This window comes from Muscardinus avellanarius (genome assembly GCF_963383645.1).
Source record: "Muscardinus avellanarius genome assembly, chromosome: 15".
Taxonomy (NCBI): Eukaryota; Metazoa; Chordata; class Mammalia; order Rodentia; family Gliridae; genus Muscardinus; species Muscardinus avellanarius.
This window is the reverse complement of record NC_137801.1, coordinates 90,739,899-90,811,987: the sequence shown is the minus strand read 5'-3', so window position 1 is coordinate 90,811,987 and position 72,089 is coordinate 90,739,899. Positions and strand designations below refer to the sequence as shown.

Here is a 72,089-nt window from a genome sequence, read left to right as displayed (position 1 = left end):
TAATCTAGGGATAAAATATGAGATACATCTTCATGAGGACAAACTGCATCAAAATAAAAGTCTTTAGGGAGCCGGGCGTGGTGGCGAATGACTATAATCTCAGCATTTGGGAGGCTGAGATGGGAGGATCACGGTTCATGGACAGCCTCAGCTACTACTTGGTGAGGCCCTTTGCAACTCAGTGAGACCCTGTTTCAAAATAAAGAATAAAAAATAGGGACCCCTGGGAATAATTTCCCAAAAACTCCTCAAAGAAACAAACAAACAAAAAAAAAAAAAACAGAAAGAGAAAAAGATAGAGAAACAGAAAAAGAGGAAAAAGATAGAAATACAGGAGATAGTTACCGCCCCATGCCAAAATGGCATGGGGGGGTGGCCCGGGCCAATTCACCACCCCTCAAGATACAACAGGTGGACTGGACTTTTTATACCCATGACCTCCATCTTGTTTACGGAATTCTGACATAGTGAACGCCCCTGTAAGGTACCTCCCCCAGCAAGGTGTGGCAAGGTGTCTCCTTTCATGAAGGTTGACCCTCCTCCCTCCTAGCTAGCTTATCTAATCATGTAGATCTGTCTTTAGATAAAGGCTTAGTTCTCCTCTCCTATTGACTTGCTAATTCCATTTAGCTCAGTCTACCTAAGTTTCAATAGCTCTTTGCTTCCTGACCAAAGCCAAGCCTTTCTCCCTCTCCAGGTCTGCGGCCATTTGACACAATCATTTTTGAAATATATTAATAATCAGAGCTTTCTCAAATCTTCCTAGGCCATTCCCAACACTGGTACACTTAGTGAGACCTGTTTCCAAATAAAGTATGAAGTAGGTCTGGGAGTGTAGCCTGGAGGTAGAAAGACCCCTGCGTTCCACCCCCAGGACCACAAAAATAAATAAAATCAAAAGTTATAAAAATAAATAAAACTAACAAGTTAAACTTAATAGTCTTCAACTTAGGAAAAAGGAGATATGACAATGTCTTAATGTTACAGTGTGTCTTTATATTCATGAGTGCAGTGTTGTGTGCCATTTTAATAAGAGTTGATAATCAATGACAGATAATTTAGTTAATAGCTAAGTAATAAGTTTTTAATGTCATATATGGATTGGTGCTTGTAAGTTTTATCTTAAAATTGACAGGCAAGCCAGGCGTGGTGGTACATGCTTCTAATCCCCACGCTTGGGAGGCTGAGACAGGAGAATCACACAGGTTCAAAGCCAGCCTCAGCTACTTAGTGAGGCTCTCAGCAACTTAGTGAGACCCTGTTTCCAAATAAAATATAAAATAGGGCTGGGAGTATAGCCAGGAGGTAGAAAGCCTCTGGGTTCCACCCCCAGTGCTACCAAAAAAAAAAAAAAAAAAAAAATTTGACCGGCGGAGAGCAGCTGCCCAGGTCTAGCCCACCTCTGTCTTAGATAAGAAACCCCGGCTTATGCCTTATTTGAAGTTAGATGCTTTAGGAGTTGGTTTAAGTTTTATAAGTTTGCTGTGACTAAAAATAAGATTAATATTTGTGACAATATTATTATTATTGTATGAGATAACATCAATCAATAGTATTGTGATCAGTAGTATTGTGCACCAATAGTTCAATAGTATTGGGTGGTAATTATAAGCCTATAGTTATAAATTTAATACCAGAAGTTTGTAATAGCTAATAATAAAAATAAGATAATAGGTGATTAGAAAATGTTTTTAATTGTATGGAAGTTTCATAAGTTGTAAGCTCAAGTGGCCAATATTAATGGGAAAATTCCTAGAAAAGCTAAAAGTGTAGAGTATCCACCCAGACTAAGAGCACCCGCCCCTACCAGGGCTGTAAATCTAGATAAGAGACCCTCTGCCCCTACCCCTGTTATGAGAATGTAAAGTGGGAAATTTTAAAAATGTCATCAATGATGTAAAAATGACTTGCAATTTGATGTAAAACTATAAATTTGACCCCCAAACGGAGCTCTGGGCCCATGCCATTTCTGCTGTGCCAGAGGTGCTTGGGTCCAGGTTCGAACCTGTAATAAAGTGTGGCTTGACAGACTAATAAATAATTGGCTGTGGACAGTTATGCTTGCTACAACATTAAGGCATTTAATATTCACGTGAAGTGGACCCTTCTTGTATCATACCACAAAAATTACAACCTAGAGAAACTTTAAAGTAATTTTTTTCTTGGTGATACTGGGGATGAAACCCTGGCTAAACTTCCAGACCTATTTTATAATTTTTATTTGGAAATAGGGGCTCTTAAGCCAGGGAGGCTGGCTTGGAACCTGGGCGATCCTCCTGTCTCAGCCTCCCAAGCATGGGGATAACAAGCATGCGTGACCACGCCCAGCTAAAGTAAACTTTTTAAAGCCCTAAACACCAGGGCGTGGTGGTACACACTTGTAATCCCTGCATTTGGGAGCCTGAAATAGGAGGACAGCAGGTTTGGGGCCAGCCTCAGCTACTTAGTGAGGCCCTCTGCAACTTAATGAGACCCTGCGTCAAAATAAAGAATAAAAAATCAGGCTAGGGGTGTAGCTCAGAGGTAGACTGCGCCTGGGTTCCATCCCCAGTACCAACAACAAAAAAATTTTTTAATGAAAAAAACCTAATCACAACTCAAGTTTCTGATGCTTCTCAGGGTCCCAGAAGCCACAGGGATTTGCATTATTCATTGGGGCTTCCAAACCATTACACCCCTTAAAAGAAACCAAGTGCAAAACAGACATATCTGTGCCAAGGCCCAAGTCCCTGAGCTAAGTGCCATAAACAGGACTTATCAGGAATATGTGAAAACAGATGCGGAAGCATTCCATACAAAGACCTTCACAAACCTTGGGGTGAGAAGCAGCATTTCTGCCTCTGGGCACTGGCCTTCCGCAAGGCTTCTCTCTCTCTAGCACACACAGGGTTGCCAGCGCCCTCTTGCACTAGTGATTTTAATGAGGCCCTTCACAACTCAGTGAAACCCTGCTTCCAAAAAAATAAAAAATAGGGCTGGGGGTGTGGCATGGAGGTCAAATACCCCCAGATTCCATCCACAGTGGGGGGGGAGGCAACTATGAGCCAGGCGTGGTAGCACAGGTTTGTAATCCCAACATTTTGGTGGCTGAAACAGGAGGATCAGTTTGTGGCCAGCATCAGCTATTACTTAATGAGGCCCTTTGCAACTCAGTGGGATCCTGTTTAAAAATAAAGAATTGCTGGGCATGGTAACTCATGCTTGTAATCCCCACACTTGGGAGGCTGAAACAGGAGGATAACACAGATTTGAAGGTAGCCTCAGCTACTGAGGCTCTTAGAAGCTTAATGTGACCCTGTTTTCAAATAAAGTATAAAAAAGGTCTGGGAGTATACCCCAAAGGTAGAAAAGCCCCTGGGCTCCACTCCCAGTACCACAGAAAAAGAAAGAAAGAAAGAAAAAAAGAATAAGCCGGGAGTAGTTTCAAAATAAAGAATAAAAAAAGGGCTGAGGTTGTAGCTTGGAAGTAGACTACCCCAGGGTTACATCCCAAGCACCACGAATAAATAAATAATAAAAACTACTATGCCAGGCATGGTGGCACATGCTTGTAATCCCCATGCTTGGGAGGCTGAGACAGGAGGATCAGCAACTTAGTGAGACCCTGTTTCCAAATAAAATATAAAAAAGGTCTGGGAGTATAGCCCGGAGGTAGAAAGCCTCTGGGTTCCACCCCCAGTACCACCAAAATAATAATAATAATAATAATAACAACAACAACTATGAAAATAGGGCTGGGGATGTACCTTGGAGGTAGAATGCCCCTGGATTCCATCCCCAGTAACCCAAAAAGAACTACAAAAAAGGAATAAAATGCAGGATGAGGAGATGGAAAGCCTATCTTCTAATAAATCATGTTGATCTATTCTGTTATGCTGGGTCATGATTCAAATAATTTCCAACCAACTTTAAGAAAACATGTCCCCTTTAATTTTAATAACAACTAAGCCCACTTTCCTCATGACAAGAACACGCAGGAGGCACAGGTGTGAGTTCAAGCCCCGTTGGGGTCTGTGGCCCAGACATGGAGCCCGAGGGTGTGGGTGCGATTGTGTGGAGGAAGGGGGCCCGAGGACGTGTGGTGAGTGGGTATGGAGGCTGGGGGATCCTGACACTGCAGCCTCTTGTCTAAGGAGGGGTGGGGAGCTGGGGCAGGGAGGGTGGGCTCACAGCAGTGTGCACAGCACGGGGTGTTTCTGATTCACTTGCCCACTGGGTGCAAGTGGGTCCTGGTAAGGCGCTGCGCAGAGGGGAGGAGACTTTACCACTGAACTAGAGTGATGGTCCCCATCTGCAATTTAGGGTTCACTCATGTTTCAGTGTTCCACAAAGAACTTAAGATTTGCTTGTGCTATTCTTATAAAGAACAAGCATTACAAGAATAATTCAAAGGTGTGGTGGCACAAGCTTGTAATCCCAGCATTTGGAGGCTGAGACAGGAGGATGGCAGAGATCCCCTCAGCAACTCAGTGAGCCCCTGCTTCAAATTAATATTAAAAAAAAAATAGGTTTGGGAGTGTAGCTGGGAGGTAGAATGCCCTGGGTTCCATCCACAGCACCACAGAAAAAAATAATACCTCACACAACGCAATGTTCTATACACCAAATCTTAACACATTGCACATCTGCAGTGAAGAACTGTTAGTTAGCTTGACTTCCTGGAGGGCTGGGAGTGGAGTGGAGGCCAAGGCCAGTGTGGTCAAGGCCTGAGCACTGGGCACAGAGAGCACAGTCCCCCAGTCTTGGCTCTGAGGAAAGTGGGGCCAATATTGTAGTCTAAGCTCTCTTGCTAATTAGAAACCAATCTGGCTGGGCATGGCGGTGCAGGCCTGCTACAGAGGATAAGGCAGGGGGGGTAAGCAGGCCTGAGGCCGGCTTGGGCCACTCACTAAGACTTGGCCTCAAAACAAACTTTGTAAAGGGGGCTGGGGGTGCAGCTCAGTGATTGAACACTTACTGGGCACATGTGAGGCCCTAGGTTCTATCCCCAATGCTATAAAAACCAAAAACCTGGAATCCCAGGAGCTCATTAGGGCACACAAATAAAGAATCCAACCTGCGGCCACCCGCAGCCACTTTCTCTTAGTTCCTGGGCGGTGGTCAACGCTGTGCCCCTCAGGACTGGTTCCTGTTGCCAGCTCCCTAGGAGTCCAGCTGCCAAGCCTCCGCAGCCTGGGCTGGCCCCGCTCACGCACTTGTGACCGCCCTTGCTGAGATGGACTCATGTGAACACTCTGTGCTATGTTTGCAGACGATGGATCGCTCAACACACATCTATAGGGATGTGATGCTGGGCCAGGTGAGGCTGCCCATCAGGACAGAAAGTGCTCACACCACACAGGCATCAGTGAAGAAGGGCTTTTGTCACTAGTCCCAGCAGTATAAGCAGCACCCTCTACATGCTCTGTGTGTGTGTGTGTGTACACACTTGGGGCAGAACCCAGGGTATTCTAACTCGGAGCTGAACTCCCATTTCTGTCTCTCTCAGTTAGGTCAGCAGGGACAGTGGCTGCCCCAGCCCCTGGCAATTCCAGCTAGCTGACGCATGTAGCTGCAGGTAAACACCAGTTTTCTACCCTGGCCAACACCGATATGTGTGCAACCACAAACACGTGTTACCCGGTTCCCGATACAGGTGGCACACAGTTCCAAGCACTTCAACACAAACCACTGCTTAAGAAATAACCACCTACCTGCCTGGAAAGCCCCCAATTCCCCACTATCCCCCACCCCCAAAAAACAGCCCCATAGAAAGTTCCAACCTGCCACCCCCAGGCACAATTCCCTGGCCGCCTCTGGACCTCAGTGCAGAATAAAGTGCCTCTTGCTTTCCACTTGGCCAATGCCCATTCCCTGCGTCATGCCTTCACACTCTTTCTTCCTTTTGTGATATCCGAGACTAAACTCGGGCATTCTACTTCTGAGCTACATGCCCAATCTTATTTTACAGTCTTTATTTTGAAGCAGGGTCTGTCTAGGTTGCTAAGAGCCTTCCTAAATTGCTGCCGCTGTTTCAAACCTGTGACCCTCTAAGCCTCCCGAGTATTAGGATTACTGGCAGGAGCCACCATACCCAGCTTCTTCTAAACAATTTGGGGGGGGGGGTGTCAATGTGGTCCTCAGACCTTCCCTGGAAAGAGAAATGGGAATAGAAATAACACCACAATATTAATATTAAACCACACCTGTTTAAGGATGTGGGAAAGAAATCCCCTGCAGACACTGGGATTTTCTGAGTAACTTGTGTCCTTCAGGCTACAATCCCAAAACTCAGAGGAAGACACTGGAGGATTACAGGTTCAAGGCCAGTGCAGTAACCCTGCAAGGCCCTGTTTCAAAAATAAAAGAGCCGGGCATGGTGACACATGCTTGTAATCCCAGCTTTTGGGAGGCTGAGACAGGAGGATCTGGTCCAAGGCCAGCCTCAACTACTTAGTGAGGCCCTTTGCAACACAGTGAGACCCTGTTTCAAAATAAAGAGTAAACCGGGCGTGGTGGCTCATGCTTGAAATCCTAGCATTTAGGAGGCTGAGACAGGAGGATCACTGTTCAAGGACAACCTAAACTACTACTTAGTGAGGACTTTTGCAACTTAGTGAGACGCTGTTTCAAAATAAATAAAAGAATAGGGCAGGGGGTGTAGCTCAGAGGTAGAATGCCCCTGGGTTCCATGCCCAGCACTGCAAAAATATAATATAATAAAATAAAGAGTATCAAATAGGGCTGAGGGTGTGGCTTTGAGGTCAAATATCCCTGGTTTCATCCCCAGTACTGCAAAAAAAAAGGCTTTGCTAAGTTGCTGACAGACTCAGTGCTGCTGAGGCTGGTCTCGAGCCTTGGTCCTCCTATCTAAGCTTCCAACTGTCCTCTACATTCCTTTATTATCATTTGTAGCCAGTAACTGACTATGATCCTTTGCAGTTTTTTGTCCTCAGTAGTGAGTCAGTACAGATTATAAATTTGAGCGTGAACTTTTTAAAAAATACCGGTAAGAATCCCACCAGCGACTCCTCCATGCTCCCTGCTCTGATCCCCGTGCTCCGGCCATCGGGCAGCAAAGGCAGGCAGGGCCTGGAGGGCAGTGCCCATGGGCAGGAGCCCTCTGCAGGCATCACAGGGGAGTGGATGCCTGCAAGGCCAAGGTCTAAGCATTTAAGACGCTTTCTCCCCACCCCCACAGCACTCAGCCCTCATTTGAGCAAAGAGTTCACTCTGCCAGCCTACAGCCACAGCCCAGCAAGCTGTTTTGTTAAGTAGTCATTTCAGTTCGCATCTAAAAGTGGTTCCCACAGAAACCAGTTCAAACTGGAGGGAGTTAATGTTCAGGTGTTGCTGTTTTTATCAAGCTCCCACAACTCCGCAACATCCCTGAGTGTACTGAATAGGTTAGAGGTCACAGGAATCTTCAGAGCAGTGACTACAGAAACCCTCCCTGCCCAAGGCTCAGCCCAAGGACACAGCCTCCAGGATGGTTTTCCTTTTTTTGGGGGGGGGGGGGAGAGCTGGGGATGGAACCCAGCTGGTATTGGACCTCTAAACTACACCCCAGCCCTGGTTTTTCTTGTTTGTTTAGCTGAGGCTAGCCATGCCACAAACCAAAGATCCTCCTGTCTCAGCCTCCCAAATACTGGGATTACAAGCATAAGCCACCAAGCCTGGCTTATTTTTTCTTAAACAAAGTGCAAATAAATTGCAGAACACTTCACTAAGTAGCTGAGGAGGACCGCAAACCTATGACCTTCCTGTCTCAACCTCCCAACTAATGGGATCACAGCCATGTGCCACCATGCAAGGCTTAAACACCATTTCAAAATAAAAAATGTAAAGGGCTGGAGGAGAGCCATGTGGTGGTGCACACTTGTAATCCCGGTGCTGGGGGGAGGGGGGAGCTGGCAGGAGGATCACAGGTTCCAGGGCAGCCTCAAAAAGTAGTGAGAATCTAAGCTACTTAGCAAGACTCTTTCAAAACAAAAAAATTGAGCTCAGGTGTAGCTCGAAAGTAGAATGCCCCTGACTTCAATCTCCAGTAACAAAAAAAAAAAACTAGTAAGTAAATAGATAAATAAATACGAAAAAAGGAGGCTCCTTCATACCTCTAAACAAGAATATATTCACCAGAAATAGTATCTTTTTCTTTTTCTTTTTTTTTTTTTTTCTTCTTGTTTTTGGTACTGGAGATTGAACCCAGAGGCATTCTACCTCTGAGCTACACCCCCAACACTATTTTTTTTTTCTTTGCAGGTCGGGGAATGGAACCCAGGGGCATTTGACCTCTGAGCTACAGCCCCTGCCCTGTATTTTATTCTTTATTTTGAAACCGGGTCTCACTGAGCTGGCAAAGGGTCTCACTAAGTAGCTGAGGCTGTCAGCAAACTGGGATCTTTCGGTCTCAGCCTCCCGAATGCTGGGATTACACATGTGCGCCACCATGCCCAGCTTCTATTATATTTTTAATTCAGAAACAGGGTCTCACAGGGTCCTGAGAGTCCCACTACTTGCTGAGGCCGTCCTCTAACATGAGACCCTCCAGTCTCTTGCTCCAAGTAGTAGGATTCTAGGTACTTTGCCTCCAGGGCCAGCTGTAAGAGACAAGGTATCTGGCACTGAAGGCCACTATGAAAAAATTCCTTGTCCAATCTACAGACTGGTGTACAACAGGCCCAGTGCCCTAGAGCAGACCTCAGGGCCACAGCGGGGTCTACTAACACTCTGAGACCCACATCGATCCAACAAGTTCACACCCAAACTTACCTGAAATCCACCGTGGTGTGCTGTATGTCTCAAGGAATACACTTTCCAAAGAGCAATAGGGCCAGAAGAACCTGGACTTGGCAGCACCAAGAAGCCTCTCCCTCATGCCTGGAGGGCAGAAAGCCATGTCCTGCCCTAGGGCAGGGCTGCAGGAGCACAGGCTCTCAGACCCAAGGAAACTCAGCAGGGGCAGGTCTCCACAGCTGAGGTCAGGTCCCCAAAGGCACAAGAGGAAGCGGGAAGGTGTCTGGTGAGGTAGCAGATGCAGGGCCTGCAGAGCCCTCCTGCAGGGGCCCAGCTCCCTGCTCCCTGCTCCCTGCTCCCTGCTCCCTGCTCCCTGCTCCCTGCTCCCTGCTCCCTGCTCCCAGCTCCCTGCTCCCTGCAAAAAGGAAGAGGGCGTGCTCCACGGGGCTTAAATGCTTAAGGCTGCTGGGGGCGTGAGTGGAGGACAGGGAAGGGGCTGCTCAAGCTAGCCTCCACCCTCAGAGGTGGGGCCTCAGCCCAGTGCTTCCCCCAGGCTTCTAACACTAGGAAGTGGGCCTGCTTTGTAATGGTGACATGTTAGTATCTTTTAAGCTCCATCATCCTGACCAGCTCAGTGACCAACTAGACTTCTGCTTACCAATTACATTCTGCTTGACCTTTGGGGCAGAAGAAATACAACAATACAGAATACTCAGTACATTTCAGGTATCTTGCATTTAAAAGAAACCAAGTCAAAAGCATTACTTAAGCTTCTCAAGAGTTTCAAGACTTTCTGCACCTACTATGACATTAAATGTATACCTAAGCGACCACTTGTGCTGTCTCACTCCAGGTGTTACTGCAGCCCACAGGATGGTGTCTAGCAAGGAAAGAGGTCACCTGGAGGGAACCAAGGAGCCGGACAGCTGGCCAGGATCAATACCAGGGCACCCTTTGCTGGGAGGTGAATCTCCGCATTCTGTCCTCATCAATTCCAAAGCCTCGTCCACAGCAACAGGGAAATACGAACACCACAAAATAGTTCACAGAAGTGAAGTTGTTTTCTTTTACCAGGTTCACCAGAACCGTGGCCATTCTGCTGCCGTGTGGTATTATCGGCAGAACAGAGTGAGCCGGTTATTCTCATAAAGCAGGAGCAGAAAACAAGTGACAGCAGTCTTCCCATTTTCCAGATGTGTTCACAACCATCTTGGATACAACTTAATGTAAAGATTTCCTAGCCAACCATGAGCACAGCAATTTGCTTGGGCTTCCTAGGTAATTAGGTATAATAGTAATAATAAAACTAGGTCCTTCAGATATTCTGGTTTACCAATGAAGGAATGCAGGAAGAAGAATCTAAGATATTGACAATACTAGTATAGGGAATCTACTAGAAATAAGAAAGCAGGATATTAGAATTAAAATAGGACCCTTGTAGAAGTAAGAGAGTAACAAAAACATGTGAGAGTACTGTAAGGAAACATTCCCCTCTCCTGATAAAATTAAAATGTGAAGAATTAACTGTGAGTCTCTGCTTCGGTAACCCCACTTGCCAATATAAAGTACAACTTGTAAGTTCCTGCTTATGATAACTGCCTGAGTTCTGGCTTCTGTGAAACTGCTTGCTTATGTCCCAGCTACCTTAATGTTAAAAGTTGTTTTAATTTAAAAACCTAGGTTACTATTAGAAATTATTTTAAGGATAGACTTGTTTTTCAAAATTCTTGATGTTAAGAATTGTTTTTTAAAGTTTGAGATATTTTAAAATAGTATAAAGTAATTTAGGGAATGAAGCTATTTTTCTTGGAAGTGAGGCCCAAGCTCACCGCAACTTTATCTCAAGGAAGCACCCGGAGGGCTCCTCAAACGGTCAGTACTCAGGGGCCGAGCTGAAGGTTGCCATAGTAACCAAGCATGAAAGAGAAAGTCACTCTTTGGCGGGCAGTGACGTAGAAAGGCTGTCATTTAAGACTATTTGCTGTAATTCAAGTGTGTGTGTGCTTTCTTTTGAAATTATTGGTTGTACTTGTTTACCTTTTTATCTGATTGGTTATATCCTACCTTTTGGCGGGCTGTGACGTGTGTAACCACCCCTCCAGGGGCTATAAAAATAGAGCCTGAAGTGTGCTCAGGGTCGAGCTCCGACCACTTTCCTTGCTGTCTACTGAGGCTGAACGCTAGCTCGGCCAGAGGCTCCCTCTGGTAGCTGCTGGGCAATTCCTCTACTGACAGTCAAGCTAGTGAAGGAGTCTCGACCCTGGCATGCCAGTGAGAGCTGCAGCACTATAAACTCTGCTTGTGAGTTGCAACCTTGGTGTGTCCTTCGTTATTTGGGTAAGGGGGTGACTCTCGGACCCTAACATCTGGAGGCCCCAGCGAGATCCCTCCCCCCACCTAGCGAACGACCCCAAGGGCAGGAGTTTAACTACAACGGACCTCAGGCAACGAGACGTCGTGTAAGACCTGGGAAGAGACAGAGGAAAAGGCGGGGGCAACGGGACGCCGTATAAGGCCCTCGTGACCTCTGTCACCCCTCAGGCAACGAGACGTCGTGTAAGGCCTGAGGAGGAGAGAGGGGGCTTAGGCAACGAGACGTCGTGTAAGACCTAAGTGACCTCCAGAGACTTTTTCAAGTCTCATTGGAGAGGGGATTCTTGTGGAAACCCCTGAGCTAGCAACGAAGCCGTCCTGGCGAACGAAGAAGTGCTCGAGCTGATCGACCTGCAGCCGGCGAAGTGGACACCATTTGGCCTCATCCAGGATCCTAGCAGTAAGTGTGGTGTAAATGTGAGAAGGACCGGTCCGTATGAATGGAGAGCATGGAGTGAGTGGAAACAAATGATGTGTGTTATTGGAATTGCAATTCCTGTGCTTATTATAATTTTTTTATTAGAATACTGGTACCAGCAATAGAAATAAGTAAAAGTTTTATTGCAAGTAGTTTATTATAATTGGGTTTTAATAATAATAACAAATTAATATGTCTAATTAGTTAGGGCATTTATTGGTTGTTATATTAAGGTATCCGTGTCAGGAAGGGCTAATCTTGGGTGGAGTTGAGCAACGACATCTATTAAAAATTAAATTCTAACAGTCCGCCAGGGGAGTGCACATGAGGGGTGGTCGCCCAGCACTCCGGACGAGCCTACCTCTGCTAGAGAGGGCAGGTTTTTTTACCTGAGGCACTGTGGAGGCATACGACACCTGGCCAAAAACCTGGTGGAGTCCCCTCCTTAATACAGCACACTTGCAGACCCGACACACTAGGAAAACCCATCCCAGACTCTGGTATAGGCGAAGGACTTCTACCGGTTGCCCGGGTGGCTTTCCGACCACCTGTAGCCCTTAAGGACTGGGGGGAGCAACTTGGATGAAGAACTAGCCACCAGAGTCTAAAATAAGACCCCTAGACTCATAACTCCTCCACCCAACTTAGAGACATAAAAAAAAAAAAAAAAAAAAAAAAAAAACTAGAATAAATTAGTTAACGATGGGGCAAGCCCAGGTTACGCCCAGAGGTCTCATGCTTTTCCACTTCTCGGAGGTCCAGAAAGAAGCTCAAGAAAAGGGCCTGATTATCAAGAAAGGTAAGTTTAATACTCTCTGCTCTGTTGAATGGCCAGCTCTTGGAGTTGGATGGCCACCACAGGGATCATTTTCCCCAGGCTTAATTTCAAAGGTCAAAACAATCATCACGCAGCCGGGTAGCCAGGGCCATCCTGATCAATTCCCTTATATCTTGGTCTGGGAGGACATAGTTCAAGAGCCCCCTTCCTGGCTCCGGCCAATTCTGCAAACTATTGGCAATGCAGCCCTAGTAGTCCAGGAAAAGAAGGGAGCCACAGGAGCCTCTAACTCTCTTGGGGAGAAATTTTCCGCCCCAGTACTGCCGGAAAGCTCGCCCTTATACCCTTCTTTACTAGATTTAGATATAGCCAGACCACCTCCCTACGCCCAGGCAGAACAGGCAGCTGAGGGACCTAATAGTGTGGCCAGGCCCTCCTCTTCAGCACCCGTATCTCAGAACCAGGACAGAGGTCGTAGACCACGAACTAGGGGGCTCCAAAGACAGGAAGAGGAACAGGAGCCCACCTCCTCAACACAAGAGGAGGAGGTCTCGGTTCTCCCAGTTCGTGCCACTGGACAGGGGGGACCGGAAGGGAATCACCTTTATCAGTATTGGCCTTTCTCCTCCAGTGACCTATATAACTGGAGAACCCAGAACCCCCCTTTCTCTGAAGATCCTAAGTGTCTTATAGGATTATTAGAATCTATCATGCATACCCATTGCCCCACCTGGGATGACTGCCAGCAGCTGTTGAAAACACTCTTCACCACTGAAGAAAGGGAGCGCATTATCAACGAAGCCAGAAAGAATGTTCTCGGCGAGAATGGGAGACCCACCACACTCCAGAATGAAATTGAGGACACCTTCCCTCTCAACCGCCCAGACTGGGACTTCAGGGACGCACGAGGTAGGGAGCGTCTCCGAGTATACCGCCAGACTCTAATGACCGGTCTCCAAGCAGCTGCCAGGCAGCCTACTAATTTTTCCAAAGTAAAAGCTGTTGTTCAAGGAGACACTGAAAGCCCGGCCGCATTTTTAGAGCGTTTGTACGATGCTTATAGGCAGTATACCCCAATAAATCCAAAGGCAGACGAACATCGATCAGCCATTATACTTTCTTTCATTAGTCAGGCAGCTCCTGATATCAGAAAGAAATTAAGCAAACAGGAGAATCTGGGAGAGTTAACTGTGGGAGAAATGATGCAAATAGCAGAGAAAGTATTTAATACCAGAGAGACTAAGGAAGAGAGAGAGGAAAGGTTAAGAAAGGAAGATAGGGAGGTCCAGGAGAAAATTAGAAGGGAAGATCGTGAATTCCAAGCAAGGGAAAACCGAAAGCAGCAGAAAGAAATAGCTCGAATCTTTTTGGCAGGAATCAAGGACAGGGATGAATATAAGCTAAGGAACAAAAACTTTACTAGGTTAGACAGGAACCAGTGTGCAGGATGCAGGGGTTATGGGCACTGGAAGCATAACTGCCCAAAACTTCAAGAAAGGGAAAGAAGGGGAAACAATTATAATTTTAAAAGGGAAAGGGAAAGAGCGGTGGAACAAGCCAAGGGTCTCTTAGTGGGAGAAAAACAATGAGGGGGTCAGGGCTCGACTCCCCTCCCCGAGTCTTGGGTAACTTTAACAGTGGAGGGGAAACCGGTGGGATTCATGGTAGACACCGGAGCACAATATTCTGTATTAAACCAGTCGTGGGGAAAGCTAGATAACCAAAGAACTAGTGTGGTCCAGGGGGCCACTGGCTCGAAACTTTGTTCATGGACAAATAAACGAACTGTTCATTTGGGGAAACATCAGGTCACTCACTCATTTCTGGTGGTTCCTGAAAGCCCAGCCCCATTATTGGGAAGAGATTTGCTTACTAAGGTAAATGCCCGTATCCATTTTGAGCCGGAAGGAATTAAGGTTACTGACGGAGATGGCCAGCCATTACATGTCCTAACCTTGTCACTAAATGATGAATACCGTTTATTTAAAGAGCAAGGGAAGGAATTAAGAGATCAGGAGGATATGACAATATGGTTAGAGCGCTACCCCAATGCCTGGGCTGAAATAACAGGCGTAGGACTAGCCAAGCATGTGGCTCCAATCATAGTGGAATTGAAAGCTACTGCCCAACCTATAAGGGTTAAACAATATCCAATGCCCGAGGAAGCACGACGAGGGATAGCGCCTCATATCCATAGACTGCTGAGAGCTGGAGTCCTCAGGCCCTGTCATTCGGCATGGAACACCCCTCTCCTCCCAGTCAAAAAGCCAGGAGGAACAGATTATCGACCAGTGCAGGATCTTAGAAAGATCAATGAAAGAACTGAAGACATACACCCAACCGTGCCTAATCCCTACACAATTTTGAGCCATCTTTCCCCAATACTAATTTGGTACACGACTCTCGATTTAAAGGATGCGTATTTTAGTTTAAGATTGGCTGAGGTTAGCCAACCATTGTTTGCTTTTGAGTGGCAAGAAGAAAAAGGGGGAAAGATAGGCCAATTAACGTGGACCAGGCTCCCCCAGGGATTCAAGAATTCCCCCACTCTTTTTAATGAGGCCCTTAGCCAGGATCTGGAGCATTTCCGACAGACTCATCCTCACGTGACTTTGCTACAGTATGTTGATGATTTGCTGCTAGCGGCAGCTACTAGACAGGAATGCTTGGAAGCGACAGGCCAGCTACTAGAGGAGTTGGGGGCCCTGGGGTATCGTGCCAGTGCTAAAAAGGCACAGATTTGCCAACAGACGGTCACATACCTGGGATACAAACTAAGGAATGGAGCGCGATGGCTGACTGACGAAATGAAGAAAACCGTTCTTCATATCCCGACCCCTACCTCCGCTCGAAAGGTAAGAGAATTCCTGGGGTCTGCCGGGTTTTGTCGACTATGGATACCTAATTTTGCGGAGGTGGCCAGGCCCCTCTATGAGGCTACCAAAGAGACTAAACAGTGGCAATGGACCAGGGAACATCAACAGGCATTTGATCATCTTAAAAGAGCCCTCTTACAGGCTCCTGCATTAACCTTGCCTGATCCTCTAAAGCCATTCGTCCTGTTTGTGGACGAACGAGGAGGAGTAGCAAAAGGGGTGTTAACCCAGCGGCTGGGACCATGGAAAAGGCCAGTAGCCTACCTGTCAAAGAGACTGGATGCGGTGGCAGCCGGGTGGCCCCCATGCCTCCGCATCATCGCAGCTATAGCAGTTCTTGTCAAAGATGCAGATAAATTAACGTTTGGACAAAATCTGCAAATAACCGCTCCCCACCCAGTGGAAGGAGTCCTAAGGCAGCCTCCAGGCAAATGGATGACAAATGCCAGACTAACTCATTACCAGGGACTGTTGCTGGATTCACCTAGGATCACCTTCACGGATCCAGTGATCTTGAATCCAGCCACCCTGCTGCCCACGCCAGACCTGGAGCAACCCCTTCATAATTGCACGGAAGTCTTGTCTGAGGTCGCTCAGATACGAGGGGATTTACAAGATGTCCCTTTGCTGAACTGTGAACTATGTTGGTATACAGATGGTAGCAGTTTCGTGCAGAACGGACAGCGGCGAGCTGGGGCAGCAGTGGTGAGTCAGGATGGAGAGGTAATCTGGAGCAGTGCTCTGCCTCCCGGGACATCAGCCCAAAAGGCAGAACTAGTGGCGATGGCTGAGGCTCTTGAGCGAGCCGAAGGAAGACGTGTTAATATTTACACGGACAGCCGGTATGCATTTGGAACTGTGCATGTGCATGGCGCCATCTACCGGGAGCGGGGATTTCGCTCTGCAGAAGGCCGAGAACTCAAAAACTTGGCTGAAGTACAGCGGTTGTTAACTGCTGTGAATAAACCAAAAGCTGTGGCTGTGATGCATATCCCAGGACATCAATCCGCTAACACCCCCGAAGCAATTGGTAACCGGCAAGCAGATGCGGAGGCCAGACGAGTGGCTGCAGAAGATTGGGGTGAGGTGCAACAACATCCTAGCGATGCGAATAAGCCAGAAGTCATGGCTCTGGTGAGTCTGCCTCTTCCTGAGTTACCAGCTTTGCCCCCTCAGCCAAATTACTCCCCAGAGGACTTGAATTGGATAAAAAGACATTTAGGACTGAGGGATCCTATAAATACTAGGGAGTGGCACAGAGACTGTGATGGAAAACTGATTTTGCCACAAGATTTGGGACATTTTCTTCTCGCTAACCTCCACCAAACATCCCACTTGGGATGGAAAAAACTACTAACTCTATTCTCTGCAGCCCAGCTCCGGTTTCCCCATCAAGCAAGTATAGCTCGACAGGTAGTAGATCGCTGTGTAAGCTGTATCATGATGAAGCCAGCCTTGCAAAAGAATATACATACAGGTATTCGAATAACCGGGAGGGCACCAGGAAGGAGTTGGGAGGTGGACTTTACTGAGGTAAAACCGGGCAAATTTGGGTACAGATATCTATTAGTATTAGTGGATACTTTCTCGGGGTGGGTAGAAGCATTTCCCACAAAGAGGGAAACAAGTCAGGTGGTAGCTAAAGCCTTGTTGGAAGAAATCATTCCCCGCTATGGGATCCCACAGGCCATTGGGTCTGATAACGGTCCGGCTTTCATTAGTAAAGTCCTCCAAGGACTAGCTCAAGCCATGGGGATTGATTGGAAATTACATTGTGAATATAACCCCCAGAGCTCTGGGCAGGTAGAGAGGATGAATCGGACCTTAAAGGAGACCTTAACTAAATTGGTAACAGAGACTGGCGGTGACTGGGTGACACTCCTTCCCTTAGCCATCTTTCGGGTTCGAAATTCCCCATACATTCACGGCCTAACTCCCTTCGAAATCATGTATGGGGCACCTCCTCCCATCATTCAGCGCGCCATGGCCCCACCAGGGGAGAAAAATCTGGCTCCAAATTATCTAACCATGCTGGAAGCCCTGGCTACAGTCCAGCAAACAATCTGGCCCCTTATTCAGGCCTATCATGATAAGGATGTACAATCGAACCCAAAACATGGCATAATCCCAGGGGATATGGTTTGGGTCAAAAGACACCAGTCAAAGACTTTGGAACCTCGATGGAAGGGACCTTATGTTGTCTTGTTTGCCACTCCTACTGCTTTAAAGGTTGACGGCATTGGACCTTGGGTGCACTTTTCCCATGCAAGAAAAGCACAACCTAATGAGATAAGGAAAGCAACCAACGAGTGGACCGTCCAGAGACATCTCTCCAACCCACTGAAGTTACATCTAACCAGAAGAAAGGATGATGGCGGGTCCTCTCCTCCTGTCTCTTCTCCTCGGAATGATGCTGAACCAGACTGAGGCTACTCCCTTGAACCCTCCCCATTTTGGTAACCCGCATAGGCCGGTTAAACAAACTTGGGTGTTTAGAAATGCAGTAACCCATGAGGTATGGAATTCAACGTCCAAGGTGGCGCCCCCACTGACGTGGTTTCCGGACTTATATTTTAATCTGGAAACAATAATGGGGGGTGTTAATGCCATAACTGACCCTAAAAGAAAACTTATAACCCGTGAGGACATGAGAAAGAAAGGATTTTGGGTATGTCCAGAACATCAATCGGTAAACTTAAGGGAAAAATGTGGAGGCGTACAAAAATCCCATTGTGCTCATTGGGATTGCGTCATCGCAGCAGACGGACAAAACCAAAGGGGGTTAGTTAACTCGGGCTTAATATTAATGAAATTCATTAACCCGTATCCAATTGAAGGCTCTAAGGAGGAGGCTAATATAGTCAAAATCCATTTTACGGAGATGGGTAAAGCAGAAAATCGATGGGAGCGAGGGTTCACTTGGGGTATAGTCTTGTCCCCTACAACTGAAGTAGTTGGAATGCACATGGGTTCTGAGGTTCCTAGCTTCTTTACAACAATAATACCCGGCCGTGCGGTTCTTGCCCAACTACTCTTAACAGTAGAACAACCGGCAGAACCTGCTAGGAAACCTGCCCAACTAGGCCCAAAGCTAGTCACCAGAATTCCTATTACCACCACGACCACTACCACCCCTACCTCAATAGCTCTAAAGGCGGGGTGGACCACTCCACTATGGTCGATGGCTAAGGCCGTTTATAACACCCTTAATCACACTGCTCCAAATTATACAGGGTCATGTTGGCTAAGTTATGAACCCACCTTACCTTTCTATGAAGCAGTAGGAATAGAAGGGACATATAACATTAGCAAGGAAACCCCAACCAATTGGAAACAGCAGCCTGTGGGCTTAAATTCAATAACTGAAATAGCAGGTAGAGGAACATGTGTGGGGAAGGTCCCTCAGGACAAACAACAGTTGTGTGCCACCTCCCTGCCCTCTCCAAATTGGAGTGCCAATACCTGGGTAAGCCCCAAACAAGATCTGTGGTGGGCCTGTTCTTCAACTGGGATAACTTCCCATATCACCACCACAGTATTCGATCCCTCCCAAGAATTCTGTATGATTGTAATGATAGTGCCCCGCCTCTTATATTATAGAGGAGATGTCCCCTTTAACTATTGGAATGAGAGAACACAAATAAGCCAATTAAGAGCCCTTCGTAGACCTAAAAGGGAACCAACTACTGCTATTACTGTTTCAGTAATAATAGGACTTGGGCTTGCGGGAGCAGGGACAGGAATCGCCGCCTTGGCCACCCAGAAACATGGCCTGGCTACCTTAAGGTCGGCAATAGACAAGGACATAGCGCACATGGAGCAGTCTGTTTCTGCACTGGAAAAATCCCTAACGTCCCTCTCTGAAGTTGTACTCCAGAATCGGAGAGGACTAGATCTCTTGTTCCTCAAGCAGGGTGGACTATGTGCTGCTCTAGGTGAAGAATGCTGTTTCTATGCGGATCATACAGGAGTGGTGCGTGACTCCATGGCTAAAGTGAGGGAAGGATTACAAAAACGTCAAAAGGAAAGGGAGGCCCAACAAGGATGGTTTGAATCATGGTATAATTTTTCCCCATGGTTGGTGACCCTTCTCTCGGCCCTGGCTGGGCCCCTAATCGTTATAGTTCTTATTCTTATCATAGGCCCATGTGCTATAAATCAACTCATAGCCTTTGTGAAAAACCGTGTAAGCGCGGTACAACTCTTGGTCCTCAAAAGTCATTATGACCTTTTGGACACAAATACAGCTGAGGAAGAATCCTCAGTATAAACAGAAAAAGGGGGAAATGAAGGAATGCAGGAAGAAGAATCTAAGATATTGACAATACTAGTATAGGGAATCTACTAGAAATAAGAAAGCAGGATATTAGAATTAAAATAGGACCCTTGTAGAAGTAAGAGAGTAACAAAAACATGTGAGAGTACTGTAAGGAAACATTCCCCTCTCCTGATAAAATTAAAATGTGAAGAATTAACTGTGAGTCTCTGCTTCGGTAACCCCACTTGCCAATATAAAGTACAACTTGTAAGTTCCTGCTTATGATAACTGCCTGAGTTCTGGCTTCTGTGAAACTGCTTGCTTATGTCCCAGCTACCTTAATGTTAAAAGTTGTTTTAATTTAAAAACCTAGGTTACTATTAGAAATTATTTTAAGGATAGACTTGTTTTTCAAAATTCTTGATGTTAAGAATTGTTTTTTAAAGTTTGAGATATTTTAAAATAGTATAAAGTAATTTAGGGAATGAAGCTATTTTTCTTGGAAGTGAGGCCCAAGCTCACCGCAACTTTATCTCAAGGAAGCACCCGGAGGGCTCCTCAAACGGTCAGTACTCAGGGGCCGAGCTGAAGGTTGCCATAGTAACCAAGCATGAAAGAGAAAGTCACTCTTTGGCGGGCAGTGACGTAGAAAGGCTGTCATTTAAGACTATTTGCTGTAATTCAAGTGTGTGTGTGCTTTCTTTTGAAATTATTGGTTGTACTTGTTTACCTTTTTATCTGATTGGTTATATCCTACCTTTTGGCGGGCTGTGACGTGTGTAACCACCCCTCCAGGGGCTATAAAAATAGAGCCTGAAGTGTGCTCAGGGTCGAGCTCCGACCACTTTCCTTGCTGTCTACTGAGGCTGAACGCTAGCTCGGCCAGAGGCTCCCTCTGGTAGCTGCTGGGCAATTCCTCTACTGACAGTCAAGCTAGTGAAGGAGTCTCGACCCTGGCATGCCAGTGAGAGCTGCAGCACTATAAACTCTGCTTGTGAGTTGCAACCTTGGTGTGTCCTTCGTTATTTGGGTAAGGGGGTGACTCTCGGACCCTAACACCAAGTGAAGTGGTACTCTCTTACAGTCCCAATACTTGGGAGGCTGAGACAGAAGGATCACAGGTTCTAGCCTCAGCAATGTAGTGAGGCCATCTTCAACTTAGTGAAACTGTTTCAAAATAACAGAAGCCGGGAATGGTGGTGGAGGCTCATAATCCCAGCATTTGGGAGGCTGAGACAGGAGGACTGCAGGTTGCAGGCAGCCTCGGCTGCTTAGTGAGGTCCTTTGCAACTCAGCACGACCCTGTTTCCAAATAAAGAATAAAAATTAGGGCTGGGGGTGTAGCATGGAGGTAGATGCCCCTGGGTTCAATCCCCAGTACCACCAAAAAATTTCTTTTGATCCACCTTGATTTTTAAAATTTAATTCTTAGTAAAATAGACTTTAAACTGTGTATGAGAATAAGGATTCACAGGTCCTGAAAACAAGAAGAGGAAGCCAGATTGCTTTGGTTGATACTCTACCCCACCTCCCACCCCCAGGCCTAGAGGCCTGAAGAGAGCTAACTTAGTGGAGAACAAAGTCACTGCCTCTGACCCTGAAATAGAAGCTCCTTTGCATTCCCTCCTTTTGGAACAGGGTCTTGCTGATTGCCTAGAACCTGCTCTACTCAAGTCTCAGCCCCTGGAGTAATGGGATTGTGTGTGCAAGCCACACCCAGCACTTTTTATCTTGAAGATCTTAGAGAATGAATAAGACTATTTTCTCACTTTTGAGTCTCCTATTTACTGTTTGCTTGTTTGTTTATGTGGTACTGGTGATTGAACCAAGCATTCTACCTCAAAGCTAAACCCCAGCCCTATTTTAGATTTTATTTTGAAACAGGGTCTCAATAAGTTGCAGAGGGGCTCACACGTTGCTGAGGCTGGCTGTGAACCTATCCTCCTGTCTCAGCCCCCCAAGTACTGGGTTACAGGCATGTGCCACCACGCCCGGCTTATTCTGGTTTTAATGCATCTTTTTTCTCCTGTGGGTCTGGGGATGGAACCCAGGGGCATTCAATCTCTGAGCTACACCTCCTGCCCTACTTTTTACTCTTTAGCTTGAAACAGGGTCTCACTAAGTTGTGGAGGGCCTCACTAAGGAGCTGAGGCTGTCTGCAAACCGTGATCCTCTGGTCTAGGCCTCCCAAATGTTAGGATTTAAAGTGTATGCCACCAGGCCCATCTTACCTTAATGATAATAAAATCATTAATGCGTAATAACACAAAAATACATAAATAAATAAATAATTTAGGATAGGGTGTGTAGCTCAGAGGTGAAATGCCACTGAGAACCATAACCACTACCACCAACAAAATTAAGTAAAATGCACCTTAGCTGCCTATATCCAGAATGAAGTCCAGTTCAGCATTAAAGAGAGGCCCAGAGAGCCGTTTGCCTGGATGGCATCCCATACTTTGCCCTTTGAGAAGGTTCTCTGCCCGCTCCGCCAACTGGCACTCCATTCTGCATCTCATCAATGCCCATGGCTTCGCTGCCCATGTAGCTTGGAGTGGCCCCTCCCTTAGCGAGCTCTGCCAGTGGCCACGTGTCATGGCCCTCGGGTCTGCAGACCAGCCTCCTCTTTTATCAAATTAGGGTGCCCGGGGCCAGGACCATCTGCTCTGCTCCCCTGAGAGCCACAGTGGGCAGAAATGGAGGACCTCCTGAGCTCCCGAGGAAGGGATTCACCTCAGTTCCAGGGTGGGGAGAAGCAGTGCTCTTTGACATATTTACTGTTTTCATACCACTGCTGACTCCGGAGAGCCTCCAAGACTAGGTAGCCTGTTAATTCCAATTTTCTCTGGCCTCATTGGACTGGGGAAGTGGGTGTGCACAGAGAGGGGAGAAAGCAAGCCTTGAGTGGAGAAAGATGAACAATTCAAAAGGACGTACAGAAGCCAAACCTGGTGGCGCACCATGATTCCCAGTGGCGCAGGGATCCCGTGCACATGGAAGAGCCTGAAAAGGTGTCTGTGCTTTGAGCTTATGGAGGGCCTGGCCTGCCACTACTGCAGAGGAAGCTCTGTCAAACCAATTGCTAGCTCTAGCTGTCCAGTACCATGGCTCTGCACGTGTTGGGCTCATGGGAATCTGGGGGAAATGAGACTTGTGTGGGGAAAGATGGACAATTCAAAAGGACAAGCAGAAGCCAAGCCTGGTGGTGAACCATGATCTCTGCTCCACCAGAGATCCTGTGCAGGTGGAAGAGCCTGAGAAGGTCTGAGAGGGTTGCTGTGGCCAGGTGCTCCTGGTGGGCCTGGCCAACAACTACTCAGAGGCGGCACCGTAGAATCTGTCCCAAGCTCTGCTTTTCAGCACAACCGCTCTGCATGCGTCAGTATCTTCAGTCACTACTGCCTTTGCTCTCCTGCCAGTAGGAAGTTAAAACACTACATCAGGAGCAGCTGCCACCGCCAGGTAGCTCTACTGCTTCTACTTGGAGGACAGAAGGTGGCTTATGTAGCCTGACAACTCTCCTGATTGGTCCTTAGATCTAGACTCTGATTGGTCCTTAGTTCTGGGCTCTGATTGGTCCTTAGAGCTGGGCTCTGACTGGTCCATAGAGCTGGCCCGGATTGGTCCATTTTCAATCTCTTTTTGGAATCCCTAGTCTTGTCCTAGAGGTCAGGGGAGTTGCAACCCCAGATTGACTCCTTCTCCGGCCACCCTTCAACCTTTATCAGCAACCCCCAGATTGTACTGGTATTCCTAATTGCCCATAGGGAACAGAAGCAATGGCTGCTCCAGCTGCTTCCTTCTGAGAAGGGTCGATGAGGGGGAAGGATAGCTAGGGTTCAGTAGACAGGCAGTCAGGACTCAGATTCTGGAGAGCTGGGAGACTTCTCCTGGGCCATCCCTGTGGCTCTGTCTGGCGGATTATTTATAATTTAATTGTCTCTACGTGGGAAGACATAAGCCTGACGATCATGTTAAGCAAATATAAAGCACAGCTGGGCATGTGGCACACACTTGTTATCCTAGTATTTCAGAGGCTGAGACAGGAGGATCAGTGTTTGCAGACAGCCTAAGCTACATAGTGAAGCCCTTTGCAACTCAGTGAGACCCTGTTTCTAAATAAAGAATAAAGAATTGGGCTGGGGGTGTGGCGCAGAAGTAGTATGCCCCTGGGGTTCATCCCCAGTAGAGCAAAAATAAATGAATAAAGGAATAAATAAATGAGAATAGGGGCTGTAGCTTGGAGCAAGAATGCCCCTGGGATTCATCCCCAGTCCCAACAACAAAATTAACTGTTATGAGTATAACGGACAAACATCCTGGACATATGTCCATAAGATGAAACAGCTGAGAAAACAAGATGATGGTCGAAGCAATGAGCCTACATAAGTAGCGACATCAATTTAGGATACAGAAGACCTAGCAAATGGCCAGATCGGTGGTCCTGACCCAATTGTCTAAGTGGCTGAAAGTTAGCCCGGCCAGAAGGAAACATTCCTCTGGCAGCTGATGGACAATTATTCTAAATGACAGTTGGGCTCATCCCCGTCTGACTCCCCGGACATGGAGCATCTGCACCTCGACCATCGATGATGGCTGTGACAGCGATCCTGAACCTCGATTACCCGCAGAGACCCATGTTGCCTCAGGTAACCAATGCTGTCTGGCCAGTGGCTTACTTAGAGAAGGATAGGAGTGTAATGAGCATTATAAAATAAACCAAGTATTCCTGAAAGACATTCTGTGTGAGCTTTCATTCTCGCCAGTGTGTCAGTAAGACTCATAGCGTTAACTAATTAATCAATTAAAATGCACTTTAGCTGCCTCTTCACACATCCAGAATGACGTCCACTCTGGAATGAAAGCCCTGAGAGCTGTTGCCTGAATGGCATCCCGTATTTAGCCACTCTTTTGTGTGTGGTACTTGGGGTTAAACCCAGGTGCTTTTCTCACTCCAGCCCATACTCTGAGACCTATTTCATATTTTATTTGGAAACAGTCTAAGTTCGCTCCGCCGCTCCTCTGCCTGACTGCTTCTACTTGGAGGGCAGAAGGCTGGCTTATAGAGCCTGACAACTCTCCTGTTTGGGCCTTATCTGGACTCTGATTGATCCTTAGTACTGGGCTCTGATTGGTCCTTACAGCTGGGCTCTGATTGGTTGATAGAACTAGGCCCTGATTGGACCATTTTCAATCTCTTTTTGGAATCCCTACTCTTGTCCTAGAAGCAGGGGAGCCCTGGCCCAGCCTGACTCCTGCTCCCGCCACCCTTCATTCTTTATCAGCTGCCACCAAATTGTACTGGTATTCCTAATTGTCTGTAGGTTACAGGAGCAACGGCTGCTGCAGGTGCTTCCTTCTGAGAAGGGTTGGCAGGGGAAAGATAGCTAGAGTTCAGTATTTGTGAAAGACATGTGTGACCCGTCCTTCTCGCCAGTGTATCAGTAAGACTCATAGCATTAATTAATTAACCAATTAAAATTCACCTTAGCTGCCTCTTTACATCCGGAATGAAGTCCAGTGTGGAATGAAAGCCCAGAGAGCTGTTGCCTGAATGGCATCCCGTAAATTGCCCCACTTTGTCTGTGGTACTGGGGTGGAACCCAGGTGCTTTTCTACCCTCAGGCCATACTCTGAGACCTATTTCATTTTTTATTTGAAAACAGATTCTATGTTCCCCAGGGCCCTCGGCCACGCGACTCCACCGCTTTGCAGCTCCACTGCTCAGTCCCTCGGCGCCTCAGCCCCTGGATTCCTCGGCCGCTTCGCCGATCCTTTGCTCGGCCCTACAGACCCTCAGCTCCACAGACCCTCGGCTGACACACCCCTCATCCCCTTGACTGCTCTGCTGCTCAGCTGCTTTGCTGCTACTACTTGGAGGGCAGAAGGCTGCCTTATATAGCCTGACAACTCTTCTGTTTGGGCCTTAGTTCTGGATTCTGATTGGTCCTTAGAGCTGGGCTCTGATTGGTCCATAGAACTGGGCCCTGATTGGTCCATTTTCAATCTCTTTTTGGAATCCCTAGTCTTGTCCTAGTAGTCAGGGGAGCCCCAGCCCAGCCTGACTCCTGCTCCACCACCGTTCATCCTTTATCAGCTGCCCCCAAATTGTACTGGTATTGCTATTTGCCCATAGGGTCCAGGAGCAACGGCTGCTCCACGTGCTTCCTTCTGAAAAGGGTTGACGGGGGAAGGCAGCTAGGGTTCAGTATTTGTGAGACATTCTGTGCCACCTGTCCTTCTCGCCAGTGTATCAGTAAGACTCATAACATTAATTAACCAACTAAAACTCACGTTAGCTGCCTCTTTACATCCAAAATGAAGTCCAGTGTGGAATGAAAGACCTGAGAGCTATTGCCTGAATGGAATGGCATCCCTTATTTTGCCCCGCTCTTTGTGTGATGCTTGGGGTAGAACCCAGGTGCTTTTCAACCTCCAGGCCATACTCCAAGACCTATTTCATATTTTATTTGGAAATGGATTCTATGTCCCCTCGGCTCCACAGCTCGCCACTCTGGCGCTCAGCCGCTCCGCGCTCCGCCGCTCTGCCGCTCTGCCACTTCGATGCTCGGACCCATGAACCCTTGGCCGACAGAACCCTCAGCCCCTTGACTGCTCAGCTGCTCTGCCACTACTACTTGGAGGACAGAAGGCTGGCTTATATACCCTGACAACTCTCCTGTTTGGGCCTTAGTTCTGGATTCTGATTGGTCCTTAGAGCTGGGCTCTGATTGGTCCTTAGAGCTGGGCCCTGATTGGTCCACTTTCAATCTCTTTTTGGAATCCCTTGTCTTGTCCTAGTAGTCAGGGGAGCCCCGGCCCAGCCTGACTCCTGCTGCAGCCACCATTCATCCTTTATCAGCTGCCACCAAATTGTACTGGTATTGCTATTTGCCCGTAGGGTCCAGGAGCAACGGCTGCTCCACGTGCTTCCTTCTGAAAAGGGTTGACGGGGGAAGGCAGCTAGGGTTCAGTATTTGTGAGACATTCTGTGCCACCTGTCCTTCTCGCCAGTGTATCAGTAAGACTCTAGCATTAACTAACCAATTAAAATTCACTTTAACTGCCTCTTTACATCCAGAATGAAGTCCAGTGTGGAATGAAAGACCTAAGAGCTGTTGCCTGAATGGCATCCCTTATTTTGCTCTGCTTTGTGTATGATGCCTGGGGTGGAACCCAGGTGCTTTTTTTTTACCTCCAGGCCACACTCCAAGACCTATTCCATATTTTAATTGGAAACGGATTCTATGTCCCCTCGGCTCCGCAGCTCGCCCACTCTGCCGCTCGGCCACTCTGCCGCTCGGCCACTCTGCCGCTCGGCCACTCTGCCGCTCGGCCACTCTGCCGCTCGGCCACTCTGCCGCTCGGCCGCTCCACACTCCGACGCTCTGCCCCTCGGCCGCTCCACGCTCCGCCATTCCGCCGCTTGGCCACTCGGCCCCTCCGCCACTTCCATGCTCGGACCCATGAACCCTTGGCCGACAAAACCCTCATCCCCTTGACTGCTCTGCTGCTCAGCTGCTCTGCCGCTACTACTTGGAGGACAGAAGGCTGGCTTATATACCCTGACAACTCTCCTGTTTGGGCCTTAGTTCTGGATTCTGATTGGTCCTTAGAGCTGGGCCCTGATTGGTCCATTTTCAATCTCTTTTTGGAATCCCTAGTCTTGTCCTAGTAGTCAGGGGAGCCCCGGCCCAGCCTGACTCCTGCTGCAGCCACCCTTCATCCTTTATCAACTGCCACCAAATTGTACTGATATTCCAATTGCCCGTAGGGTCCAGGAGCAACGGCTGCTCCAGGTGCTTCCTTCTGAGGTTTGTCTGGGGAAGGTAGCTAGGGTTCAGTATTCATGAAACACATTACATGTGACCCATCCTTCTCGCCAGTGTATCAGTAAGACTCATAGCATTAATTAACCAATTAAAATTCACTTTAGCTGCCTCTTTACATCCAGAATGAAGTCCAGTGTGGAGTGAAAGACCTGAGAGCAGTTGCCTGAATGGCCTCCTGTATTTTGCCCCGCTCTTTGTGTGGTGCTTGGGGTGGAACCCAGGTGCTTTTCTACATCCAGGCCATACACCGAGACCTATTTCATATTTTATTTGGAAACTTATTCTATGTTCCCTCAGCCCCTCGGCCACTCGGCTTCGCCGCTCCGTCGCTTGGTCCCTCGACCCTCGGTCCCTCCGCCCCTCAGCCCCTCCTCAGCCGCTCAGCCCCATGGACCCTCGGCCAATTGACCCTTCAGCCCCTTGATTGCTCTGCTGCTCAGCTGCTCCACTACTACTACTTGGAGGGCAGAAGGCTGTCTTATGTAGCCTGACAACTCTCCTGTTTGGTCTTAAATCTGGACTCTGATTAGTCCTTAGTTCTGAGTTCTGATTGAGCCTTAGAGCTGGCCTCTGATTGGTCCTTAAAACTGGGCTGTGATTGGTCCTTAGAACTGGGTCCTGATTGGTCCATTTTCAATCTCTTTTTGGAATCCTTAGTCTTGTCCTAGAAGCAGGGGAGCCCCAGCCCACCCTGACTCCTGCTGCAGCCACCTTTCATCCTTTATCAGTTGCCACCAAATTGTACTGATATTCCAATTGTCCATAGGGTACAGGAGCAACGGCTGCTCCAGGTGCTTCCTTCCGAGAAGGTTTGACGGGGGAAGGATAGCTAGGGTTCAGTATTTGTGAAACACATTACGTGTGACCCGTCCTTCTCGCCAGTGTATCAGTAAGACTCATAACATTAACTAATTAACCAATTAAAATTCACTTTAGCTGCCTCTTTACATCCAGAATGAAGTCCAGTGTGGAATGAAAGCCTGAGAGCTGTTGCTTGAATGGCATCCTGTATTTTGCCCCTCTTTTGTGTGTGGTGCTTGGGGTGGAACCCAGGTGCTTTTCTACCTCCAGGCCACACTCTAAGACCTACTTCATATTTTATTTGGAAACAGAGTCTAAGTCCTCGGCTGCCCCACCGCTCCCCGGCTCCGCCATTCTCCTGAAATAAATAAATAAATACATAAATACATAAATACATAAATACATAAATATATCAACACAACCCCTAACAAACTCCCCCACCTTTCAGTCCATACCTCAAAAACCCTATATAACCAGACAGACAAAGGGTCCCAGCTGCTGCTTTCTCACCTTATGCCAGTATTGAAAAATTGCTTTGATATTAATTTCAAAACTGTAAAATTAGTCAGGTTCTGAAGACTGTGCAGGCACTCAGGCAGGGAGGGGGCAGCAGTTATTATAATGCAGAGCCCCCCTCTCTTTTTAACCCTTCCTTCTAATGCTTTACCTAAACTCTTAGAGACTATTAACTCCTTTAGCCCCCAAAAGTGTATAGAGGCCATCAGTGCCTCTTTGTCTCCTCTCCTCTGTGACCTGGCCTGGGTATAGCAAAGGTAAAGTCTGTGAGCTGCTTCAAAGCACCCATAGTTGATGACCGACCAATGCTGCCCAATACAATAGAGGCAAAGGCCAGGGAGGTTCTTGACCCTGCACTTAGTAAGTGCACTGTCCAGAGACAAAGAGGCACCACCTGCCTAAGGAATAAGACACTAGCCCGTTGCCTTGGTAACACTGATAAGACACCAATACAAAATCTAAATAAAAGCTGAGGTCCCAACAAAGGGGCCAGAGTTCCACTTTCCGGCTCTCTCCAGCATGAGTGTCAGCATGCTGCTTTTTCCCTTTCTTGTCTATTTCCTACTAATTTTGTAATAAAGATTTGTTAAAGGTGCACTAAGCTGCGTATTAGTTTTAATTTTTCTATTCAACAAACTTTAGTTGAATAAGAAAAAGAGTCTTCTGCATCATTTAAACCATAACAACCTGAAACAGCATTTTAGGGTCCTGACAATAAACTCTCTTTTTAGCTGAGTATGGTGGTGCACGCTTGTAATCCCAGTACTTAGGAAGCTGAGACAAGAGGATTCAGGTTTGCAGCCAGCCTCAGCTACTTAGTGAGGCCCTTTGCAACTCAGTGAGACCCTGTTTCAAAATAAAGAATAAAAATAGGGCTGGAGGTGTTGCTCAGAGGTAGAATGCCCCTGGATTAAAAAATTAAAAAAAGAAACATTGTTGGGGGTATAGCTCAGAAGTCAAATGCCACTGAGTTCAAACCCTAGTACTGCAAAATAATATAATAATAGTAATAATAATAATAATAATAATAATAATAAATTGTTTTAAAGCCAGGTATGGTGCTGCATGCTTGTAATCCCAAGACTGGGGAGGCTTAGACTGAAGAATTGCATTTTGCAGAGAGCCTCAGCTACTTAGTGAGGCCCTCCATAACTTAGTGAGACCCTGTTTCAAAATAAAGAATAAAACTCAGGGCGGGAGTGTACCTCGGAGGCCAAATGTTCCTGGGTTCCATCCCCAGACCCGCAAAAGAAAAAAAAAAATCCTATCTTATTCAAGAATTTATATAAATATTTTAAATATAAGTATATCTAGAATTAAACTCTGAGACTTTGTATACCTGAGAAGTTTAGCGTGCATGTTTTAAATTATCATGTTACTGGATATAATATCTAGGTTTGAATTCTTTTCTTTCATTCTTTGCAGGGCTGGGGATAGAAAATAAGCATTTGTTTCAGTAAACATGGAAACATAACAAGTAAAATGACTATATTTGCTTGATTAATCATTGTATTGAAGAGAAGAATTAGAAAATCTCATAGAAGAAGGGAAAAAAAACCCACAGGAAAATAGAAAGACAAGAGGAATATATTTACAACTGTTCACAACCAGAAAATAGAAATGTGAGGATTAGGGTATTAATACAGGGAAATGAATTTTTTTTTTTGATGCTGGGGATGGAACCCAGGGGCATTCTACCTCCAAGCTACACCCCCAACTCTATTTTTTTATTCTTTATTTTGAAACAGGGTCTCAAAGAGTAGCAAAGGGCCTCACTAAGTAGCTGAGGCTGGTCTTGAACCACAATCCTCCTGTCTCAGCCTCCCCAATGCTGAGATTACAAGCATGTGCCACCATGCTTGGCAAGATGAACTTTTGAAATACAAAGAAATAAAAATTGCTATGTAGAGGAGCCTATGAACTTCTAAAAAGTATAGAGGAAGGAGCCGGGCATGGTGGCGCACGCTTGTAATCCCAGAGCTTAGGAGGCTGAGACAGGAGGATCGCACAGGTTTGAAGCCAGCCTCAGCTACTTAGTGAGGTTCTCAGCAACTTAGTGAGACCCTGTTTCTAATAAAATATAAAATAGGTCAGGGAGTATGGCCTGGAGGTAGAAAGCCTCTGGGTTCCACCCCCAGTACCACACACACACACACACACACACACACACACACACACACACGTAGAGAGGAAGAAGGCTTGCACGGAGGCACAATACCCTTAAGTTGGGGGTATCAAACACAGGAGAAATATTTAAAGTATCCAGCAGAAAGAGCAGACACTACGGAGGAACTGCAGGCTCTATGTGGGGTGGTCTTATCAACCAGGGGCTACTTAAGTTCTATACTCATGGCTTCTCAGAAGCAAGAGCACAGCATCTGGATGTAAATACACATGTTGTCAGACTTGAAGTTGGATTTTAAGAGAAGCTTCTCCATCCACCAGCACCCATCCTTCTCCAAGGTCAGCACATCACATTGCTTTCCACCCTCACTTCAAGCCTGCAGCCTTCAGCACCCCCATCATGATGCAAGGGCCCTTATCAGAACAGCCTCACTTTGGGGACCATACAGACATCTAGCTATTGCTAGGAAGTATAGTATCTCACTGTCCTGCATGATGTGAACCTTTTCATTAGAGGAATAGAAGATTAATAAACTCTCGCTATTCATTCTACCACAAGTGTGTAGCGTCGACCACATGCAGGGTCTGGATGTTTTTTGTTGTGGGATTTAAAAGGACTTCAAGATTAAGAGCAGATGAATGTGGGATGAGATCCTGGGGGTCCTCAAGGGACCAGTGCCCTCATAAGGAGACAGTGGTGCTCTCTCCCTCCTACCCGAGGACACCTGGGACCCAGGAAGAGCACCCTCACCAGAACATGGCTTTGCAGGTCTCCTGACCCTGGACTTGCACCAGCAGAGCTGTGAGGCTTCAGGAGTCAGCAGGTGCTGTAAGCCGCTGTCCGTGGTGCTTAGTGAACACTTGGCAGTGTGACCGAAGGCCCAGGTGGGCCACCTGCAGGTCCACAGGCTTTCACCTTCCTTTGTCCCATGGCCTCCGATGCAGAAGGAGCCGTGGAAGACCTGTGGCCGTTTGGCCCTAAGAGTTTGTGGGAAAGAAGGACACTCTTCCCATCCAGAGGCAGAGGACCTCAGGCTGGACATGGTGGGACACTGTGTTCTGAAGGAGGTGGCCCCGGTGGCCCCGGATGGGTGCTGGGCACAAGTTTTTCCTGATGTAGCCATATGTCCAAAAGCTCGGCGTCCTTCTCTGCTTCAGAGAGGAACGTGCCCCACCTGGGTGACTGCAAGTCTGAGTAAGAGGGAGGCCAGGAGCCCAGAAGTTCCCTCTTTTCCTGAACACCTGGGCTGCTTCCCCAGGGCCAGGTTTCCTGATCTCTCCTCAAGGCTTGAGACATCCAGGGGGAGGAAATGGCTCCTCCCACAGGGCAGGGATGTGTGCAGGGAAGACCTAACCGTGCTTCCTGTGTGAATTCAAATCCGGTTGGAGACGCCCAGTCAGTCTCAGTGCAGGGTTCGGTGAGAAACGTAAAGCGGTCTGCTCCAGGAGCCCTCTATTGATCCGAGGCCCTGGCGGTGGCTTTGCCCTGGGCTCTGCAGACACCTGCGCCTCCCGCGGCTGGCTGCGCATTGGCCTGGCGGCCTGCCAGCAGCCTCTCCCCAGAACCACACCCAGAACCCGGTGACCGCGGGCAGTAGAAGCCCAAACCCGTAGCTGCAGCGTCTCCAGGCCTGACCCCATCAGACCCAGGTGGAGCCCGGGCCCGTTCGCCAAGGGCCATAGAGCCTTTGTGGGCCGCAGGACTGACTTTGAACTCTGGGGTACAGTGACCCTTCGCGACCTGGAAGGCGGCCTATACCCAAAGCTCCGCCCCGCTTAGACTATGGAGCCTCCCACTGCTCGAGCTTGAGGAGACCCCAGGAAACAGAGCTTGGGGAAAGGAATTTAGAGGGTGGGGAGGGAAATTGAACATTTTCATAAAAAGAAACATTTTACTCACTAGGGGGTGTGGTAATATTTACTCGTTGCAAATAGGGTATTCTAAACTTGAATAGCATATTAAAAATCTGTACTATAGCCTGGTTGTGGTTTTGTTTTGCATATCCTGTGCTAATGGAAATGCGATAGAGACCCTCACACTTGATGTTGCAATAAAAACTAATAGGACTCTCAGTTTACTTTTTGCAAAATAGGACGGGCCGGCCACTCTTCTTGGGCTGCTGAAGGACTCCTCTCATGTCCACCTTGCACGGAGCACATGTTCATTTCGGGTATCACCCACCTGGGCAGTGTGCAGGCCGCCCTTCAGGCCCATGGGACTAGAGTTTGGAGGGACTTTTGCAGAGCATAGAACAACTTCTGAGACCGTGGCTTCCACCTCTGCCCTGCCGGCAAGGGGGCTTCTGGGTCATCTCTGGGTCCACTGGTGCAGCCTGTGGTTCATGGTGGGGGGCACAAGGGCAGGGCCACTATCGTCACTCTGGAGAGGGTTTGCTCTGTACTTACAAGCGGGCAGGCCAAAGTTATCTTTTTTCCCTTTTAGGAATCTATCTAAAATATTCTCGCTTTACTTAGTGAAGCATTTTCCCTTTCCCTAACCCAGACGTGATCAAGGGAAACTATTTTCTTTAGCCATAAATTTTAGATGTAGAAAAATATCACAAGTTTAGAATAAATAAAAATTCTTCTTGAAATAATCAATAGTATGGTCTGTGCATTGAATATATATGGGACGAATGTGGTAAGGCATCATTGCATCCCAATACATAAGATAAAATGGATGAGGGGCAGTAGGAAGGTAAGAACAGGTGATATCAGGAGAAATTCTTAGTGAACACAGAAATGCGTTCACTCTTTGCTTGTGCACAAAAGTAGCCTTTAATTCACTCCTTCCAACAATGTGTTTGCAGTATTCCATTGCAGGAGAGAGGAGGGGAGAGAGAGAGAGAAAGGAGAGATCGTGTGTGTGTGTGTGTGTGTGTGTGTGTGTGTGTGTGTGTGTGGCTAGGGATGGAACCCAGGGGCATTCTACTGAGCTATACCCCCAGCCCTAATTTTTATTCTTTATTTTGAAACAGGGTCTCACTGAGTTGCAGAGGGCCTCAGTAAGTAGCTGGTGCTGGCGGTGAACCTGCGTGATCCTCCTGTCTCTGCCTCCCAAGTGCTGGGATGACCAGCGTGCACCAACACGCCCGGCTGCGGGAGACATTTTAAAAAATTCTATTCCTGTTTCCTAACCAAGGCTCTAATTGCCCTCTTCTTCCTAGAGTTTGGTATTTTCTCACATTCTGCGTTCATACCGTTCAAAATGTCTGTCTAAATTTAGAGCTCCATTAGGAGAAGGCCCCTACCGAGCAGGCTCCCGAAGCCATGGAGAGCTGCTTCCCAGTCAAGGCCCTGCGCCAGGCCCGGCGGACAGGCTGGCGCCGCGGTGCGGGCACGTCCTGCAGCCCAGCCCAGCCGGCCGCGCGCTCCGAGGCCGCGGGAGGAGAGGGGCGCGGGCGCGCGGGCGCGGGCACGGCGCGGGAGGGGCGGCCGCCCGCGCGCCCGCGCCCCCTCCGCGCCCGCCTCCCCGCGCGCCCGCGCCCCGCCCCCGCCCCGCGCGCGCGCCCGCCCGCCTGGCGCCGCCCCAGACGCTCGGAGCCGGCGGCGCGGACGGCGGACGGCTCCCCGCGCTCCCGGCCTGCGCCCTCCTCCGCCGCCGGCCCGGCCGCCAGCATGAGCCCCGAGCCCGTGCCGCCGCCGTCGCCGGCCCGCTGCGCCCGCTGCGAGCGCGGGGAGCCGTGCGCGGCGCGGCTGCGGCGGGGCGAGGAGGCCTTCCGCGCGGGCCGCTACGGCGCGGCGGCCGAGCTGTTCCGCTCGGTGCTGGCCGGGCTGGCGCCGCCCGACCGCGGCCTGTGCCTGCGCCTGGGCGACGCGCTGGCCCGCGCCGGCCGCCTGGCCGAGGCCCTGGGCGCCTTCCGCGGCGCGGCGCGGCTCGGGGCGCTGCGGCCCGAGGAGCTGGCCGAGCTGGCGGCCGGGCTGGCGCGGGCGCTGGCGGCGCGCGAGTGGCCGGGCGCGCTGGACGAGCCCGCGGAGCCGCCGGGCCCGGCGCCCTGGGACCTGCTGCGCTGCCCGCGCTGCCGCCGCCTGCTGCACAAGCCGGTGACGCTGCCCTGCGGCCGCACGGTGTGCCGGCGCTGCGTGGAGCCGGGCGCGGCGCGGGCGGCCGCGCGGCGCGTGAACGTGGTGCTGAGCGGCGTGCTGGAGAAGTGCTTCCCCACCGAGTGCCGCCTGCACCGCCTGGCCGCCCAGGCGCGCGGGCTGCTGCTGCAGCAACAGCCGGAGGCCGCGCTGCTGCGCTGCGAGCAGGCGCTGGGCCAGGGTGAGTCGGCGGGCCCGGTGACAGGTGGGTGGTGGAGGCCGCCATGTCAGCCCGGCCCGCCCGGGGCCAGGGGCCTTGGTGACAGGTGGGAACAGTCGCGCCTCTCCGGGGCGGAATTCCCGTAGCCTCCGAGCTGCAGCCTCAGGCTTTGTCGTCGCCTCTCGGCCCCTTCCCAGCTGTTCGTGAGTGGGAGGATGACAAAGTGCTTTTCCGCATCCTGCTGGAAATGCAAATAACTGGCGCCAGGCGCACAAGGCCTTGTGCGGGCCGGACTGGCTTTGGGATCCCGATCCCTCTGATAGGCCCAGGCAGGGGCCCCTTCCACCAAGTCTGTGCCTCACACCGTCTGGTTCTGCCCTCCTTATTGTCTCAAAAGCCATTAGCTGCTGCAGTGGCGTGCTTAGCCGCGGATATACCGACCAGCGTCTGTGGTTTCCATTCATTCGCTCAGGTCTATGACCAGCCCCAGGGACCCATCCTCTCCCAGCCACCACCTGTTCATATGTAGTCCCCCCCCCCCCCCGTAATGGGGATGGAACCCAGGGGCATTCTACCACCGAGCTACACCCTCATCCCTATTTTTTATTCTTTAGTATTTCCATCTCTCTCTCTCCCCCCCCTCTCTCCCTCTCTCCCCCCCCCTCCCTCTCTCCCCCCCTCCCTCCCTCCCTCTCCAGTCTGGGGATGGAACCCAGAGGCATTCTATCTCCGAGCTACACCCTCATCCCTATTTTTTATTCTTTAGTATTTCTCTCTCTCTCTCTCTCCCTCTCTCCCTCTCTCCCTCTCTCCCCCCCTCCCTCTCTCCCCCCCTCCCTCCCTCCCTCTCCGGTCTGGGGATGGAACCCAGAGGCATTCTATCTCCGAGCTACACCCTCAGCACTATTTTTTATTCTTTATTTTGAAACAGGGTCTCACTGAGTTGCAAAGGGCCTCACTAAGTAGCTGAGACTGTCCTCAAACCCGGATCCTCCTGTCTCAGCCTCCCAAATGCTGGGATTACAAGCGTGCACCACCACTTCCAGCTAATACATAATTTTAAGGACGATCAGACTTCCTGATTAATTCATTCATTACTTCAAAATTCATGGTGGTGCATGCTTGTAATCCCAGCATTTGGGAGGCTGAGAAAGGAGGATCTCAGTAGTTCGTGGACAGCCTGAGCTACTACTTAGGCCCTTTACAACTAACTCAGTGAGATCCTGTTTCAAAATAAAGAAGAAAAAATGCGGCTGGGGGTATAACTTGGAGGTAGAATGCCCCTGGGTTCCATCCCCAGTACCACCAAAAAAAAAAAAAAAGGTTCCTTGTATTGAACTTTGAGTGCTCATGCTCCCTCAGCTGGCAGTTGTTTTGGGCAGGGTGTGTGAAGGGTGGTTTGTTTTCTGGTGTTAAAATAGGGTATGAGCCGGGCGTGGTGGCACACCCTTGTAATCCCAGCATATGGGAGGCTGACAGGAGGATCCGGGTTCACTGATGGCCTCAGCTACTATTTAGTGAGGCCCTTTGCAACTCAGTGAGACCCTGTTTCAAAATAAAAGAATAAAAAAAATAGGGCTGGGGGTATAGCTCGGAGATAGAATGCCCCTGGGTTCCATTCCCATTACCCCCCTCCCCCCCAAAAAAGGGTATGTACTATTTAAACCACTAGCCATAAGCCGGGTGTGGTGGTGCACACTTGTAATCCCTGCACTTGGGAGGCTGAGACAGGAGGACCGCACAGGTTCAAAGCCAGCCTCAGATACTTAGTGAGGCTCTCAGCAACTCAGTGAAACCTTGTTTCCAAATAAAGTGTAAAATAGGTCTGGAAGTATAGCCCAGAGGTAGAAAAGCCCCTGGGTTCCACCCCCAGTACAACAACAACAACAACAACAACAACAACAAAAAAGGGTATGTACTATTTAAACCACTAGCTATGAAGGCAAGGTTTAATCTCTTGTTACTAAAATAACAATAGGTTGTTATTAAAAGATTTTTGTTTTTGAAACGGGGTCTCCCTGGGTTGCTGAGAGTGTCAGCGTATCTCAGTATGTGGGTCAGTATGCCTTTTATTTTAAACCTAGGGTTAAGGATTTCTTTCTCATAAGACATGCCACCAAGTGACTGAAATTAAGTTGTCTTGCAAAACAAACTATGACAGTCATTAAGCAGGTGCCCCATACTGATCTATGAATTGGGGATTGTCTGGTGAGATATAGCAGCTAAGTTGCTTGGCATAACAAATATTCTGCACAGTTTCTGCAGCCAATACATCCATCCTATCTTACTTATGGATGTGTGGTGTGGAGTAGCATCATCCTATGTACCTACAGTGGGAGCCACAGAGAAAATTTAAGGTTTTCTTGTAACCTTGTTTAGAAAGGTGAGAAGAAAGTCATGTTAATATTTTAAAACTCTGTCGTTGTGTTGTCAATACTTAAAAGAACCAAGGCTTTAATTTTTTAAATAAGTCTTTGAACTCCATTGTCTATTTTGCATTCTCTACACTCTTCAATTCAGACACTAAAGGTTCATTTTAAGTACTTTTTCTGTATTGAGATGTTGGAAAGGTATGGAGCAATGAGAACAATCATATGCTGCTCTTGGACTGCAAATCATACCCCTGGGACGTTGCTTGGTAGTCTTTTCAAATACTAAACAGGACAGACGGGCATGGTAGCCGACGCTTGTAATCCCAGCCTTCGGGAGGCTGAGACAGGAGGATTGCGGTTGTGGACAGCTACTTAGTGAGGCCTCCACAACTGAGTGAGAACCTCTTTTAAATTAAAGAATAAAAATAGGGCTGGGGGTCTAGCTCAGAGGTAGAATGCCCCTGTGTTCCATCCCCAGTACCACAACACACACACACACACACACACACACACACACACACACACTAGGAACTTAGGCCAGTTTGAAAAGGTTGCACCCATGGTGGCACACACCTGTAACCCTAGTGCCTGGGATGCTGAAACAGGAGGTTTGAAAATTCAAGGACAAGCCTCAGCAATGCAATGAGATTCTTGGCAACCCAGGGAAACCCTGTTTCAAAATAAATAAATAAATAAATAAAAAGGGTTGGGAGTGTAGCTCAAAGGTAGAATGTACCTGGTTCAACCCCCAGTACCACAAAAGGAAAACAAAACAACAAAGAGTTGCACACATATGTGGAGAGAAAGACTGTGCAAGAATGTAAAAGAGAAGCCAGGTGTGGTGGTGCAGGCTTGTAACCCCAGCATTTGGGAGGCTGAGACTGGAGGATCGCAGGTTCATAACCAGGCTCATCTACCTAGTGAGGCCCTCTGCAACTTAGACCCTGTTTCAAAATAAAGAATAAAAATAGGGCAGGGGGTCTAGCTCAGAGGTCCAATTCCCCTGGGTTCTATCCCAAGACCTACCAAAACAAAACAAAACAACAACAACAAAAACACATATATGAAGAAAAAGACTGCAAGAATATAAAAGAGAAGCCGGGCGTGGTGGTGCACACTTGTAACCCCAGCATTTGGGAGGCTGAGACAGGAGGATCACAGGTTCACGACTAGGCTCAGCTACCTAGTGAGGCCCTCTGCAACTTAGTGAGACCCTGTTTTAAAATAAAGAATAAAAATAGGGCAGGGGGTGTAGCTCAGAGGTAGAATGCCCTTGGGTTCAATCCCCAGTACTGCCAAAAAAAAAAAAAAAAAAAAAGTAAAAGCATGTATGTCAGCTTCAATGATACCCAAAGCTGTAACAACTCCAAGTCAGTCACTTCTATGACAAAGCCGCTTCCTTGGCAGCTAACCACTCCTGAGCCCTCCAGGCCTCCTTACTTTAAGGTCCCACCTCAGCCGGCCATGTTGGGCATGCTTGTAACCCCAGCATTCAGGAGGCTGAGATCAGTGGATCGCGGTTCGTGGACAGCCTCAGCTACTTAGTGAAGCCTGCAACTCAGTGAGACCCGGTTTCAAAATAAAGAATTAGAAAAAATAGGGCAGGGAGTGTAACTCGGAGACGAATGCCCCTGGGTTCCATCCCCAGACCCACACACACACAAAAAAAAAGGCCCCACCCCTCCATACTGATACAATAGAACTTTTCAACGTGAGTGACCATAGCATAATTTATGGGTCAAATAAGAAATCACAATAAATATTAGAAAATCTTTTAGCTAAATGATAGTGAAAATGAAAAAGACCTGGAACACCAGTGCCGCAGAGCATGCCTATGCCTTCAATGCCCGTATGGCAAAGAACAGTTAGAAACCAGTGGTTTTTAGGCCTCATTCTAGGCTGCTAGATAAAGAAAAGCAAGTTGAACCCAAAGAACAGAAAGGAAAAGAAAGGCAAGGCAAGGATCAGTTATAAAACAGGAAAAATACATCCCAATATTTATTAGGAGCATAGTTTTTTGTTTTTTTTTTGTTTTGTTTTGTTTTTGTGTGTGTGGTACTGGGGGTGGAACCCAGAGGCTTTCTACCTCTGGGTTATACTCCAGACCTATTTTACACTTTATTTGGAAACAGGGTCTCACTAAGTTGCTGAGAGCATCACTAAGTAGCTGAGGCTGGCTTTGAACCCGTGCGATCCTCCTGTCTCAGCCTCCTAAGCACAGGGATTACAAGCGTGCGCCACCACGCCCGGCAGAAGCATAGTTTTAAAAATAAGGATATTGGATCCAGTGATATCCCAAAAGGGCAACACATCTTTTTTTTATTTTTGCAGGTCTGGGGGTGGAACCCAAGGGGATTCGACCTCCTGCCCTATTTTTTATTCTTTATGTTGAAACCAGGTCTTACTGAGTTGCAGAGGGCCTCACTAAGTAGCTGAGGCTGTCCGCGAACCGTGATCCTCCGGTCTCAGCCTCCCAAATGCTGGGATTACAAGTGTGCGCCGCCACGAAGGGCAACACATCTTAATCAAGTAGAAGGCTAAATTTAGTTGAACCCTTGAAAATCAACCAGAGCAGCTCACCATATTCACAGAAATAAAGAACATTCTACCTTTCATTTCAAACTCTGTCAGAAAACTAGGAATACAAAACTTGCTAAAGGCTATCCATAGAACTGGTACCAGACATCATAATGAATGATGAACACTGTTTCCCACCAAAGGAAAGGTAACAAGGATGTTCATATTGTCACTGCTATTCAGCCTTTGCCTACTGTTTATACACATTGAGGAGAAAATGAAAGGACGTTAAGACTGGAAAAGAAAAAGGCCTGGTCAGTTTGTGTAGATGACACATTGGTGTGCAGAGAAATTTCAAGAGAATCTGTAAATCTATTAGAAATGATAAGTGAATCAGCAGAAGTATTGAATACAAGGTCAATATAGAAAAATCAACAATAGCTGTAAGCAAAGTACAAACCAAAAATGAAACTTTAAAACAAGTTGATTTATATAACCAGTAAGTCCCTTGGAATCCTGAAACACCCTAAAGGTGCCCTGGCTGTCCGTAGTGGCAGAGGTGAGATTGGTGGGGCCTGCAGGAGCGCCTTACCTCTGGAGTGTGTCCCGGGAACCTCAGGTGGGCAGAAGGGAGAAAAACAGAGAGAAAAAGAAATGTCCATTATCACTATTATTGTAAATTAAAAGTAAAAGGAAATGAAGGCTATATCTATTAGAATAAAGGAATCAAAGCAAAGCATATGATATGCTTGTTTAGGAGATCAAGGAGAATCAATTGTCAGACTGTTAGAACTGAAAGGGCGCTCTAGTAGAGTGAGAACAGTATGTGAAATTTCCATCTCACACTTAACACATTTCCCAAGATCAAACTAGTTCCAGTGACTAATCTACAATTCTGTTTAGTAAATAATGACTTGCTAAAAAGAGGAAATGTCATAAGAATCTACTAGAATTTAATACTATCTTCCAGGCACTGAAAATGCTCAATGTAAAATTATATGCTAGTCAGGCACAGTGATGCATGCCTGTAATCCCACTACTTGGGAGGGTGAGATAGCAGGACTACAGGTTTGAGGTTCCATCTGCTGTAACGCAAAAGAAAAAAAAAAAGAAATAAGTAACACTTTAATCTTGCCTTGCTTTAGGCACAGCCTTAGTTGATTATTACCCTTTTTGAACCCTGATTCTCTTTGCTTAGTTCACCTAATAACAGTAATGCTGGCATGCGTGGTGGTGCACACTTGTAATCCCAGCACTTGAGAGGCTGAGACAGGAGGATCCAGGTTCTCGGACAGCCTCAGCTACTTAATGAGGCCCTTTGCAATTCAGTGAGACCCTGCTTCAAAATGAATGAAAAATAGGGCTGGGAGTGTTGCTCAGAGATAGAGTGCCCCTGGGTTCCATCCCCAGTACCACAAAAAAAAGTAGTGCTGGGTGGAGTTCGTGACTCTTCTCCTCTCTGGGGGAGTTGAGTCCTGCTCTGGCAGAAACTTCATTTTTGTGTCCATGAATTCTTTGGTTCCAACTCCCAACAATACTCAACCTGTATAACTAGGTGTTTTAAAAGGAGATTTAAAAATATATGCATGGAAGTATACAAGAAAATCAGGCTTAAGAAACTAACAGAAAAGGAAGGCATAATTTCTTTTCCTCCATAACTACATGGATGCTAATTTATCTATATAATTGTACCTACAGTATATTCTCATACGAGAACAAAGAACTTCCTTTCCATAAATCCCTTACACAGAAGATATCCTGGCAGTCGCATGTATGCTACTACAGACACAAGCCCAGGAAAACAAGAGCCAACAGTGACTCTATAAAATGCCCTGTAGGATGTAACAGGAGCTTAGCAGGGGCAATGGGAAAGCCACAGAGTCAGAGTGTGTAAAGGCAGAACCATGGCCACTTTCATACTTCCAAAATTGGCTCGCTCCACTTGTGTCCACCATGGAGGAGCACTATAACAGGGCTATACCTGTGCACTTTAAGCAGTGGGTATTCTGACCACCTGAACTGTGTTCTCATCTCGACCTAGTCTGTATTTTCGGTTTGCTCCAAATCCTTAATCTTGACTCTTTCTCACACTTCCTGCACTGTCCTTTCCAAATGATAGCATGTCCCCGCTTTCAGCTTATGTAGGCAACTGAGCAGAACTCAGGAAATAGGTTTTTGTGTTACAGCGGAGGGAGCCCAGGGACACTCTATCCGAGCTATAACCCCGGCCCTAGTTTTCATTTATTATTTTGAGACAGGGTCTCACTAAGTTGCAGAGGCCTCACTAAATAGCTGAGGCTGGCTGTGAACCTATCTCAGCCTCCCAAATATTGAGATTAAAAGTGTGTGCCACCACGCCCAGCAAGATTAAACTCTTATAAACCCTGATGGAGACTTCTTTCTGAGCATAACAGGATAAGAGTTCAAACTACACCGTGCAGTCTGCCGACCCGCACGTCAGTATCCTCCTTGTACGCACGGGGCATCTGGACCTGGTCCTCACTTTTCCTCCATGTTCTCAGAGGAGTCCTTCAGAGTATACCTCATCCAAAATGTGTAGGTCCAGAAGTATTTACGATTTTGGATTTTGGAAAATTTACATGGACTTTACTGACTGAGCATCTCTAGTCCTAAAGTCTGAAATCGGAATGACTACAAACTAGGAAACTCTTTGAGTGTTTTGTTTCAGATCTCAAAGCATTTGGGAGTAGAGAAGCTCAGCCTACAGCATTAAGACAATTCAGCGGTTTCTTGCCTTACTATTGGAGGTGATGTAACTGGTGTGTATTCAGGAACACGCAGTGTTAATATGCTTTCCTTGCTGTACTTTGACGTCTTGCCAATCTTGTTCTTGTTTTCTGAGAGAAGCTCTATAAACCATATTCGTCAAACTCCTAAAGTCTAAGTATGTCTGCAGAGTGGAATTATTTCTTATTTTGTTTTTATGTTCCTTTTTTAACTTAATGTTTTTATTTATTTTTGTGTGTGTGGTACTGGGAATGGAACCCAGGGGCATTCTACCTCCGAGCTACACCCCCAGTCCTATTTTTTATTCTTTTTTTTGAAACGGGGTCTCACTAAGTTGTAAAGGGCCTCACTAAGTAGCTGAGGCTGTCCTCGAATAGCGATCCTCCTGTCTCAGCCTCCCAAATACTGGGATTACAAGTGTGAGGTACCACGCCCGGCTGAATTAATGTTTTTAATGATTTAAATATTATTTTTTTCACTCCAGCCATTTTTACATATCCATGCTCCTCCTGTCCTTTAGCCCCTGATGACACCCCACTGCTGATGTTGCGTGCTGAGTTAAACATTTCCATGAAGAACTATGAGCTGGCCCTGCAGGATGCCAATACCGTGTGCGAGAAGGAGCCACTCTTGACTAAGGTGATTTGTATTTGTTGGTGTTAGAGATGAAAAAAGGAGTTTATGGGTTTTCCTAAGAACACAGCAATGTAACTGCGATGAGGTACTTGCGGACAGTGTATATTTTTTCCAAATCACCTAAAGTAGTCTAAATTCGACAATCCAACAAAATGGCCAAGTCTCCAGCTAGATCTGATTAGAAACACTAATTTAGATCACTCTTAATAAATAACTAGCCGAATAATATGCCTTGTGCACTGAAAAAATATGCAAACAAAACCATCAAATTTTATAAAACTAAGCGAAGAGCTGAAAAGAAAATATTTAAAACTTTAAATAAGAAGATTGCATAATGATCATAAATAACTGTTCGGCCTTAATATACATATGGGCATATGGTGTTAGTGAAATAATTAACATTTTGTGTGTATTTTGGGCTAACTGTTTTTGTTGGAAAGGTCTAATATTTCTTCTGATGACACAAAATGAGCTATTCTAATTCAACAATGATAGCTTAAATTGTACCTAGTGAAATTTATGGAGCCTAAGAATAAAATAGTTTATTAATGAATCTGAAATTTAACCCCCTTTAAAAAATTAAAGTCTTAATGTACTTGAGATGAAATTAGTGGCTATAGCATATTCTGTGAGCTAAAATATTTATTTTCTTGATGTATTATTTCTTTTAAGTGTGTGTAGGGGGTGGTAATAGGGATTGAACCCAGAGAGTCTCACTAAGTTGTTGAGTCTGTCTTTAAACCTTCAATCCTTCTGTCTCAGCCTCCTAAGTACTGGCATTACAGGTGTGTGCCAACATGCCCCACCTGGTGTATTACTTTTTTATCATCTTTTTTTCTAGAAACATTGAAGACATATTAACCCAGGTTAATAGAAAAAATGTATAACCAATCCCTCCTATTCTCCCTTTCTTTCTTCTTACTGAAATCCTTTAAAGCAAAATGTTTTCAAATTAAGTTGAGTTCAGAGGTAGATTTAGGGATGAGCCCAAGGATGGGAGCAAGTATTTGTTGAATAAAACCCATAATCCATTTTGTTGATTGTTTGCTTTCCTAAAAACATATTCAACACTAATTTCTGGTGCCTTTTCTCTTATACTTTAACTTACCTACCCATCCTTCCTTCCTTCCTTCCTTCCTTCCTTCCTTCCTTTCTTTCTTTCCTTCCTTCTTTCTCTGAGGATGGAACCCAGAGGCATTCTACCTCTAAGCTATACTCCCAGCCCAATTTTTTAGTCTTTATTTTGAAACAGGATCTCCTAAAGTTGTGGAGGGCCTCACTAAGTAGCTGAGGCTATCTGTGAACCGCAGTCCTCCTGTCTCAACCTCCCAAGTACTGAGATTTCAAGCATGTGCCGCCACATCCAGCTCCTTGATCTACTTTTTAAATTTTATTTTTAATTGACAAAATTTGTGTATACTTAGGTATATAATGTTTTTCTGAAATACCTATATTGTAAAATGTCTAAATCAGGCTAATAAATATATGCATTACTTCATATTACCTCTCAGTTTTGTACTGAGAACACTTAAAATATACTCTCAGCAACTTTTAAGGATGCAGTACATTCTCATTAACTATATTTGCCCTGTTATGCAATAGATAGCATTCTCCTATCTAACTGAAATTTTGCACCTTTTGGCCAACATCTCCCAATCTGTTTCACTCCTAGTAAATGAACTTACTGGGTAGTAACCATAAGTAGGTACGGTGTGGTCCAAGGAGGCCACGGGGGTGTACCCTTGGGGCCGGTTCTATCCCTGGTTTCTTCTTCTGGCTCTCAGTTTCTTGGCTTCTCTGAGCGGAGCAGCTTCCCTTCCTGCTCTGCTACTGTGATACTTCTGCCTTGGAGCCAGCTGTGGACTGAACTTCTAACCACAAGGCAGAATAAGCTCCTCTAAGTTGTTCTTATTAGTTGTTTTGGTGACAGTGATGAAAAGCTAACACAGCCATGACCAAACCTTAATTATAAGTTAATAAGTAGTGTTTCTGACTGACAGTAGACCTATAATTGCCCTCTGTGGCTACATTCTTCGCCATATTACAGTTCTTGGAGCTAAAAACTTTGTAGTATGTCTCTGGCAAGAGATAGACTTCTCTACAAAGTCTTGTGGCTAATTATAACTTCGAGAGTGGCAGCAAAGGAATGTTTAATGTTTGAGATTGCAATCATATCTTCAGTGTTTGTTACAAATCTGTGGACCTTGATTCTTCACAAGTACACAGTGAAGAACAAACTCAACACAATTAAGAACAGAAATTTATGCCAGCTTGTTTTCTAACCCAGGGCTAGGGAAAAATTGATGCTGGAAGAAGAGTTGAAGTGGTGGGTGGGGGGAGGGACGGGAACTGAGCTGACTGAGGGGCAGAACAGCTTGGCCCAGCATGAGGAAACGAGGGGGAGACACTGAGAATTTGCTTCCAGGTTCCAGTTGGGGGGGGCTGTCACAGCAGGTGGATTTATTCAGGCAGAATGACTCATGCAGCCAGCCATGGCTGACATTCATAGCTAATGATTCAAAGCTTTTTGGGCAACTGAGTGAACCAATACTAACAAAAGGTATTTGCCCACTTGCAGAAATATGTGTAAGCACATAATCATCTTGATCTCACCAAGCAGAGACCCTGTAAGACTCAAAATTATTTTAAAAAACCCTAACTTGAATTAAACATTTATTGACACATAGAGAGGTATCACTAATGCAAGTATTGACTGAGCTATCTGTACACATACGGGCATACTACACTGTGAAGTTCCTTGTATATATAAGATAGTCTTTTTCTCAAAGAACCTTTGGTAGATAGAAGCTACTGAGACTTGAGTCAGGGACTTTGACTTGTAGATGGTTTAGAAGGGTCTCTACCAACTTTGAACTTATAATGATTTTTAAAACTGCAAATTTTTTTTAAGATTCATGATCCACAAAAGCTGGATCCCTTTAAAATTGGTAAAATTTCAAATGCTCATCATAGTGATTCTGTGGGAGAATCACAGATCTGAGCTTTTCAGAAATCCCAGGGTGAAGTCAATGATTTATTGTTCGAAATATTTGTCATGGTTTGTAAAGTGGCAGCTCTCCTGAGAACTGAGAGGTAAGTGATGTAACGACTAGCTAGCTAACAACTGTAGGTGGGATGTTGATGCTGGGGATAGGAGCAGGTCATGCCAGCCTGTTCATGGTACTGAAGGCAGTGGGAAGGGGCCTGCTAGGACAGGAACCTGAAACTAGACCTTGACTGGTGGTTAGTGGCTGCCAGTGCTGTGGACACTTTGATACATAGGGAGAGAAAGGAGACAGTGAACTAGGTCAGAGTGGGAGTGCACCCATTCTCCTCCCTCAGGAGACCCCTTCACAATGACAATAGGGAAGAAATATAACTTACTTTTCTGTTACCAAAAGTAACAGAAGCCAGGCGTGGTGGCGCACGCTTGTAATCCCCGCGCTTGGGAGGCAGAGACAGGAGGATCGCGCAGGTTCGAAGCCAGCCGCGCGCGCTGGCTTAGGAAACCCTGTTTCCAAACAAAAAAAAAATAAATGTAAAAGTAGGTCTGGGAGTGTAGCCCGGAGGTAGAAGGGCTTCCAGGAACCCCAGTACCACCAAAAAAAAAAAAAAAAAAAAAATGTAACAGAAAAGTAATAAAGTGGTCTTGTGAACACAGAAAAAAATTATAGAAGCTGGAGTTTAGGAAAAGTAAAAGAATAAAGACATTGGAAAGAACCCAAAAACAAAAACTAGAGGAGAATCTAGTCTCAAAAACCTGCACATAAGCCGGGTGTAGTGGCTCATGTGCCTGTAATCTCAGTGCTTGGGAGGCTAAGACAGGAGGATCACAGGTTCAAGGACAGCCTCAGCTATGTAGCAAGACTCTTAACAACCTAGCATGAGCCTGTTTAAAATAAAAAATAGAAAGGATCAGAGTGTGTCTTGCTCAGAGGTAGAATACCCCTGGGTTCAATCCCCAGCACCAAAAAAAAAAAAAGAAAAGAAAAAAAGAAAGAAAAAACTCTGCACATGAAAGTAAAGAAATAAGAAGTGTAATTTCACAGGTTTGGGGTTCAAGAGTCCTGTTCATCCCTATGGCTGCAGCTACCAAAAAAAGGGAGGGGGAATACCCTCAGACTGACCAGACCACCTATAAGTACCAGAGTGTTGAGGAGTTCAGGGCCAGAAACCATCAGGAAATGCCCAGTGGCATGAAGAGAGGGAAAGGGAGACATCTTCTTAGCACAGAAACTGGAGTAGTGCGACACAGATCCAAAGCGTAATTCTAACTCACAGCTAAATTGGGCATGCAAGTAAGAGATGCACAGGAAACGGTGGGCAGGGACCAGCTTGAGATCTTCCTAGGAGACAGTGACAGGACCCTATCCTGAAGTGTAGTGAGTCTACTCCCTAGTCATGCACAGCTCAGCCAGGAAAGCTTGAAGTGTCACAGACAGAACAGCTAGAACTTAGAGAAGCTTCTACAAATGGAAATTTCAGAGTGGGTAAGCCCCAACTCTGGCTAAATCCTGGTTTGCTGGCAAATTCATAGGCATGGGAAAGAATGCCTTACAAAAGAGCGTTGAAAAGTTGGGACAGAGCAGAAATACAAGCAGCTCCATTCAACAGGGAGACAAAGGCTGCCAAGGAATCTCAGAGGTGAATTGCCTGTTATAACAACCCAGTCACATTCAGAAGAGGCCAGTGAAATTCAGAGGGGTTGGTACAACATGAATAATGCCAGCTTCGACCAAAGACACTAGATGCACAATGAAATAGGAAAGTGTTGGGTTAGGATAAGAGACAGTCAATAGAAATTATCTTTGAATGGGCCCACATAATGTAATTACCGCAAAATGACTTGGAAGTGGTTTGTTACAGGTGGGGTATCCCTTATCTGAAATGTTTGGGACCAAAAGCATTTCAGATTTTGGGCATTTTCAAATTTTAGAATATTAGCTTATATAGAATGAGGTAGCTTGGGGATGGGACTCAAGTGTTGTAAACACAAAATTTATTTATATTTTATATAAATCTTATGCACATAGCCTAAAGGTAATTTATACAATATTTTAAATAATTTTGACATGAAACAAAATTTTGTGGTATGGAATGTTTTACTTATGGCCTCATCTCAGTGCTAAAAACATTTTGTATTTTGGAGCAATTCAGATTTCATATTTTTGAATTAGAGATCTTTATCCTATATAAGGTTCAAAGAGTTAAATAAGATTATATCCAATAAATTAAGAAAAACATATTTTTGTATTATTAGTGATCACAGCAGGGAAATTGAAGCACTGAACAGGTAAACTAAAGATGAAGATTGAATTCTGAAATTAAAACCTGTAGAGTTTCCATAGCACATTGTACATGCAGAGTGTCAATTAAGTTAAGGGTAGGTACATAGAAATAGAACAGAAAGAAAAAGAATAAAGAAGATAAAAAGAATCTAAGAAACCTGTGGGACAATATGAGGTGCTATAATATATACGTAGTTGGAACACAAGGAAAGGAGACGAGGACCAGGAAGAAATAATAGCTCAAAACTTTCAGGTTTAGTAGGAAATTTAATTTCAGATCCAGGAAGATGAGTGAGAACCACGAGCAAGATAAACTCAAATCACAATCAGCCGCCGTGCTTTAAACCAAAGATCAGAAGAAACCTTTGAGACAAGAGAAGAACAATGACGTGAAATGAGAAAGGGGCATACCGAGGGTCCCGGGCTGCACGGTGACACCTCAGCAGGAGTCACGGAAGCCGGCCGACGCTGGCACAGCCAGCTCATAGTGGGGAGAGAGTCAGGTTGCCTCCCGAAACAGGGCCCCACTGAACGGTGCATGAGGAGTTTCCTGGACACATAGACATACATGCACCGGAATGGCCCTAAAACATGCCGACCACACAAGGCACACACAGATGAGAGGACCGTACTAGTACCAGGCAAAGAATACAGAAGACTGAAAGAAAATGTATACGTTAGGGTCAAACTTGATGACAGTAAGAGGATCAGTATGGCAAATAACTAAAGAGGGAGATAGACAAGCTAACAGTCATAGGTACATTTTCCAGTAATTGATACACTAACAGGAAAAAAAATTAGATTATATTAATAAAATCTGAATGGGATTATCAGTCACCTTAACCTAATTGACATTTATAGAACGTGCGCTTAATTATAGCTTGCATGCACTTTTTAATGCATATGGACTCCATTCCTGGTAAAATAAGACTGATGCTTATTAAGCAAGAAAGGTTTCAAATCATTGATGAAGTTCTTACGTTAAGAACCTGGGAACTGAAGAGCAAATTACAACCAAGGCAAACAGAAGGAAGGGATAAGTGTAAGAGCATAAATCAGCAAATAGTACTCAGCACAAATGATAAAAAAGCCTCTGGTCAGGTAGCCATTAAATTGTCAAACTGCTCATTTAAAGACACGGTTAGAAAGGCGAAAGGGCAAACACAGGAGAAAACGGCTCCAAGGTGTATCTCTGATAAAAGAGTTGTCTGTAGTATAAGTAAATCTCCAGTAGTGAGTCCAACAAAACAATAAGTAATGGGCAAGGAATTTGAGTATATGTATTTACTAAGGAGGACATGAATTTCAGTTAAACACAAGAACAGATGTAATAATCAGGCAAATGAGAGTTAAAGCCGTGGAGGCACTGCTGCAACTCTAGGAGGCCTTTAACTAAAGAAACTGGCTCTGGCAAGTATGGCCAAAGGTACTCCTGCACGTATCTGGAGGCAATACAAAATGGCCCAGCCACTTTGGGAGAGTTTGGCAGTTTCTTTAAAGTTAGTCATATTATACCCATGAGACTTAACAATCTTACTTATATTTTCCCAAGAGGATAAAAAATTACATGCACACAAAGACACATGTGGTTGATCCCAGCAGCTTAGTCCATGATAGTCAAAGACTAATGAGTAACCTGAATATCTATAGTAGATTTTGAGCCATCCTTGATGGGTTTTATTTGTTTTACTTAATAACCAGTTCCAACGCTTTTCTCAGAGCTGTTTTTTTTTGTTGTTTGTTTGTTTGTTTATTTGTTTTTGCAGGTCTGGTGATGGAACCCAGGGGCATTTGACCTCTGAGCTACACCCCCTGCCCTGTTTTTAATTTTTTATTTTCAAACAGGGTCTCACTAAGTTGCGGAGGACCTCACTAAGTAGCTGAAGCTGTCCGTGAACCGCGATCCTCTGGTCTCAGGCTCCCAAATGCTGGGATTACAAGTGTGCGCCACCATGCCCAGCTCTCAGAGCTGTTTGTATTCAAGTATGTTTAATCACATTGGGCTTTTTACATAGATACACTCTCATATTTCTCTGCTTTTTCTTTGGATTAATCCAGGGGCACCATATAAAGGCGCAGGCTCTTTCTGGATTGGGAAGAACTCTGGAAGTGCTGAGGGAATTTCTCTATTGCCTTGCTTTAAATCCTGACTGTAGCTCAGTGAAGAAAGAAGCCCAGAAGGTATGATTCCAATAAGTGACTTTCTTCTGAAAGGCTGACATACAGCCTTTGTGTCTCTGCTGGATAATTCTTGCACTTAAACAAGAAATATAATTCTGAATGTTCATGACACTTTAGATTTAAGACATACAGTAATACTGATAAAGTCCATGCATCTGATAACTTCTGAAGACATTTTGCATTTTCATCCATGGGTTCAGCTGCTTTGGTGGAACAGTAGACACATCTCAGTTGAGCTGAATGAGAGGTGAGTTGTTGTGTGCGGCTGAAGAGGCCAAGTGGCTTTTCTTAGGGTTTGTGACTTCTAGTGTTAGGGTTTGTGTAGAAGCCCTGTAAGGACATTGCACCGTGTGTAACACACATCAATTTTCAGCACAGCCTCACCAGCGTGATACAGAGATATCTGCTCTTTTAATCATAACTAAACACACTTAATGTAGAAATCTCTTCTATAAAATCCTGAAGAGTAAGTGCCTGATTTTTACTTAGCACCTCCATTGACCAGGAGTTTGTGGCTTTTTTTGTTTGTTTGTTTTTTGTTAGTTTGTTTTCTTTCTTGGGTCTGGGGCTGGAGCCCAGGGGCATTCAACCTCCGGGCTACACCCCTGCCCTATTTTTTATTCTTTATTTTGAAACCGGATCTCACTGAGTTGCAGAGGGCCTCACTAAGTATCGGAGGCTGTCCGCGAACTGCGATCCTCCAGTCTCAGCCTCCTGAATGCTGGGATTTGGGATTACAAGCGTGTGCCACCATGCCCAGCTAGGAGTTTGTGTTTTATGCCAGTGGTTTCTCTCCTTTGCCACTATTCTGAACACCTCTTACCTATTTACTCTGTAATTTCTACTTATCAGCTCTAATTTTGTTTTATAGAGCAACAGAAAATGAATCAGTTCTTCTATACTTCACACCACTTTAGGTGTACTTGAGAACTGCTATTTTCTTTGCTTGAAGTCATTCTTTGAGCCAAAAACATGCTCTTCTCTTAGAACAGGGTGCTGGGGTTTCCTTCTCTTGATGAGTTCTAGTATGCTCCACATTTCAGCATTCACAGCCAACAGGTACCGGTAGTGAAGTTGTGTCTTCCCTGTATAAATACATTAGGAAGTCCGAGCCTGGTAGCACACACTTGTAATCCCAGTACTTAGGAGGCTGAGACAGTAGGATCGTGGATTGCGGACAGCCTCAGCTACTACTTAGTGAGGCCCTCCTCAAATTAGTGAGACCCTGTTTCAAAATAAAGAATAAAAAAATAGGGCTGGGGTTGTAGCTCGGAGGTAGAATGTCTCTAGGTTTCATCTCCAGTACCATTAAAAAAAAAAAAAAAAACTAGGAAGCATATTTATTTTTAGCCTGGTATCATCACACTATTTACTCCTATTAGAAATGTTCTTTAAAGCCGGGCGTGGTGGCGCACGCTTGTAATCCCCACGCTTGGGAGGCAGAGACAGGAGGATCGTGCTGGTTCGAAGCCAGCCTCGCTGGCTTAAAAGAAGGAGGAGAAGGAGGAAGAGGGGGGGGGAGGAGGAGGAGGAGGAGGAGGAGGAGGAGGAGGTATTTGACCTCCGAGCTACACCCCCTGCCCAATTTTTATTCTTTATTTTGAAACAGGGTCTCACAAAGTTGCAGAGGGCCTTACTTAGTAGCTGAGGCTGTCAGTGAACTGTGATCCTCCAATCTCAGCCTCCCGAATTCTGGGATCACAAGCGTGCCCACCATGCCTGCGTGTATTTCTTTTCTTGTGCAGTTGATTGGCATTTGTCAGTCCTGTTCAGTTGTTGCTCGTTGGTTTTTGGCCATCATTCTAACTTGTTAAAATAATGTGGCCTCATGAGTTGGTTGTTCCAGCCATCTCTGCCTACTTTGTCCCACCTGCAAATTTCTTTAGCATCTCAAAACATGTCCTGTCTCTACTGACCCTCATACCAGCATTGTGAGGAAGCCACCCAAGCTCAGATGAAGCATATTCACAAAGGTCCCAGGACCAGAATTGGGGTCTTGAAGATTCTTGTCTTGTCTGGTGCTTTTCAGACATGGTGTTTCCCCCCTCTGGCATTCTTTGTTGATAGATACCATCTATCACAAATAAAGTCAAAGCACTATTGGCCCATTGCTGGCCATGCACAGCCCCAGCCCCAGCATGCCCACTGAAGGACCCTGTGTCCCTACTGGGGATGTGCCTGCACCCTGCCAAGAGGTCACAGGTTCTGGCCCACTACCTTAAAACATGAAGAATGGAGGGGCTTTGTTGGGATCTCACTCTGTCTGTCATTTTCCTTTCAAGTCCTTGAGTTTAGCTGATACCGTCTGGGTGTCAGCCAGAGTACCTTACTGGCACTCGCACCCCCAATTCCCAGGGGTCCATATTCTTGAGCCAGAATCCTGGGCCTTGGCTTTCTCCTCCTATGAAGTTCCTTGGCAGGTGGCCTTGGTGGTCTTGTCATGAGTAGAGCTGTCCTCTAGAAAGATATCAGTCCTGTGGATGATCACAGTTTAGACCTACTCTGGGATCCCCTGCAACCTCTACACCACACTTTTCTCCCTCTTCTCTGTGAGACTTTTAGGAGAATTATAGTCAAAAAGGGAGGACCAGACAGAAGGAAGTTGTAAAGCTCATCGTTTATCATTGGTAAGATCGATACATAAAGAGACTAGAAGCTAAAGTAAAACACTGATTGTGGTTTTAAAAATGCTTGAACTTTAAAAGTTGGCCATTGAAATAAGGTAATTGTTAATTTTTACCTTTTAGGCCTATTTTTTCTGTTTCCTTTGGGGGAAAAAATACTCATTCATTTCCAAATGTGTCTTAAAATATTTCCAGAAGTGTCTTAAAATATTTTCTTCTGTTCTTGGCAATTTTATAGGTAATGTGTGAGGTGTTTTTTCCAGCTTCAGAAAATGTGCACCAAAATGTGAGATCTGTTATCCAAAGCAGATTAAAGGCACCAATTCAGGGCAGCACAAGCGCGCAGCCTCAGGAAGAAGGAGGTAGTGCTGGGAGCTGCGAGGTAAGAGGTGCATGTGTCTGTCCGTGTCCTCTTGACTAAGCTTCACGTAAGCTTCATGTGAAACATTTCACACGTTACTCAGACAAGGTGGCACGCCCTGGTTACACGTGTTTCTCAGGAGCAATCATAGCCCCTCAACCTGGGTGTTGAAACTTGCAAGGAAAGTAAGGAAATGAATCAAAGATTGAAAGGCAGAAACTTTGGAACATTTCCAAATAACCTCGAATATCAGGAGACCTGAAATTATCTTGACATGGAGCACAGAAGGCAAAAGAATTATTTGAATCCATGATGTATGATTTGTATATCTTGTGTGCATATGTTATATATGAAGATTGGTGCTCACTGACTCTCAGAAAGAAATTATCCTGTACTGTGCCATGAAACTGTACAACTCCTCTCATGAGCTGATAAGTAAAGCCGATTATGAGGGAAGAGCATAAGCCCTCTTTTCCAGAGATCCCTAAGGTAGGGTCTGCCGATTTTTTTCCTCTTATGTTGTGATTTTTTTGAATATTCAGAATTTTTTCCTACTTAACCAGAATCCGTCTGAGAAATCTGATGCGCCAAGAAATGCCAATTCTTCAGTTTTATATTTTGTACTTGGTCTGCACTTTGAAGAGGATAAAAAGGTATTAGAAAGTGTATTTCCACCAGCACCTAGCACTGGTTTGAAGAGACAGTATCCAAGTGATGAGGAAGATGAATGTGATCTTTCCACCCCTGGGAAAATTCCCAGGAAAGGTTAGTAAGCTCTTCCGCCATAATGTGGTGTGACCCTGAGATGTTAGGTTTTGTTTGTTTGTTTGTTTGTTTGTTTGATTTTTTTTTTTTTTGCAGTACTAGGGATTGAATCCAGGGGCATTCTACCCCTGAGGTATACCCTCAGCCCTATTTTATATTTTTTATTTTGAAACAGGATTTCACTAAATTATGGAGGACCTCACTAAGTAGCTGAGGCAGGCCACAAACCTGCAATCCTCCTATCTCAGCCTCCCAAGTACTGGGCTAGTTAGTATTTTTTTTTTTGGTGGTACTGGTGATGGAACCCTTCTACCTCTGAGCTACACTCCCAGACCTATTTTGTATTTTATTTGGAAACAGGGTCTCTTAAACCAGCGAGGCTGGCTTCGAACCTTGTGCGATCCTCCTGTCTCTGCCTCTCAAACAAACGTGTGCCACCATGCCCGGCTATATATATATATATATATATATATATATATATATATATATTTTTTTTTTTTAACAATTTACATAGGTAAAATCAATAATGAAATGTCTATTTGAAACTGTAGTGTGCTTTAGATGGCTGATCCTACAAGGACTTTATACTTGAAAGCAGCAGAGAAGATTTAGATGTGCATACGGCCTTTTCTTCTTGCTCACTGTCCAGATGAATTGTTGCTATATACCAAACTTAGCTGCTTACCACCTCCTCTTCAGGGAAAAAAAGAAAAAGATCTGCTCGGTGCACAGGGTGCTTCTACCACCCGTTTGCACTTGAGGCTGCCACGCCACCCCTGTGGTCATTGCCCATGCCTGCCCCTGTATTCTGTACCTGTATGGTCACTACATAGGAAGCTTCCTGCTCAGCATGATTTTTTATGTTGGCGTCACATACTGCACAGAGGAAGTAACATTTATTGTATGCTGCTATTCAGATTTGGTGTTAATGGAAACATTTCTCAATTTTTCAGATACAGACGCCTCCCCTCAAAGAAGAGTGCACCATAAGAAGGGAGGCCCAGAGCTCCGCATCGAGGCAGCTGACTTTGAGTGTGCCTTGTGCATGAGGTGCGGCGGCTGAGAATCTGTGCAGCTCTCTAAAACCTTAGCTTCCCTGGGTCTCATACCTAAATGGAATGGGCTTTTTACTAAGGGAATTACATATACCTAAGTAATACCTGATTTATTTTCTAAGAAATTTGATGAAGAAGGTGGAAATGGATATACATGATTCCCAAACAGTAGGGAATTGCATGAGGAGCCCTTATTAGACGGTCTCTTTGGACGTCTTTCTGAAAGCACGCATCTTTCCTCCCAGGTTGCTTTTTGAGCCTGTCACCACGCCCTGTGGACACACGTTTTGCCTGAAATGCCTGGAGCGGAGCCTTGACCACACCCCGCAGTGTCCCCTGTGCAAGGGCAGACTGTCTGAAGTAAGTGTACGTGGCAGACGGGCATCCCTCTCGCCCTGAGAGGGTTCACACTGCTCCTCTGCTTCTGCATCCAGTCAAAGGAAGATTTCTCTAATCAGAAACAGGTCATTTCCCACCTCCTTGATGAATCAAAAAATATACAAGGAAAGTTTAGACGCAGAAATAGCTAAATTTCAAGGAAATTTTTGGAGTAAAACATAGTTGAGATAGATAAAAAATAGGTAACAGGTTTAAACTAGCTGACATTACTGACCCCTTACAATATATTCATTATAAGTGGTTCATACAACATTCTGAGGTGTTTAGTGTGTGCCAGATGTGTTCCCCGGACCACCTCATGAGAGTTTTGCATAGGAATGAAGGGCCTGACCGCTCTGACTGTCTATAAGCCTCTGATACCCTTACCAGCTGTCAGTTTCCAATGTCGTTGGTTGCAGTCAAAGCCAGGGGGTCCACAGGGAAGCCGTTTAATGATCCCTTCTTTTCTCTCCTCTCTTAGCTTCCCCAGTCCTTTTCCACTAATCTGCTGGTCTCTTTCTTAATTTTCTCAAGGTTTCTTTTTCTTTTTTTTCTGGTTTCCACATACAAAAGAAAACATGTGGACCCTGACTTCCTGAGTTTGGCTTATCTTACTTACCATGATACCCCTCAGTTCTACCCACTTTCCTGCAAATAATGTAGTTTTTTCTTTTTGGCAGAGTAAAACTCCATTCTGTATATACACCACATTTTCTTTAGCCATTCTTTTATTGATGACCACCTAGGTTGGTTCCATAACTTGGTTTTGGGAGGAGTGGTATATCTGGGTCATGGTGGCTCCATCCTTAGTCTTTTAAGGAAACTGTAGAGAAAGCTACCTTTTCTCCAATCTATGTTTTTGGTGCCTTTGTCAATGATAAGCTAGTTCTGACTATGTGGATTTGACCTTTTATCTTCTGTTTCGTTCCACTCGTCTGTGAGTCTGTTTTTATGACAGTAGCATGCTGATTTTATTACTATAGCTCCATAGTAAAATTTGAAGTCAGGTGTTTTATTCAGCTTCTACATTGCTGAGACCAAAATGCCTGATGAGCACAACTTAGAGGAAGAAATGTTTATTGGGCTCATGGTTGGCCAGCACTCAGGCAGAAGGGCCTTGGGCATAAAGGAATAGGAGAAGCCATTCTCACATTACCTCAGAGAGAGAGACACAGCATCCAGGAACAGATATTGTTCTCAGGACCACTCCCCCAGTGACCACCTCCTCTAGCCATGCTCTACCTCTGAATATTGGTGCATTGCCAACACATGACCTTTTCTGGGGGGCATTTCATAGCCAAATCATGACAGGTTTTGTGATGCCTCCAGCATGGTTCTCACTGTTCAGAATTGCTTTGGCTATTCTGAGTCTCTGTAGCAGATGATGTTGATGTTGACTGGTTGGATGGATGTTGCTCACATGAATGACATTGAAGTCAGAATGATGTTTAGAGAAAATTATTATTACTAGAGAAAGAGGGCAGCTGAGGGGATGGTGAGGAGAGGACGCTCTCCTTCCACCAGTGTCTTATATTGAGAATTTTAATCAAAACATTGTAAGAGTGATTAGTCACTGGAGACAGTAAAGAAGTCATGGGATGGGTTAGGGAAAAACATCAAGTCACAGATGAGACTGAAGGAAAGCATAAACAAGGAAGCTGTCAGGTCTGCTTATCACCAGATACCCACTCACTGTCTCCCTTGGTCCTGGGTGGCAGCCTGTGACCCTCTCTAGCCAGACTGAGGTGACCTCAAGCTGATGGCTGAGAAGCCTCTCAACAGGTCTTTGTTCTTCCATAAGAATTTTAGGACTGCTTCCTAGTTCTGTGGAGAATGTTGTTCCTATTATTTATGGGTAAAATACATTTTATTTTTATTTTGTCAAATCCTAGAATACAGTAAGCTAAATGTTGAGTTTATTGCTATCTGTGTGCTTAAGATCTAATTCTTAAATCTAGATATTTATTTATTTATTTTATTTATTTTTGTGGTACTGGGGGTAGAGCCCAGAGGCTTTCTACCTCCGGGCTATACTTCCAGACCTATTTTATATTTTAGTTGGAAACAGGGTCTCACTAATTTGCTGAGAGCCTCACTAAGTAGCTGAGGCTGGCTTCAAACCTGTGTGATCCTCCTGTCTCAGCCTCCCAAGCGCTGGGATTACAAGCCTGCGCCACCATGCCCAGCTAGATCTAAATATTTAAAACTTTACTATACTTGGTCAGAAGAATTTAAAGCATATCTAAATCTTAAGGTCACCAGTAGATACTTATGCTTTCAGTTTTCTACGTTCGGTATGATGTCACCTTTGTTTTTGTCATGTGTTGTCTTTATGATGTTGAGGTAAGTTTCTTCTGTCCCTAACTTCTTCAGTGTTTTTAGCTCAAATGGGTGCTGAATTTGTTGAATACTTTTTTTTTTTTTGCATCGATTAAGGTGATCGAGTGATTTTTCCCCTTTTAGGTCTATTTCTAAAATATGTATGCACTTTGTCAAATCACATGCACGCTAAATCTGAATTCTTCAGAGTGCTCATTATTGCCGTCAGTTCTTGGGCTGCGTACCGTGTGTGGTCTGGAAGTTTCCGTAGGTGGTTGCTCCCCTCAGCTTGCTGCCCCTGTTCTTCCCTGAGCCAGGGGGCTGAACTCATGAGAGTAAGGTACACACTGGGTAGCCACCATTTTTAGCAGACCTTTTACGCATTACATTTTTGAAAGTACTGGGGATGGAGCCCAGGGACATGCTACCTCTGAGCTACACCTCCAGACCTATTTTTTGTTCTTTATTTTAAAACAGGGTCTCACTGACTTGCTAAGGGCCTCACTAAGTGGCTGAGGCTATTTGCGATCCTCCTGTCTCAGCCTCCAAGTGCTGGGATTACAAGTGTGCGTCACCACACCTGCCTCGCTCTTTACCTTTTGCATGAGTCCTTATAAGTACCACAAAAACCGGGGGGTGGGGGGGACAACAACATTGGTAAGGTTGGGAGTTGTGGTTCAGATCTCAGTCTTTGTTATTATTATTATTATTGTTATTATTATTTTATAGTACTGGAGATGGTACCTAGGGGCATTCTAACTCCAAGCTACACTCCCAGCCCTACTTTATTTTTATTCTTTATTTTGAAACAGGATGTCACTAACTTGTGGAGGGCCTCACTAAGTAGCCGATGCTGGCCGTGAACCTGTGATCCTCCTGTCTCAGGAAGGATTACAAGCTCGTGCCACCATGTCCAGCAGTCTTAGCTCTTATACTCAAACATTAGTAGTCTATTTTTCTCAAGTAGCTTCAGATTTTCGCCATCCAAAATGACTATGTCACGTCTTTCTTCTCTCGACCTGTAATAGTCCACCTCCTTCCCTCTCACTAATGTGGTGGTCCTGGCTTGAAAGTGCAGATGCCATCAGCATGGGCAGTCCTCTGTGAGCACCTGCTCCTGCCCCAACCCACAGGTGACAGGCCACGCCTTCTCATCTGCCCAGAGGCACCACCTCCCTGCACCTTACTGACCTTTAGCCTGGGAAGCTTTGTCCTGGAGAATTGATATATGGTATCATCTAACTTTTTTCTTGCTACAGTTGCTGGCAAGCAGGAATTTTAATGTAACTATTCTGGCTGAAGAATTAATATTCCGATTTTTGTCAGAGGAATTGTCTGACCGGAAGAGGATTTATGACGAGGAAATGTCAGAGCTGTCAAAGTGAGTATGCACTTACTCTGCACTTGTTTCTTTAGGTTATTTTTTAATATGAAACTTTTTAAGCTCTTTTTTTTTTTTTTTTTTTGGTGGTACTGGGGGTGGAACCCAGAAGCTTTCTACCTCTGGGCTATACTCCCAGACCTATTTTATATTTTATTTGGAAACAGGGTCTCACTAAGTTGCTGAGAGCCTCACTTAAGTAGCAGAGGCTGGCTTCGAACCTGAGCAATCCTCCTGTCTCAGCCTCCCAAGCGCAGGGATTACAAGCATGTGCCACCAAGCCCGGCTCTGTGCACTTGTTTCTAATTCCAGATTAAAGAAAAGAAAATTCTGCTTACCCTCTCCTTACCTTAGCTTCTGTTATTTTTTGGACAGAGAATTTTCTTGGTTTAATAATGGGAAAAAAATCAAGCCAGGCATGGTGGCGCACGCTTGTAATCCCTGTGCTTGGGAGGTGGAGACAGGAGGATCGCACAGGTTCAAAGCCAGCTGTGCAGGCTTAAGAGACCCTGTTTCCAAATACAAATATAAAAAAATAGGTCTGGGAGTATAGCCCGGAGGTAGAAGGGCTTCCAGGAACCTCAGTAACACCCAAAAAAAAAGGGAAAAAGTGATCATTGTAATGTATTTATGGGAATTTAATTGCAAGAAACTGTAAGGAATATTCCACAAGTATGCATTACAGTAGTGTAGTTGTATTTGGAATCTAGACATATGATACTAGATTTTTCAAAATGAAAAGGCAATGTATACAGAACAAGAAGTGGTACCAAGGGTTATAACTTAGATCAGGTTTGATTTTTTTTTTTTTTTTATCTTTTAAAAACAGTTCAGGCTGAGCATGGTGGTGTATACCTGTAATCCCAGTACTTGGGAGACTGAGATGGAGGATCACAGGTTCAAGGCTCAGCAACTTAACTCTGTTTCAAAAAAAAATAAATAAAAAGGGCGTAGCTCAGGTAGAATATTCTTAGGTTCAATCTCCAATACCTTGAGGGATAAAAACAGTTCAAGTTTTGTGTTTTAGTGGCAATCTTAACAATATTCCACTCTTCTGCTTAAAGCTCAATGCCTAAGCCGGGCGTGGTGGTGCATGCTTGTAATCCCAGCGCTTGGGAGGCCGAGACAGGAGGATCGCATAGGTTCAAAGCCAGCCTCAGGTACATAGTGAGGCTCTCAGCAACTCAGTGAGACCCTGTTTCCAAATAAAATATAAAATAGGTCTGAGAGTGTAGCCCAGAGGTAGAAAGCCCCTTGGTTCCATCCCAGTACCACACACAAAAATAAATAAATAAAATCTGGATCATATATAGCCCATGCTGCTACTTCTCAGTATACTCATTAAAAAATAAGTAAAACTCAATGCCTTTAACTACCATGTCATTTTTTGGTTTGATCAGAATTTTTGAATGGCAGAAAACTAACATTTTGAAATAAAGTAATATCTCATCACAATCTCTCATCCAGTTAAATAGAGCAGATTGGCAGGACACTGGGCAAGCCGGGAGCTTCTTCAGTCATGGTCTTTGGCTCTTCCTCCCAACTAGGGTCTGTCTGAAGGCTTGGTTCTGGAGATGGGAGATGGGGGTTGGCTCGCGACTGCTGTGTTGGTGACTGCTCTACCTCCTGTGTCTGACAGCTTGCCAATCTACGCTAACGTTTCCCTTTGCTCCGCAGTCTGACCAGGGATGTGCCCATCTTCGTGTGTGCCATGGCATTCCCCACGGTTCCCTGCCCGCTCCATGTCTTTGAGCCCCGGTACCGGCTTATGATCAGGAGATGTATGGAAACGGGCACCAAACGGTTTGGCATGTGTTTATCTGCTGAGCATGCAGGGTGAGAATTACTGCGTTCCAACGTCCTGATTAAGTGCCTACTTTGTCTTTTTCGCGAAAAAGTTTAGGATGGAAGCCGGGTGTGATGGTGCACGCTTGCAATCCCAGCATTTGGGAGGCTGAGACAGGAGGCTCACGGTTCGCGGACAGCCTCAGCTACTTAGCGAGGCCCTTTGCAACTCAGTGAGACTCTGTTTCAATATAAAGAGTAAAAGATAGGGCATGGGGTGAGCTCGGAGGTAGAGTGCCCCTGGGTTCCATCCCCAGTTCCGCAACAACAGAAAAACGTTTAGGATGGTGCTTGAAAACACTCCCGTCACTCCAGAAGCCAAGTTCAGAGCCCGTCATGCAGCCCACCCTTCTGGCCTGGCCACTCCTAGCTGCCACTCTCACTGGCCCACTACATGGTACTTGCCCACTGCTGCCTGCGGCTCATGCTCACACCCACGCCTCCCTCTTCCTTCATTTCTTTTCTAGCCCACCTAAATAAAAACAAAGCCAGTCTAACCTTTTAAGTCTAGAAAAATGGCAACATCTTCCGTGACAACTTTATCTATTTCCACAGCCATTAATTTTGGCCTTAAAAGAACCTATGGCTCATGGTCTCTGCCCCTCTGTTTCTTATCAGTTGTCAAGGAGGGTGTTGCAGGTCAGCAGCTCCTCTCCTCCATGGGCCGATTTGGAAGCTCAGGTCTCCTTGTCCCTCAGGTTGTCATAACCTCTGCATGGTTACAATAAAGACACCACATTCAGGTGCTAGCTGGTAGAAGAGGCACATGCAGTCTTTAACAGGTGAGGGCAGAAAGAGCCATTTCCTTATGTTCGTGCCTGCTGCAAAGGGAGGCTCGTGTGCCCAGGAAGAGGGGAGGATGGGTTTTTAAGGCCACCCAGTAGTTCCACCACAAATAGAGACCGATCTTTTTAAAAAACATGCTGCTAGGCATGGTAGTACATGCCTATAATCCTAGTACTTGGGAGGGTGAGACAGGAGGGTCACAGGTTTGCAGCCAACCTCAGCAACTTAGTAAGGCCTTCTGAAACGTAGTGAGATCCTCTTTCAAAATAAAAAAAGTAAAATAGAGTTGGGTGTATAGCTCAGAGATAGAATGCCACTGAGTTCAATTCCAAGTGCGCGCGCGCGCGCGCGCACACACACACACACACACACACACAGTATAGGGTCTTTATGGAAAAAAATTCTAAAAAATTTTTGAAAGATGGTCAGGGAGCTTTAATAAGTGGAGAGAAATACTGAGTTCATGAGTACAGAGATTCAATGTCATAGAAAGGACATTTCTACCTACTCTATAAACCCAAGTAATTTCAGTCAGCATCCCAGGAGACTTTTTTTTAAAAGCATAAACTTGTTTAAGCTAATTGTAGAATCAGTGTGGAAAAGAAAAAGACCAAGATCAGGTAGTTTTGAAGAAACCAGTTGAGCAGATGGAAGAACATTTTTGTGATAACAAAATGATAAGCTGTAATATAGTGAAATGGAATTTATAGAGAAAAAGTGGATCAGGTCATATTTGGATTCCAGATTTACATATAATTTTGTGGAAAAGACAGACTCTTCAGTAAAAGGTACCTACAGATTACAGTTCACATCCTGACTCTGGGTCTTATTGTGATCTGCAGTACCTGTTTAATTTCCCTAAGCACCTGTGCTTCTGGGGCCTGAGCAAGTATGTACTATAAGCTACTGTGCCATACTTGGCATGTGGCAACTGACTAGGATGTGGATGATAGCTGTAATAGTGAGTGTGGGCACAAACCCGGGGAGAAGCTGTGGAGTGAGGATAGACGCACTTGGGGGCGCCCTCGGGGGGGACAGGCAGAGCAGGGTGCTGTGAAGGGCCATTCTGGTCAGAGGGTGAAAGGGTGGCAGAGCTGTTGCCTCACAGCACATCAGCAGGATCCAGCTGCGGAGGGGCCAGGCGGGAACGTTCCCCCTGCTTGTGCTGGCTGGTGGGTAGGGTGAGCACTGGGCAGGAGCTGCGGGAGGATGGAGCAGAGTCTGAGCCACTGCTCCCTGCGGGACCCTGCTCCCTGGCGGCCCAGCCGGGGGGCTGAGGAGCCACTCCAAGATGCCGTCTCTCCCATCTCAGGTCTCTCCAGCACACTGGCTGGTTTGAACTGAGGCCCCAGTCCTCTCCACCTGTGGGCCTGTCTCCAGGATATTTAGGGTCCCGCAGAAGCAGCCACCCACAGGGCTTGCCTGGTAAATAGCTCTTGCTGGTCTGATGTGGAGGCACTCTGTTTAGTTTGTTTCTATATTCATTCTAAAACTCAGACTTTCATCCAAGGAAAAACCAAGACCTTCTGCATTCTTAAAATCACAGTCTTCTTTCCAAACCACCCTTTCAGGATTTCAGAGTATGGCTGCATGCTGGAGATAAAGGACGTCAGGACTTTTCCTGATGGGAGTTCTGTTGTGGACGCAGTTGGAATTAGCCGGTTCCGAGTACTGAGCCACCGCCACCGAGATGGCTATAACACAGCAGACATCGAGTATCTTGAAGATGAGAAGGTAAGGCTCACCGCACCGTGCACTTGGTAGAGTCAGTTACCTCATTTCACTCTGGGTCATGGAAAAACACTGTCAGAGGTTTAACACTAACACTTATTTCCTTCTTCATCCAGCACTGAAGTTACTTATTCTTGTGGTAGATTTTTAACATCACCAGAGTTGGCAGAGAAATTTCTTCTAAAATAAAAATGACCTTCCTACCCTTAGGGAATGCGTAAAACCTACACATCATAAAGTAGTTTGTGATTTGCAGAAACAAAGTCAAGTCTTTACCGAAGAGATACAGACATATTTTTCTGTCATCATTCCCTGAGCAACACAGGACAGCCGGGCACGGTGGTGCACAGCTGTCATCCCAGCCATCAGGGAGGCCAAGGCAGGAGGCTCACTTGAGCCCACAAGTTTGAGGCCAGGCTGGGCAACATAGTGAGACCTCACCTCAGAAGAGAAAAGAAAAGAAAACAGCACAGTACAGTAACTATATGCATAGCATTTACATCGTATTAGGCGTTATAAGTAACCTGGAGGCAAGTTACAGTATGTGGAAGGGTGTCTGGAACTTGTATGCAAACATTGTGTTTGTATGGATTTTGGTATCTGCAAGGTCCTGGAACCAGTCCCCCATGGGTAACTGAGGGCCAACTCTACTCCAGACCTTGCAGCTACTCAGTGCTGCCCTTGGAGTGCAGAAGCAGAGCAGATGTGAATGAGAGGCCGGTTTCCAGGAAAATGATCTTTATGAAACTCAGTGGCACCAGGCGTGGTGGCACTCACCTACTGATCTCAGGACTTGGGAAGCTGAGACAAGGATCGCAGGGTTGAGGGCAGTGTCAGGAACTTGTGAGGCCTAATTTAGAGAGAGAGAGAGAAGATGTGATGAACAGCATCGGACTCACAGCGGTAGTTGTCAGTCCTGTTCCCAGGTATTGGTGAACTTCAGAATGAGACACAATGTTAAAAATAATATTTTTTTTTTGCAGTTCTAGGATGGAACACAGACTCGAAGCTACACCCCTAGCCCTATTTTTTATTCTTTATTTTGAAACAGGGTTTCACTGAATTGCAGAGGGCCTAAGTAGCTGAGGCTGTCCGTGATCCACGATACTCTGGTCTCAAGCTCCCAAAATGCTGGGATGGCAAGCATGTGCCACCACGGCCGGCTAAATATAGTACTTTAAAATGCCTTCCACAGTTGGGTGTGGTGGGCATGCTTGTAATTCTAGCATTTGGGAGTCTGAGACAGAAGGATCCGGGTTCATGGACAGCCTCAGCTACTTAGTGAGGCCCTCTGCAACTCATTGCAACCCTGTTTCAAAATAAAGAATGAAAAATAAGATTGGGGGTGTAACTTGGAGGTAGAATGCCTTGGGTTCCATCCCCAGTACTGCAAAAAAAAAAAAAAAAAATTAAAATCAAAATTTAAAAAATGCCTTCCTCAGCTAAATATGAAAGGCTCTGAACCCTAACCCCTGAAGAATTTTTTATATTTAGCTTATCAAAAGAAGGAGCCTAAATGGCCAATACACAAATGAAAATGGCTCCGGGTCTTCAGTCATCAAGGAAATGCCAGTAGACCCACTTTGAGACCCCCACCTCATCCAGCCAGCAGGGCTGTTATCAAAACAACAGAGGGCAAATGCTGGTGAAGATAAGGGTCTCACTGATTTGCAGAGGACTTCACTCAGTTGCTGAGGCTGGACTCAAACCTGAGATCTTCCAGTCTCAGCCTCCCAAGTACTGGGATTACAAGTGTGCGCCACCATGCCTGACAATCCTGTTATTTTTAAAATAAAAAGTTGTAATGCTCTAAATATATCTTAGCTGAAAGGTTAAATAAATTATGTAATGATAATTGCATGTAGCCATTGAAAATTCTTCACAACATGGACTATCTGCTTATGTGAAGAGTCTCAAAGGAAAAACAGGGGAACAGTTGTTCTCAACTGTGTAAAAAGTACAGAATTTGTTTTTTCTTTTTTTTGGGGGGGGTACCGGGGATGGAATCCAGGAGCATTCTACCTCCAAGCTACACCCTCAGCTCTTTTTTTTTTTTTTTTTTGGTACTGGGGTTCCTGGAAACCCTTCTACCTCCAAGCTGCACTCCCAGACCTAATTTTTATATTTTTATTTGGAAACAGGGTCTCTTAAGCCAGTGAGGCTGGCTTTGAACCTGCGCGATCCTCCTGTCTCTGCCTCCCAAGTGTGGGGATTACAAGCGTGCACCACCATGTCCAGCTTCATCTCTATTTTTTATACTTTATTTTGCAACAGAGTCTTACTGAGTCTCATTAAGCAGCTGAGATGCCCGCAAACCCGGATCCTTCCAGTCTCATCACCCAAGTACTGGGATCATAAGTATGTCCACCAGGCCTGGCTGCAGAATTTCTCTATTGAGCATATGTCACTCTTATGAAGCAGTAAATGCCAGGAACCCACTTAAGTGTACGGCTGAGGCTACTAGCTATAGCAGATACCTAAAGGTCCCATGCACCATGAGTAAAAGTGGTTTTCTCTCCTCCTGTGACCAGGTGGAAGGCCCAGAGTGCGAGGAGCTCGCCACTGTCCATGACTCTGTGTATCAGCAGTCCGTGTCCTGGTTTGCTTCTCTCCAGGACCACATGAAAGAACAAATTTTAAGTCATTTCGGGTCCATGCCAGAAAGGGAACCTGAGCCTCAGGTACGCTCTCCTTTTCTTTCATGATGCTGCTCTTTCCTGCTGTAATGTGCTAAGACACATCGTTCTAATGTGAATTTGGGCAAAATGCTGTATACTCCAGTATGATTGCTTATCAACTAGTCTGTTTAGTGACAGCCCAAAGGTACACTTAATATGATGACATCTTCCTTTGGAACAAAAGATAGTTTCTAAAAGTATGTTAAGATAATAATTTCTATCTTTCTTTCTTTCTTTCTTTCTTTCTTTCTTTCTTTCCTTCCTTCCTTCATTGGGGATTGAACCTAGTGGTGTTCTACCTCTGAGCTATACTCCAAGCCCTTTTTATTGTTTGTTTTGAAACAGGGTCTCACTAGGTTGCTGAGAGTCTAGCTGTGTCCCTGAGGCCGGCCTCCAACCTGCAGTCCTTCTCTCTCAGCTACTGCCAAGTGCTGGGTCGCAGTGGTGCCCCACACCCACCAGAGTAGTTTCTTTTTCTTTCTTTCTTTTTTTTGTGGTATTGGGGTTTCTGGAAGCCCTTCTACCTCTGGGCTACACTCCCAGACATACATATATATATATATATATATATATATATATATTTTTTTTTTTTTTTTTTTGAAACAGGGTCTCTTAAGCCAGTGAGGCTGGCTTTGAACCTGCGCGATCTCAGCCTCCCAAGCAAGGGGATTATAAGCATGCACCACCATGCCCAGCTGAGTCGTTTCTTTCCTAACAAAAACTCATATTTGTTGTGTCTGCCCTCTTTTTCTTCTCTCATCAACACTATGAAATTTAAGCAGTAATCATTTCCTATTGGCATCGTTTGCATGTAGCATCAAATAGGTGTGACTTTGTCCAGCTTAGAAGCCTGTCCCTGTTGTGTTGTGGTACCCATCCCCATTTGTGGTAAACTTTCTCGTGCTTTCTGGGTACATTCTTTGGTGAAGTTGGTTCTTTAAGCAGTAAACATGCCCCAGGTTTTTAAGTATTCCTAAGAGCAGGTGACCCTTCTTCTCCACCTTTGGGTGAAAAAGCCAGGTATAGATGGTTTGGGATTGTGATTCAAAGTTTGCAGTCCCTCCCAGCTGCACATGGGCTCACACCTGTTGTATCATAGTGTGTGTGTGTGGGGGGGGGTAGGGCCAGTTCACCATGTGTTTAGTGTAAGGCTAAATGTAATTTACTTTTCCCCATTTCTCTTTATCTTGTCTCTTGAGGGTTTTTGTATTTCACCCTCAGCCTGAGTTCTGTTTTCCAAACTCAGGAGCAATCTAGGTTCAACCTGACCAACCCTTCTCTTATAAGCCTTCTTTTTGTACTTTGCTGTAACTCAGATTCAGAAAGTGATTAGACAGATTTACCACTAAGGTCTGATTCATTCTTTTTCTTAGAGACTTTTCCTGATTAACCCAAATTACTCTCTTATTTATGGCTGTATTGGCTTTCATTACGGCTGTAACAACCACATTATCACAAACGTGGCTTGGTGAGAACCACCCTACAGTTCAGTGGGTCAGAAATCTGGCATGGGCCTTGCCAGGCTGTGATAAAATTGATAGCATGCTGTGCTGTTTCCTGGAGATTGTCTGAATGTGCTCATTTCCCAGGGCTGCTGGCATTCCTTGGCTCATGGCGGCCCTCCTCTGTCATCAGAGCCAGTGACGTTGCCCTCTCTAATCATGCTCCCCTAGTCACACCACTTTGACCTCAGCCCCTCACTAGGATGATCTCCCATCACAAGACCTGTACCTCACCTATGTCTTTGGAGTCTGCTCTGCTACTGAAGGTACCACATTCACAGGTTTAGGGAACTAGAGGAGGGACATCTTTGGGGGCTATTATTTTGCCAGCCACAGAAAGATATTAGGTGGTAATGTAGGAGATTTTGTTATGTGATACCCTTCTCATTAAGTATCCCACTCTGTTAGATGAGGAGGAAAAGGAGAGTGAATTCATGTCGGTCTTCAGCGTCTGTGCTGGAGGTCACCTCTGAAGAGCAGGCTCAGGCCTTCCTGACAGTGATTTCAGCTGCCCCTTTTTTTGCTGATTCTACAGTGGAATCTACCTCACCCTGAGCTAAAACCCACTGTCTACCTTTTCTAATTCCCAGTTTGTTTTCTACATGTCTGTGGAATAAGAATAGAAGAGAATCTAAGACATTGGAATGAGAGAAATCTAGATATCTTGGTTCTGGTAACAACAATATTGGGAACAAGCTTATGATCAGCTTTTGTGTAGAGCTCAATCCTGAAGTATCTGTTCAATTATGTGAAATAAAGGCTATCATACACATATACACATGTATAGATGTATGTGTGTGTTATTTTGTGCATATAAAATTACATAAACAAGTTCATGATAAATGTATATGTGTATAGATTTATGATAATTCCCACCTGTGATATGTATACATACACACATTTATACATGAACATTTGCCACATTGACCTTATTAGAAGATTTATTTTTCTTTGCCCCTCAATCTTGTCCACATACTTTTAGTCTTTATAATATCATGATTTATATAGCAGGCTTAAAACTTAAACCATAGCACAGAACATTGGAACATGGAGGTAAAATTGGGGTCTACTCCTCCGACCAGTGTTTACTCTAAATTGAAGAGTCAGAAGAACAGAAGCAACTAACTCCTGCCTCTCCCCTGTGGACAGTGCGTCTCCTGCCAAGCTCTTCCTTTTGTGAGCTCCCTCACCTTTGGGTAAAAGCAAGCTCTGTGATTTGAGGGCTGAGTAAATTGTGATATAGCCCTAGAAGGTGGCTTCTATTTTGTGGCTCACATGTCTGTAGAAACAGAATACCGTACTGGGGAAGAGTCTTGTATTTGGGCATTAATCTTGTGTTTTTCTTGCTCTTCTTTTGCAGAGTAATCCCAGTGGCCCTGCCTGGTCCTGGTGGGTGCTGGCAGTGTTGCCGCTAGAACGCAAGGCCCAGCTGGCCATCCTCGGCATGACCTCCCTCAAAGAGCGGCTGCTCGCCATTCGACGAATATTAGTCATTATTGCGCGTAAGATGAATGGTCGCCAAGAGGTGGTGAATAACAGTGAGGGAAATAATTGATTTTCTCTCTGGGTTAAGATTTCTGGAAGTCTCTGTACTTTCATGAGTGCCAGGTGGACAAGCGTCCATCCCATCCCTTGTGCTTTGTAAAATGCTTCTTGATAAGGTTTTAAGACAGAACCCTTGCCAAACACTGACTCTTTCTCATTAGTTAAAAGTCTGTGCCTGATGGAATCTGGCCCAGTACAAGGTTAGTCTTATACTGGAATGGAGCCCATGGTTGGAAAGCCACCTAAGGAAATCTCTTAGGCCTGTGTTAAAGGAATGCAGTTCACTGATAACATTGAACACCAGAAATGATTTGCATGTAGCTTAGGTTTCACAGAAAGAAGGACTCCATTCCTAGTCAGTAGCTTACCCCTCCCAATGGAAACAGCATGTGTCAGTGGCTAGACGGTGAGGTAGAACCATGTTTTAATCTGGAGGTAGTTCTGTTAGAGCACAGGCTAACCAAAAATGTATCTATGCTCTGTGTGTCACTGTGAAGTTATCTGTGAAATTAAGGTTTCAAACCGTTGTTCAGTGTGGGAGCCAAAATTAGTTCTTACCCAAGAAGTAGTAACTACTGGATAGAACTGTTTCCTGTCCTGTTGTAGTCTGGGTGTTGTAAATTGCATGTTTCAATCTAATGGACGTCAAAATACAAGAAGATGTACCTTGGACATAGAAAAGTCTGATAATAGTATAGTTAATTTGAGGCTATATATTTACATACGCTCAATGAAAGGTAAGCAAAAGTGAGTTAAAACTGTATATGCACTGAAATGTCAAACATACAGCCAAACCAGTACAAAGAACTCCTTGAAATATAACCCTTTGTCATCGATTCAGTGGTTACTAAGTAATTTAAGCAACAGTCCTTGTTTATATCAGGATTTGCATTAGAAATTAGAACCATCAGTAAATTTCAGTTTACTATCCATATATGAAATATTTAATATGAAAATATTAGAAAGCTGCCATGAAATTATAATCTGTTCCAGAGAAACATAGAAGAATACATAAGGAGAGGGAGGCTGGTATGGGATGTAAGTATTCAGCAAGTTTTCTCAAACACCAAGCTAAGATTATCTTTTTTAAAATCAGTTTTATATTATCAGACTAAGAGGTGTTGTCTAATAAAGAACAATAGGTATATATAACTTTGAGCCCCTGTGTATGTTGATAATGTTGATTTGAATAACTGCTTGAGTCTGAAATGCTCAGATGTTCTCACAGTTCTACCCAGCTGACGCAGAGTTGGCTTTTCAGTCTGTGAGGTGAGCGCTCTTTACTGAAGAAGGATGAGAACCATTGAGCTGTGAGTTTTGTTTTATTCATTCAAGGTATATGACTTTTGAGTTTTAAAAATATAAGTTCCATAATACAAAATGTTGATGACTTACCAAACCATCAAACATCTTACTAGAAGGATCTTATACTAATACTAATATTAGCTTTTTATCATAGGAATTTTTAGTAGCCAAAATTGTTTCATCATGGGAGTTAGAAAATACTATACTCATATAATTTATAAGGAGAAATTGTGAAAGTATTTGCTGACCCAGTGTTTCAAGTGCTTCACTTATTGTGAATTTCAGATTTCATCTTAAACATTATTTAAAGGCATTTTGGCCAAATAATATCCAATATCTTATATTAATTCATTCATTAACATTAGCATTCAACCTTATAAGGCATGTTAACCTAATTTGACCAGGCAGAAAAAAACAAAACTATTTTATACTAGAAATGATTCATGAAAACAAATGGGCATCAACTATTCTGTTTCTTTTGGGAAAATTTTTTTACCTTCATTTTCAGTTAACAGAGGACTCTTTAGCCCAATTTAGATAGAAATTGGGAAAAGGCAGGATGCTCCGAAAGCTGGTGGTTCTCCATTTTATATTACAACTTTGAGCTTTTACTGCAGTGTCTTTCAGTTCTTAATGATACAGCTTTGAGTGCTGGTGAATCTCAGCTTTTAGTGCAACCCTATACCCTGAGTGCCAGCATATCCCAGCAGCTAATATTACCAGCTCCTCTATCCACTCCTTAGCCACCAGAGCTAGCAGCTCCAGGCAGCTCTTAGAGCTCTTTCAGTGGCTGAAGCCAACAGCTTCTGGTCTCTTTCGCACCCAGAGCTAGCAGTTCCAGGCAGCTCTCTGTTCCTGCCACTCCCTGGAGCTCCTTAGCTGCTCTCTGATGGCTAGGCAAGCTCAGGGACAGCAGTCCTTGGCATTACCAGCTCTTAGTTGGACCAGCTCAGCCTACTCAGCCTGAGGTAGAAACCACAGGTAGTAATTAAGTGGTTCAAGTGAGGTTCCATTGGAGCCTGTGCTGCAGCACAGGACAGAGGTCCTAGCTGACCCTGTAAGACTGAAGGGGAAAGCTTTTTATATAGCCCCAAAGTATATGGCCACACATGTCCATGGTCTCCTGTCTTCAACCCTA

General features: G+C 45.6%; 1 protein-coding gene across 1 annotated transcript; it reads left to right on the top strand.

The window, feature by feature from the left end:
- Positions 1-34,309: 34,309 nt before the first annotated feature.
- On the top strand, positions 34,310-69,656 carry LONRF2 (LON peptidase N-terminal domain and ring finger 2; the record flags this gene model as incomplete). Its single annotated transcript, XM_080711283.1, has 12 exons — positions 34,310-34,955; positions 43,092-43,210; positions 50,554-50,676; positions 53,539-53,682; positions 54,225-54,426; positions 55,380-55,476; positions 55,727-55,841; positions 59,438-59,559; positions 61,237-61,395; positions 63,762-63,924; positions 66,453-66,602; positions 69,462-69,656. 12 exons carry the CDS (start codon positions 34,310-34,312, stop codon positions 69,654-69,656), a joined length of 2,235 nt encoding a protein of 744 aa, XP_080567409.1.
- Positions 69,657-72,089: the final 2,433 nt, after the last annotated feature.